Below are 60,948 nucleotides of genomic sequence, written 5' to 3'. Positions count from 1 at the left end.
TTAGCTTTTACCTAATTTAAGGGAAAGATGTAATTTACATTAAAGTTTTTTTTTTTACATTTAAGTTTTAATAACTGTATTTTGAACATATTATTGTTAGAAAAGGTGACAATTAGGCAGATTAAACTTGAGTTGTCATTACTAGAATAAGCTCAGTAAAACCGTTAAATCATGGATTTAATTACTTGGCACCGATTATTACAGTGTCTCTTTCACTGCAACTTCTAAATAGTTTTAACCTTTGTCAACTACATTAATAACAGGATGCTGATAGAAAGTAAAAAAACTCAAGTCATCTTGCAAAATGAGCAACAGTATTTAATATATTAACAGAAAATTTACACATGGTACATTTAAATTTGAATTTTTCTCTTTTGGTGGTTAAGTATGCAGAAAACCTCAATGACTTTAAGATATGACTTGTGAAGCTGAATCTTAGTGTATCTATATTGAAAAGAGTGACATTGACAGAATGTATCAAAGTATGTTACAATTATATTTATTAAGCGAAAGTAAGTTATTTTTTAAAAAAAGAATCAGGGTACTCTGGTAATGCTGCATATGTTTTAAATGAATTATTTAGAAATGTAAACCATCACATTTTTTGTTGAAATTGAACAAGCTGTTAAAATTGCTACAGTATATCTCACCTAAGCTTTCTACTACTATTTTAAAGTAATCTGTATTGTAGAGAAAGCACTAGAAGCAGCCAAACGCAACAAAACTGTATTCATAGCAAAGTGAGGCAAAACCCTAATCCTTTTATTTCTCATTCCCAAAAGGAGTTATAGTACTGAGTGAAGGAATTTTCCAGTTGCATTTTTGCGGTCATAATGATAGCTTTACATGATTGCCCTCAAGACTATAGCTTTTGCAGGCAATCAAGTACAGATAAATTACAATAAAATAAAACTATAATGTTTTTGTTGTGTTAACACCAAATGAATGGTAGACCAACATGAACAGATGAGAAAGAAAATCAAGCTCGAGGCTTACTCTTTCTCTAAAGAGGTCATGTTTCTAATAGTTTTACTGAAGCATTAATTTTTATAAAGTGCAATAACAAAATAAATAAGATGAAAAAAGCTTTGAAGATCTATTTACAACTCTGAGACTAAGATAAATTACTGGTTACATTCTTGATAGCCTTTTTAATGCTGTGGAAGCAATAACATACATGAAAAGCTCGCTGATCCAGGTAAAATAATGATTTTTCCTGCTTAGATCAATCCAGTACTAAGGTGTATGTAATTATACTAGCTCATGCTATAAGGCAAGGTTAGATTAAAGGGAAAAATTTAACAGATTAAAGCTAAAGGCTAAATCCAGACACAGTCAGGTGCTGAGCATTATTCCTGGCTTCAAAATAAGATGTATCTGTTTCGTCATCTGGTTGGGGTATGAATGGCATTTTTTGATGCTGTAGATTTTCCCAATCCACACCACTGAAGAGAGGATGATGTTTCAGCTCTTGGGAAAAAAATATCAAACAAAACAATATTATGACACCATTAACTAAGTACTATTGGATTGGCCAAAAAGTTCGTTTGGGTTTACCATCACATGGTATGAAAGACCCAAATGAATTTCTTGGCTAACCCAATATTTTACAGGCATCAAGGAGAGACTGTTTCACAGGGACCTTGCCCTGGTTTACTATGATCATTTCACAGACATTTTAAAAACATCCCTATCTTCAACCACACAGTTCCCAACAGCACACGCTGTGTTATTCTGTGTACCGCCTGGCATATGACAGGTGCCTTGTCTGAATCAGTCCAAAGAGAGAATGATGACTGGCCTTAACAGGAGCCTATCTTTCTCATTGCCTGTACCTGCAGGAAGAATCCCAGAGTTCATGAGATAAGGGAGCCTGGCCTACTTCCTGTTCCCGCATCACTGATCTTCAGTGATTAATGCCCCACTTCTTATCTCAAGGCCTTGCTGACTGCTTGGAGCTCAGCATCGCCCGCCTACATAACTTCAGCAGGAAGCTCATCCTCCAGTCCTGTGCGCCATCCTTATCCTTCCTGCTAATTTCAGCATACACACCGATGACACTTCTGACACATTCTTTCTCTTCCTGGTTCTTTGATTTCACTAACTTGCATCTCTACAACACACTGGCCACCCAGCAGTATGGCTACATCCGAGTCTATGGTTTCCACTTACAAAATCACATCTTTACTACATTTTTCTTCTGTTGACTAAAATAAGAATTTGCTTTTTTGGTCACACAGATATTCAGTTGGTAGACATAGCTCCCCTCTCCTCAACTATTCACTTCATCAGGCAACAGTAAAGATGGAAAAAAAAGAAGTGTCAATTAAGGCAGTATGCAAACCAAAAAAGCAATCAAATTTAAGGAAAATATCAGAAGATGACTACGCAGACAGTAGGGAATTGTATGTCTGTGTTGGGGCTAGTGGGTTGGAAAAACAGTATGTGTATATGTTGGATTTACTATAAACTAAAAGACTGGTAGGAAAAAGGATAAAATAGCAAAAGTAATTCACATTTAGAGAATTTGTCTCAATTGTTCAAAATAAATAACTGAGCATCGGTTACTTTAGAGTTACTTGTAGTAGTAACTGGAACTGGGATATCTGGATGTGATATGATGTTTCATGATTCTCTCATTGTATCTCTTTATTTAAACTGCATCTGCAAAGAATTCTAATCTAGGTTAAGATTAAATAAACTGAAGAATAACCCTGTCTGCTTCACTAGGTAAACTATTCATTGAACAAATGAACAGTATCTGAGGTCTGGTAAGAATGTACTAAGCAAATTACAGTGCAGTGCAGCCATTTTCTAAACAACGGTTTCAAAATTTTGTTATGATTGACATTTGATAATTTTCTGTCATAGGGACTGTCTTGAGCATGGTAGAATGCTGGGTGAACCCGTGGCCTCTACCTACTAGATGACCCCAACTGCTGTGACAACCCAGAAATGTTTCCAGACAACACCAAATGTCCTCTGGGGAGCAAAATCATTCCAGAGGAGAACTGTTGCTTTAAAGCAATTTTTAATTTCATTATTACTATTTTTTGGTCACACTATGTGGCATGTAGGATCATAGTTCCCCAACCAGGGATTGAACCCGTGGCCCCTAGAGTGGAAGCTTGGAGTCTTAACCACTGGACCACCAGGGAAGTCCCTTAAAGTAATTTTTAGAGCTAAGTTTTCAAATGTCTGCATCCTCACTTTACACTGGTTTTTGCTCAAATTCCACTTGCTAGAAATCTTCATGACCATCCAGTCTAAAAAATACATCTCTTGCCTTCACTTTGTACCCTCTCTGCTTTCTCTCTTTGTGTAGTTACTACTGGATGGCGTTATGATTATATCTGTCTACCGCCTGTCTTTCCGCTAGAATGTAGTTCTACAACTTAAGGACAGGAGTTTTAGTCTGATTCACCCCTAGGTTATCTCCAGTGCCTCAAATAACAACACTGACACCTAGACGTCACTCTATAGGGTTTGTTGATCTGATTAGAGGGAAAACTAGAAGTTGATACAAATGACATACGACTAAAGTCCATTTTCTTAATATACCGTACTTCACATGGAAGTGTATTTTGAGACATAAGTGCTTAGCTGTCTCTATCTATACCGTGTGACAAAAAGAATTTTAAGGCAACTGCTAATGAGATTTACTGGAGTTTCAAAATTGGAGTTTAAAATTAATTCGAGTTTCCAGCACGGGAAAAAAGCTTTGAATGGGTCATGATGAGCCCATTTTGTCTTCTTTGAGGCATCTTAGCCGTGAGGATAATGCAACAAGGAGCCAGAGTACATAAAAATACTTGTCAATCAATAATGATGTCAGAAATGAAGCAGTAAGAAATCATAAAACAGGAAGTTTTGACTAAAAGAATTTCCTATATTGGTTGATGGTTAACTTTATCAGGCTCCAAAAAACTTAAAGACATTAACAAGATGAGATTGTTTTGAGAACCTGCTTGAGAGTAATAAAATTCAAGACTGCAACCTGATTGCACTGAATTTTAATGTTCTGAATAAGGACAAATATATCAATGAATACTGAGAGGGCAAAAATAAACTGAAAGTTTAAAACCAACTGAGTTTAGCTGTCAGATTATCAGTAGTATTATATTAGAACTTGATATTATTAACATTCATCCCTGAAGCAAATCAAGGGTAAAAGTCACCAAGATTTGGTGACTAACCCCAAACCTTACCTTTCATTCCTGCTCTCTTTGTATCATCAATGGTTAAGAGTATGTCCACAGCACTTTGAGCATTATCAGATAACTTTTCTTCACCTTCAGGCCAAGGGATATCTACAAATACAAATTAACATGTTCATCATTGGTCAAAGGAACAATACACAGAGATAAATGAGATAAATGAATCTATCTTCATAGATAGGAGAAAAAGAATCACCTCTTTTCAGAATATTCTGGAATACTTGCTGTGGTGTTTCATCATTGAAAGGGGGAATTCCTGTTAGAAATTCAAACAAGCAAACTCCAAGGGCCCACCAGTCTACTGCAGGACCTGGAATTTAAGAGGAAGCAGTTGAACTTGCAAGCATTTTCTACAAATGTTTGATCAACTAAAACATTAATATGTTTTTATCTGGGCACAATGAAGGCCCAAAGACTTACTTCCTAAGGTTTTCTTCTGGCTCTTTAAGGTACAAAACCCCAAATTTCCTTCCTTTAGGCAGTATGGTAATTATTTTCTTGGAAAATAACAGTTTTATTATTTGTATTTATTTTAAAAAACTTTTTGCCATACCAAATGGCATGCAGTATCCTATTTCCCCAACTAAGGATTGAACCTGTACCTGCTGCATTTGGAAATGCAGAGTCTTAACCCCTGGATTTCCAGGGAAGTCCTGAATATAGAGGTTAGATTAACAATTAACGTGGCTATTAAAAAAAAAGTTATCTTTTGCCATTTATTAATTACTTCCAATATTCTGGAGACTTACTTTTATGCTAAATCCTAAAACACAACAAAGGAATGCATTTAATCTAAAAATTATTCTTTAAAATTAGAGTACTCCTCAGTTTCAAATCAGGAAATAATAACATTCGGATGATTCTGTATCTACTTGTTTTACAAAGGAAGGAGATGAGGTAGTAATATTAATGCTAACTGGAGGATAACCTCGTGACCAGGGAAGCCTTACTTACAGGGTGTTTTAATGTTGCTTTACTCTTTTTAAGGACAAAGGGGAACAAATTAGTTTAACAAAAAAAACATTTAGACTATAGCTTGAGGAGGGAATTAGAAGATAAGTCTTAATAAGCAGGTAAAACTGACTTCTAAATAAAACCTTCAGTGAAAGCACCATTTCTATACAAAGATTTTTTTTTAATTTTAATTTTTTGGGCTATGTCATGAGGCTTGCGGGATCTTAGTTCCCCAATCAGAGATTGAACCCAGGCTTTGTCAGTGAAAGCACCAAGTCCTAACCACTAGACCACCAGGGCATTCCCTGCAAAGATTTTTTTTTTAGATGTTTATTTTAAACAAGACCTTATAATCTGGTTTATACTTTTGCTTAGTTATGTCTATGAAGGAACAAAATGTTTCCTAAGCAAAAGTTAATTTCGGTCCAAAAACAATTAACTTCAATATAAATTTAGAGTTGTGATTCTAGTCTAGAACTAAATTTGTCTGAAAATTAACTCTTTAAAGTCAGTTTCACAAAATTCATTACTGTGGTTAAGCAAATACCACAAAAAGAAACAAACAAAAAAGCCTCCAAAACAAAAAACAATAGGAAAGCATTGTGGAATCTTCCCTTAGAAAAAATAATCGCATGCATTTAGAATACCTTTCCATCTGCAAGCCACATGATCCCATTTTTCCTATGGAACACAAGGTACAAACAGTCTACAGGCTTCTATCTCTATTGTAATCACTATAAAAACACACAAACCACCTCCATTAGTAGGCCTTTTAAGCAGCACTGAGAAAGAATTATTTCAACAGGTTAGATAACCAAATACAGGAAAGTAAGAGGGAATCAGGAAAACCCTGCATTTTAATTTATTTTACTTAGATTAGAAATTAGGAACCTTTCTCCAGCTCAGCCAAAAATGTACTCATGTCAGAAACATACATGACTTCTCCATGGATATGTCATACATACCCATACATTTGAGTCAGAGTCTAAAAAGATCACATATTGTGATAAATCATATTATCAATTATAAAATAAATAGCTAGAACTATAGAATAGAGTTGTTTTACACGACTGGCTTTCTAATTTACAATCCACTTCTGTAATTTGTATGCTAATTACTCTCTATTTTCTAATAATAATGGGATGGAAGGCTTAGAAAATTCAAGCCCTTTTGTAGCTATTAATTTTAATATTTTTATCAAGCGTATTTCTTCAGTTGTAATAAAAAAATTCCACATGCCGACACTTGTTTTCACAGAGAAGAGCAATCTCTCTGGATGTCTTCTTGCTCAGAAGACAGTTCATTTTGGTATTTCATGGGATAAGGATAAACATGTACACGCTGTGTGCATGCTAAGTTGCTTTAGTCATGTCTGACTCTTTGTGACCCCATGGATTGTAGGCCACCAGGCTCCTCTGTCCATGGGATTCTCCAGGCAAGAATACTGGAGTGGGTTGTCATGCCCTTCTCCAGAGGATCTTCCCAACCCAGGGATCAAACCTGTGTCTCTTACGTCTCCTGCACTGGCAGCTGGGTTCTTTACCACTAGCGCCACCTGGGAAGCCCATTTTGTATTTCATAAGTGAGCTGAAATCAGGAAAAATTTTGCATGCAATGTGATCTAGTTAGACTTTGACTGTTCAGATAAGTGTGCTTTGCCATGTTCCTTTATGGAGAAATTCACTCACCTGAAGTCAGAAATCCTGCACGTAAGAAAACAGGAGTTAGGTACATTGTTTGAAAGTTATAAGTTCATTCTTAAGTCATTTATTGAACTAGAAACCAGGTAGTGTGCCTGACACAAGAGACAAAAGATGAAGAAGAGAGTTTTTCCCAAGTAGAAAACAGCCTACTCTGGGAGCAACAATTCAGGTAATTTTACTACCAATATAAGAGAGCTGAAACAAACATATCTATTAAAAGAAGCAGCTATGGAAACTCAGGCTGGGGTTCCTAAGTCCCTTTAGCAGTTAGAGAGCAGGGAATTGTTATTGTTGTCTTTAAAATGATAAATTCCTCTCTATTATTTATTTTAAAAACTATGTCAAGTTACTTTTATGGGAAATAAAAATTTTAGAACATTCCACTAGCTAGCTATAATAAGTAATGTCCCACTAAAAGAACGGCAAGATTTTATCAAGTAAACCTTGCCATCTGAGGTTTCCATTCCTACTGTATTGATTTGAGAAAATGTATAAATGATAATATAGGAAATGAGCTAGCAAAGCTGTGACTTAGTAAAAGGGACAATGTCCAAAAACTAGTTAAGTGCCCAGAGGAACTTTTATTTCTGTGTTGCTTTTTGAGGGATGGTTCCTATCTGGCTGGACCCTTCTGGTGAGGGTATAGTGAGTGCAGGCTCTGAACAGGAAGAGGCATCTGCAGACTGAACAGAAGCGCAGGACTAACTTTGTATTCCCGAAACCAGACAAGAATAGACCTGGGAAGACATTTAGAACAAAGACAGTGGAGGGGCTGGAAGGTGGGGCTTCTCTGGATCACTGAGACTGAACCAGCAGGCTGAGGATGAATGGCTGCGTGTCTTTATTTACTATAATAAATGCCATATATGTGAGAAAAAGAGTACTGCACCATCTCATCTTGTTTTACCTTAGGCAATTTAAGTTCCAAAGAAATTTAACACACTTTATCTCAAAAGAAACTATAATGATAGATACTTCAAAAACTCAAGACGTGTGTGCCTTACCATGGGCCCTGGCTAACAGCAGCTCTGGCGCGAGGTAGTCCGGCGTCCCCAGGATTCGACCGTCGTCCACTGGGGCTGCCCCTCTTCTCACACTCTTTGGAGTTCGGTATGGAGTTTCTGATTTGACCTGATTTGGGGTCTGCTAATTTCAAGAATTTAAGGCACAATAAATATCTTCATTCCTTTCACAGTGAACAGAAATGCTTATACCAAAGAAAAGCTAGGCTGCTGGGCATGGAAAATAGTGAAATCCTTGATCAGCTTTGGAAATGGTCTCAGAACTAATTATGAAAAGTCTTACTTAAAAAATCCTAATGATAATAATGCAATTCAATTGCTTAGCTAACACCAGTTATTTCAATAAGATCTGGATATGCAAGAAATAATGAAAAAAATCCATGAGAAAAATTTATTGATAGGATGGATCAATACAAGCTTACAAAGTGCCCTGGAGGGAGGCTACAGCTGAAAAATGACTGAATTATTAGGCAATGCATAAGTTTGAACTATATGCAAATAACCTTTGGTGCCAACTGGCATTTATGTTTTTAAGATATTTTGTTGTCTCACAAGGACTCTGTTGGACCAGCAGGACAGGTGGCAGACACAGGCTCTGAAGGAAACAATTTCTAAGTCCCTCACTAAGCTCTAAATAGAAAACTAAAGTCTTGTAACCTTACAGGTGTGCACTTTCTATATTACGATGTCTCTCCAAAGGAAGAAAAAAAAAGAAACTTTGGGTTTAAAAAGATAACGGTTTAGGGACAAAAAAAAAAAAGATTTTATTTGATTTTTCAACTCTTTTCTACAAAGAAAAGAGATCATCTAAATGTGTCCTTAGAAGGCAGTAAAGTAGATGGATTTTAATTTTCTATCTCAGAATTACTGTGATCAAGTGAAAATGTGATTGTAAATATGTAAACATGTGACATATAAATATGTGAAAGTATGCAGGACAATACAAATGAAGGAGGCACTGGAATTAAAAATGATAAACACTGCTACCCACTTCACCTTTCTATACTAAAAGCTCCACAAAGCCACAGATTTCCGATAAGCAGAACAAAACCGTTTGATTAATATTATATAGTCCAGCTGATAGGCAAATGTCTGGCCTTCATAGTTTATTTTTCTAAAATCTAAAGGACCACACATTAGCAAGTGATAACATACTTGATACAGCATGGAGTATCCAGTGATAACATACCTGATATGGCATGTAGGATCTTTCTTTCTGAGTAGGGGTGATAGCCGTGGGATATGACCCACTATAGGCACACGAAATATCCATCACATCTAAAGAAGTGACGCTCATCTTAGAAGGTTCGGAGCTATTGGAAGCATTAATGTGACTGTTAAAACTCCGAAATGCCACAGCATTTCTTTTAGAGGTTAATGGTTTTAAGACATCTGAAGAAGGAGCCAACATTTTTTGGTTGCTGTCTTGGATGGTAGGACACTCAACACCTTTTGGCAAGGTACTTTCTTGGCAGCTGGGTGATACAGGAAGTAGGTCTTCAATATTTGATTCTTCCAAAGAGGATTCTTTGATGTTTTTATCTGGATCTAAAGACTGCCCTTCTAACGGACTTTCCATGATGGAAATTCCAGGAAAAGATGAATCAGAGTCCATGTGAATACTTTTAGGAGTTCTATCACCATCAGAACATAGGAAACTAGAACTTAAGTAGTCCTTCTTACTATTCTTGTCACAATCGTCATCCAGCTCACACATAAGGTTTTTTTCTATCATTGGGACAGACAATTTTTCTGGGGTTTGGTGTTTATCAGTAAAAGAATTGCCCACATTCTCTTTATTCACACAGTCATTTTGCTGATCTCTGTATACCAACAGCTTAAGGTCCTGGACTTCAACTGTCAGGCCTGTCCTTTCATTTGCATAACAATCTGTCATTTCATTATTACGCTCATACTCGAAGCAACTTTTTTTATTTGGTATAATTTCCTGACGAGGACTGGAGTCAACTAATTCGAAAATTCTTTTACAACTTCTTTTCCCAAGGTGCTCTTCAGTCATCCCACCAGAATCCACAGCCCACTGTTTTGATTCATGGAGACCAGACTGGCTTGTGTCAGCAGTCACGTTGATACTATTTACATCTAGTTGTCTTGCTTCCCAAGAAACTTCCCCTGAAGAACATTTTTTAGCATGGTTAACGTAAGAGTTTCCAGTGGCAGGAACGACACTGCTGCCGTGAATGGGAGAAAGAGCTAACTCAAGATCCCTTTCATTGAAACTTTTGGTCTCCATGGCATCTACAGATTTGGTGCATAAAGGCTTTTCAACTGTATTCCAACTCATCATTGTGGAGCCTGCTGCATCGTCACTTTCCTAAAAGGGAGGAAAAAACACTTAAAAAATTAGGGGACGTCCTTGGTGTCCTAGTGATTAGGACTTAGTCACTGCAATGAAGAAAATCATATTACTGAGTCTAAAGAGCAAATAGAATCCAATTTATTTTATCAAGTGGAAGGATTTTTTCTTTGGGTATTAACAGAATTCTAACCTAACATTTTACCCACATTCTATATAGGAAAGGCTATCATATTTTTAGTTCCTCTCAGCTTTAATAGCTTTAAAAAGCCCAGAACAGAATACATAAATTAAGTAAAATGACTTTCAGTATCTATTCACTTGGCAAGCAATCTCCTTAGAATAGATACTTTTAAAGACACACCCACATCAGCCTTTGTGGTCTAGAAGTTATTTCTGATTCAGAAGAGTTACCATTCCATTAAATGATAAGCTGGCAGTAAACAGTTATAGAGGGACGTAGTATAGGTTATAAAATAAGACAAAGGTTAAAAATACTCAACAATCTAATGTCTATGTTAGGGCAGTTAATTTTTAAAAAGTCCATCTAGATGCCTAGAAACCAAACATTTACTATTAATATACTGCAAAAGTTAAAAAATTGGAGGACTTCCCTGGTGAACCAGTGGTTAAGACTCCATGCTTCCAATATAGGGATCATGGGTTTGATCCCTGGCTGGGGAACTAAGACCCCCCACATGCCTCGCAGGATGACCAAAACATAATTTTTTTTTAATTAAAAAAAACTGTAATCTCATATACTGAAGAAGAATAATTTCACATTTCAATGAGAAATGAAATATTGCAAAAGAATTTGACAGAATATATAGGAAAATGAAGAGTATCTTCACTGCTGTTCACATAACACTTTCATGTCCTTACAGAACTTGTATGAAAAGGTGTCAAATGTTTCTATCATTACACACTGTTAGTTCTGGGTAAGGTGAGTGGCACTCTGACCTGGCAATCCTTTTCCCATCTGGGACTGCTGTGGCACTCGGATTCCACGCTGGATATGAAGGTATGGGAGGGACTGCTGGTGCTGGATGTTGCCAGCCTCTTCCTAGACTGGAGGAGGTGGGAAGTTAGACACTTCACGGGCATCCGGGGGTGGAAGGCAACCATTTCAGGACCTGTGGGGAAGAGAAAACACCGAGGCTTATGTCACTTCTTTCCTACTTCCCTGCAAATCCTGAATCTTTACAGGTAATTGGGTTAAGTAGTAAGTAAATATTTCATATCAGAACTATTTCTATGTAAACATTATCTCATCAATAAGCATGGCTTCTGAAAGTTAATAGACAAAACTCTCAATATTTATAAGAAGAAATCAGGATAGGGAGCAAATTCATTTATTTTTTTATTTTTTGCAAATTTATAATTAGAAGGAAATTCATTTTGAATATCATTATCCAATTTGAAACTTTTCTCAATGAAGGTTCATTACTGATGGGCTAAATCTGGATGTGCTAGAAGGCTGGAATGTGACTACTCTTACTCAATTCAATTTGTATTTAATTAAAACCAGAGCTTTATTTTAATGTTGAGGTTTACATGCTTACCAGTGTCGAATTATATACATCCATAAGGACTTTTTTATACTACTGGGTAAAAGAAATAATAGTGACCTTGCTAAGCGTGAGCCAGTGCCAGAAAGTAGCACCATCTCTATAACACAAGTTCCTGTATCTTATAAATAACTAATGATGCTAAAACTTTTTGCTCCTGAACTTAAAATGAGACTCTTTTGTTCTCATTTGTAAAAAGGAGGCAATTCTTCCTTTCGGTCTATCCATTGCTTCAAGGTATGTTCAGAATTGAGGACCAAATTCATAACGAAGTAGCATCTATGAAAACAACTAACACTAATTACTCTTTCAGTTCAGTTCAGTTCAGTTGCTCAGTTGTGTCCGACTCTTTGTGACCCCATGAACCGCAGCACGCCAGGCCTCCCTGTCCATCACCAACTCCTGGAGTCCACCCAAACCCATGTCCATCGAGTCAGTGATGCCATCCAACCATCTCATCCTCTGTCGTCCCCTTCTCCTCCTGCCCTTAATCTTTCCCAGCATCAGGGTCTTTTCCAATGAGTCAGCTCTTCGCATCAGGTGGCTAAAGTATTGGAGTTTCAGCTTCAACATCAGTCCTACCAATGAACACCCAGGACTGATCTCCTTTAGGACAGATTGGTTGGATCTCCTTGCAGTCCAAAGGACTCTTAAGAGTCTTCTCCAACACCACAGTTCAAAAGCATCAGCATCATTATTCACATTTTCAAGATGAAGAAAACACACATGCACAGAACTAAACTGTCCACTGTTAATAAATTAGAGGGTGAGGTTAAGTGCTATACAGATTTTCCACTTGCTTCCTTTACTTTTGACTTTTATTGTATAATAACTAAGACTATATCTTGACTGTAACTATTTTATTTCAGAACCTTTTGGAAATCATTTTATAAAAGCACAGAGTATTACTATATCTTCTCCATCTAAGATTTCCATAGACTCAGTACAGTGAAATTCACCCAATGATCATTACAATGTTGCAGCTAATTGAAAAATTAGCTTGACATTTTATTTTGTTGATGTAAAGATCCACCAGGGACTTCCCTGCTGGTCCAGTGGTTAGGAATCCACCTTGCAATGAATGGTACACCAGTTCTATCCCTGGTCCAGGAAGGTGCCACAAGCTGTGGAGTAACTAGGCGAGGGCTCTAGAGCCTGTGCTCTGCAACAAGAAAAGCCACCACAATGAGAAGCCCACACACCGCAATTACAGAGTAACCCCAGCTCACTGCAACTAGAGAAAGCCCACGTGTGACAATGAAGACCCAGTGCAGCCAACAACAACAAAGATCTGCAACAACCCCTGTCAGAAATGGCACTTACATGACAAAACAGAGGAAGTCCACAGGCTATCTGAATGCCTGCATTTAAAAATTATTGATACTCAAAATTTTAAAATTATAAAATACTTTGTTCCTCAAGGGCACATTTAACAGAATATACTATCTTTTCTTTTATACTCACATGATTTTAGTAGCTTGCTAGAATAAGGAGTAATGTCCTTTTGATCTATGGACATAGGACAAGTTAGTCCTTGAGAAAGTGGTGATGTTTCAGATACATGAGCCGAAAGAACATTTGCAGAGTCATGATTTTCTTCTGCAACTGGTGTGTGCTATGACAAAGAGGAAGACAAAAACAAATGCTACAATTTGTTGTCACAAAAACACCACCTAAATGCATAGACTGTTATGATATCTAGGTAGGTGAACTGCCAAAGTAATGCAACAAGCTTAATATTTGAATTTGTGTAAATGGCAATCATGTTAGGGTCTATCATGTGAGTTTTTTTCTTATCGAGTACTTACAAATCCCAAAGAGCTGATGAGAGATAATACTTGTCCTGGGGTTCTTGAATAATCCTGTCTAGGTTTCACCATGGATGGTGTTGTAAGAATATCCATCATGTTGATATCTACGTATAGAAAGAAAAGTACATGATATTCTTTAAAAACTTCAACTGTCATTGACTAAAGTCAACAATTATTTGTTCTGGACTTTGCCCCACTTTCCACATTGCTGACATCAACTACAAAGTTGGCTTGTGCAAGACAAACACAGCCAGGAAAACCATCATGCCATACAGTAAACATGTAGAACTAACCAGATAGAAAAAGACAAATATCATATGCTTTCTCTATATGTAGAATTTAAAAAACAAAACAAAAAATCAAGTTCATAGATACAGAGAATTGATTTGTGGTTGCCAGAGGTGGGATTAAGGGCTGGAAGAAATGGATGAAAGGGGCCAAAAGGTAAAAATTAATAAAAAAAATAAATTAAAACAAGATAAATACAAAAGTGTTACCTAACTGCCAACAAAATAATTCTTGGTAAATAAAGCATTAGAAAAGGAGGTGGAAAAAAAAAAAAAAGCTAAGAAAGGAATCAAAGTACTAAGAATACAAAATAAATTTCAATAACAGAATCTGAGTGACTAAACAACAACAAAAGAATCAATTTAAGGAATACAAATTATGGAACACTTATGTTAATTTACTATGTAAGCAAGATAGAAACTAATGCAGATTTTTATCAGCTTTCAATGTGTAACACTGTAAAATGATTCAAAACTCACACATAATATTGTATGATTTTCTTTAGATATCAATAATAGTTAAAAAAATGGTAAAAAAAAAAGTAAGAGAAGTGTAACACTTTGTATGTAGTGTAAGACTTTAAAATGTAGGTCGAAAGTTTGAATTTAAATTTCACTTATACCTCACACTGATGAAACTGTAGGAACTACAATAAACTTCTTAAAAAATATTTTATAAATTAAAAAAATGCTACAGCAATGATTTCTTGGTTATGATTTTGAAAGCACAGGAAAAAGGCAAAAAAAGACAAATGGGACTATATCAAACCTCACAATTTCAGAACATCAAAGGAAACAAGCAACAGAATGAAAAGACAATCTATGGGAGAAACATCTGTAAATTATTTATCTAATAAGGGGCTCATATATAGAATATAGAAACAACTACAACTCAATAACAAAAAAAATCCAAGTAATCTAATTAAAATAGTGGATAAAAAGTCTTGGATAGACATTTCTCTAAAGAAGATATACAAATGGTCAAGAGGCTTATGAAAAGATACTTAACATAAGTAACCAACAGGAAAATGCAAATCCAAACTACAATGAAATATTAACTTATACCCATTAGGATGACCACTATCAAAAAACAAAACAAGAAGTATTGGAAAGAATGTGGAGAAACTGGAACTCTTGTGCACTGCTGGTCAATTGTAAAATGTAAAACTGTGCAACCACTGTGAAAAATACAGTGGAAGTTTCTCAAAAAATTAAAAATAGAATTTGCTCTATATGATCCAGCAATTCTTCTGCTGGGTACGCACACAAAAGCCGTTTTAGTCATTTTTAATTAACAGAAAATGTATAAACTAATGAAATGTTAGTGTCTAAAATGTGTTGGACTTTTAAAAAGGTACTTACTTGCTATGTTTCTTACCTCTATTTAAAGTAACTTTGGAAAGGCCAAAATCTGTTAGTTTAATATGACCTTCATTAGAAATAAGCATATTGTCTGGCTTCAAATCCCTGAACATAAAAAAGACAAATATCAGATAACTAAAAAAGAGCTAGTGTTGATTTTAGAATTTCAAGCAAAAAAAACAGAAAGTTAAACAAGAATCAAGCCCTATTTATTGTCTCTCATTGGTGGCTTTGAAAGTACAGAAAGGAACTCTCAAAAGCAAACTAAAAAAAAAAAAGGCAAACTAAAATTTGAATATCTGAATATACAAGAGTTAACTATTTAATGCTAGATTATCTTTGGCATTATTCACTTGATATTCCATTAAGATAAATTTCATTAGGTAAAATAAACCTCAAACCAGGTCAAATCATATTTACTTCTTTCTGTGAGATTAAGCCTTAACCAAAAAGAGTCACTTAACCTTTCTTTGAACACAGCAAAACACTGTAAATCAGCTGGGATTATAAACTATAGTACTTTTGCATGATGTACAGCTAAATGAGCGGAAAAATGAGTCAATATTCTCCACAATAAAATGGGATATCCATGGACAAAGCAACACATTCACACACACAGGGAGATGAAAGAGTTGATGGAATTTCTAAATTCGCACAAATTACTACTAAATTTAAGATAACCCATATATTGGAGGTTATGCAAATATCTAAGACTCAAATAGTAAATACATAATTTGATTACTTGTGCTTAAGTAATAGTTTGGAGAAAAGTCAGTCATTACCTGTGAATGATTCCATGTCTATGAAGGTAGTCTAGAGCCAATGCAACTTCAGATATATATTTCACGGCCATCTCTTCATCAAAATAGCCATAGATATGTAGAAGGGACTTGACATCTCCACCAATGAGATATTCCATTACCTGTCAAAAAGAAATAGAAATATTGTAAAATAAAACCAATATGACTAAAAAAAAAAAACAAAAAAACTCCAAAAAAACCAATATGAATACTTAAAAATATCTTATTTGAGCATTAATGATTATACATTTTAGCATGGTTCTGTAACAGACATTTTCTTGGTGTCACTGAGTACACATCAATACCAGGTTTGTTCATGCTACCATACACTTTCTAAAATTTAAACTGTTCAGCCTTACGAAAAAGGTATGAAGAGTAGAATAATTTCTCATGTACTCTTCATCTATTTTCACCCATCGTTAGCACTTTGCCACATCTGCTTTCTTCCTCTACACATATATGAATATAACAATACTTATTTATGCTAATCATTAACATGATTATGTTACATAATAAACATAACAGTTATTAACAACATTAACATAGAGACACTATGTGCATGTATTTTTATTCAAATTAAATACTTTAAATAAGGCAACATTAGCAACTGGTATTAATCTTTAAAATTTTGGCTGAATAATTTTAGAATGAAGTGGAAGAGGGCATATGTCACCACAGAATTGTTTTTCTTTCTTTTTTATTTTTTAAATTATGAAAGTGTACCACTGAATTCTTCATCACAGTTCTGCTAACAAGGACATTCTTTTTTTTTAAACAAATGCTTTATCAAGGACATCATCTATAATTACAGTGTAATAAAATGCATGGAATTTAATGCTAAAATAATGCTATTACCTGTTGTTTAGTCTGTATTCAAATTTCTCTGATAATTCCATATTGTTCCTGACGGCCTCTCTCCTCGTCCCTCATTCCCAGGCCAGGACCACGCATGGGATTTAGTTATAATATCTCCTTTAATTTGGAATAATTTTTCTTCTTTTTATTTGCTGGAGAGGGGGTGGGACTGGGGGTGGGGCATAGGGTGGTCTTTCACAACATCTGATTATTTCCTCATGAATCTCTAGAACTTGGAAGTCAAAATACCTGCCATCCTCACCTCTTTCTGTCCCCTACCCAAATTCCTCATTAGAATTAAGAGTGTAAGCTGCCATGTTCAGTGAAAAGCAAGCAACTTGCTAAGTCCATAAATCCCCAATCCACCACTTCCTAATATCTTTTCCTTATTACACATCAAATTTGATATAGTATTTCTATTATGCATCCTTTACTTAGGAAATATTTTTAGCACCATGTGCCACACACTGTTCTACAAGGTTTATATCAACCTATTGGAATTTCATAACAACCTTTGAGGTAGGTACTACTGTTATCTCCGCCTTGCAGATGGGAAAACTGAGGCATGATGGTTCATTTTATACATCAAATTGGCTAAGTCACGGCACCCAGATATTTGGTCAAACACCAATCTAAATGTTGCTGTTAAGGTATTTTTTAGATGAGAAAAACATCTCAACCTCCATCATGTGGGAGCGCCTTATGCAATCAGCTGAAGGCCTGGAGAGAAAAAAGGTTGAGGTGTCATCTCTTTCTCCTTCAAAGAAGAGGGAGTTCTGCTTCTTCACTGCCTTTGGGCTTGTGTGGCAACATCAACTCTTCGCTGGATCTATAGCCTGTCAGCCTACCCCAGAGATTTTTGGATTTGCCATTGCCATAACCATGAAGGACAATTCCCTAAAGTAAATCCCCCTTTCTACATACATACACAGACACAGACACACACACCCTATTGTTCTTTTTCCCTGAAGAACCCTAACAAACAGAACAGGAAAGGTAACTTGGCCAAGGTCATAAAGCTAGTACGTCCAACAGCTGGAATTCAAACCTAGGTACTCTGAACCCAAAGGCAGTAATTCTTGAGTCACCGGGTTTAGTGGTTCCTGAATGAAGAAAAACAAGTCATTTACTTACCAAGTAGACATTGTTTGCTGACTGCAGGGAATAGTACAAATGGACAATGAAAGGACTTTTGCTTAGGGCCAGTGCATCCCTCTCAGCTTGTACTTGATGAGTCATATTTTTGTTGATCATGTCTGCCTTTTTGACAACCTGTAGTACATAATGTGACAACAGACACATGTTTTTATTTTTTTATCATAGAGTGGTTTCAGGTTTCCAAGTTCCCATAGTGAAAACAATAGAGAGAAAGCAGGGACATGTTTGGCCCTCACACTCCCAGCATGAAACTCTGCCAGGAAAACAGCTGGTGAAAATAAAACTTTCTTCAACATAGAACCTCTCAAATTGGTATCAAGTAGTAAAAGTACTACTTTCCTTTTGAGAAGGAAAAAGATGTAAGCAAATGCTTCCCATCTATCCTACCAATAAGTAGAAAATAAATTCTGTTCTGCTGTTGTTACAAGTCATAAGATAGCAATGTTCTTAATATGCTCCCAGACAATCAGGACTATAGGGCTTCCCTGGTAGCTCAGCTGGTAAAGAATCTGCTTGCAATGAGGACGACCTGGGTTTAATCCCTGGGTTGGGAAGATCCCCCCTGGAGAAAGGAATAGCTACCCACTCCAGTATTCTGGCCTGGAAAATCCATGGACTGTACAGACCATGGGGTCGCAAAGACTTGGACACGACTGAGCAACTTTCACGTAATCAGGAATGTAGGCATAGAGAAATAATTGGCCAATCCATTTAAAAAAATTTTTTGGTTCCTTGATGAATAGAAATAGAGAAACAATGTAATTTTTGTCCCCTGGAAAAATTCTTTTTTTTTTTTTAGGAATATAAAACTATTGACCACTGTTCACCAGTATTTACAATAAAGTAAATAATATACAGTTGAATAACATTCTGATTACTACAAAATTGTTTTTCTTAGCTTCTGCTCAACTAGTAACCTGAAATACTGAGAAAATCGAGCCTTCATGTATAGAATGGGTTGCGGTAAAGTCTGAAAAAACATGCAGGTCAAGTGTAGATTAGAAAAGTTTGTTCACTCATTTATTCCTGTGCTGAGTCGCTTCAGTCGTGTCCAACTCTTGTGACCCCCATGGACTGTAGCTTACCAGGCTCCTCTGTCCACGGGATTTTTCAGGCAAGAATACTGGACTGGGTTGCCGTTTCCTTCTCCAGGGGATCTTCCTGACTCAGAGATCCAACCCAGGTCTCCTGCACTGCGGGCAGATTCTTTACTGGCTGAGCTACCAGGGAATCCGCTTCACAGAGTGGGACCAGCTAAAGCGCAGGAAGCACTATAGGACAGGATGTGTGTTTACACATCCTTGGGACTTCCCTGGTAGTCCAGTGGTTAAGACTCTGCCCTTCCACTTCAGGGGACCTGGGTTCTATCCCTAGTTAAGATCCCATATGCCCTCTGGGCATATTCCTGTATATTGTAAATTGCCAATATTTTAAAACTATTTGATTAGGTTTCCATGAACAAATCTGAGACATCCCATATATCACAACGTTTCCTAAATATAGCATAGGGACTTCAATTTCTTGTAAAACAATGGTTCACATCAAGGGTCCACTTAACTAAGTTTTGCTTCACCAGTTAAAACATACCAGAATTTTTCTACTTTTTTTCATTTGGTTGGGGAGGTTGTTGATAGTGAAAATTTTTCCTTCCAGGGCTTCTGCATTTATATGCAGATTTATATGCAGATACGGATGCAGATTCTGATAGGGATGCTTTAAAAAATTACCCAATTTAAATTGCTTAATTTATCTAATTAATTACAAAACTATTTAATTTGAAAGGTTAAGACTTAAGTTTTCAATTTAAGTTGAAAGGATTTCTTATATTGCTCAAAATGATGGAATTCCAAAAACATGGGCTTATCCATGGTTATGAAAAGCTGTTGTTTAATATTTACCAAAACAAAAACAACAAAAAAGCTCCCAAACAACTTACATATGTATTTTATGTATACACATACAAAAAACAGAATGAACCTTAGGCATATATGAGTGTTAAATCGCTCAGTCGTGTCCAACTCTTTGCGACCCCGTGGATTGTAGCCCACCAGGCTCCTCCCTCCAGGGGATTCTCCAGGTAAGAATACTGGAGTGGGTTGCCATTTCCTTCTCCAGGGGATCTTCCTGACCCAGGGATTGAACCTGCGTCTCCCGCATTGCAGGCAGATCCTTTAACCTCTGAGCTACCAGGGAAGCCCCAAAGCATATATGAGTGAAATGCAAATTCTAAATTTTGATTAAGTAATGACTATGGAGATTTCCCCCAACATTTAGAAAAGCTGTTCTCCAATGCGGAGGATATAATATACTATGGTATCAAATTCTTTCCTGCTGAAGGAGGCAACTATAGAAAGTTTTTATTTGTTCAAAGCAACTAGTGCTACAGACCAAAAAAAAAAACACCCAATGTAACTTCCCCAATACTATTTCAAAACAAACATATCAAACCTGATTTTCATTAGAATGTAGTTATATCTTCACACTAATAAATCAAAAAACCAAGACCCACATTTTATGTATATAAATATATATATAATGTATATATATAATAAATTCAAACAATTATTGAGTCTCATCTTCTGGACAAGAATGCCAAATTAGTCTCTCTTCATAAAAATTATAATTAAAATTTGAGGACACTTCATATTTGCCTCTTTTGCCAGAACCAAGTCCGCCTCATTGGAATCTTTCCATTTCATGAGAAACATTAATTCTCCACTGCTGTCTGTGGCATCAATTATTCGTTCTGGATCAAGACCTCTGGCAAAATCTCTTGATTTATCAGCACCATCTCTTTTCTTCTTTGATTTGCTATCATCAGATTCACTGTCAGACAAAGATTTTCTTTTTGTTCCATCTTTTTCTTTACCAGCTTTTTGAGAATTAAGAAATGCAGGACAATCTAAATTTCCCTCAGGTTCCCAAGTATTGTCTGCATCTGTAAATCCCTTCCACTTCAGGAAATACTCCACCTTCCCATTCACTACACGGCAGTCCAGTACTTTTTCTACTACAAATTCTTCAGGTTCTGCCTCTTCAACTTTTTTACTCTTTCCATTTTGTTTTCCCATGTTTTTGCAATGTAGTTTTATTGAAGGCCATTTTTTATTGCAGACTGGAAGAGCTATTATTCATTGTCTCTGAGCTGCTCTGGGTCCTGGGTCTGCAGCATCTCCTGGAAAAATTCTTTTTTTTTTTTTTTTTTAAATATTATTTTATTAGTTGGAGGCCAATCACTTTACAACATTTCAGTGGGTTTTGTCATACATTGTGGAAAAATTCTTAAAAATGGCTAGAGTTTACTGAAACTTAAGTGTCAGATGCTGTGTTACAGAAAACAACTAATTACTCTTTTTAAGTCTCAAGGTAATTGGTAGGGAGGCAAAACTATAATCTATGTTAAAATTGGAGCACTAACTGAACAGTTAGTAACACTGAGATCAATTCTCAGGAAGGGGAAAAAAGGCATATATCTTCCAAAGATTCATTAAAGCATTTAATAAAATCATCAATACACTGTAAATGCCAGCTGTAGAGCCTTCCCATAAGAAAAATGAGCAAAACTGACAAAGTCAGTCTAAAACATGATTTCCTTATCATTCCACTAGACTGGAAGGGTCATGAGGGCATATTTGTTTTTGTTTACCACTGTATCCATATCCTACACAAAGTGGATATTCACAAATACTGGTGAAAAATATACTGGCATTTTCATTTCAACAGCTAATAATGACTGTTTAGTATAACAGAAGGAAAAGCAAAAAATCTTTGGAATATGAAGGGATGGAGAATTAATTTCAATAGGGTGGGTCTGAAAGGTTAGGAAAAGTTTGAAGGGGGGGGGGCTAAAGAGAAAGTGAAAGTGAAGCTCGCTCAGTTCTGTCTGCCTCTTTGTGACCCCATGGACGATACAGTCCATGGAATTCTTCAGGCCAGAATACTGGAGTGGGGAGCTGTTCCCTTCTCCAGGGCATCTTCCCAAGCCAGGGATTGAACCCAGGTCTCCCACATTGCAGGATTTTTTTTTACCAGCTGAGCCACAGGGAAGCCCAAGGAAGGCCTGAGGGACCTCAAAAACATGTGAAGGAAGTGAAGAAAGTTGGATGCAAAAGACCATGTATTGTATGATTCCATCAATATGGAACGTCCAGAAAAGACAAACCAACAGAGATATAAAGTTACTTGTGGCTAAGTGGGGAGACACTGCAGATAAGCAAGAGAGGTAGTTTTCAGGTACTGGAAATTTTCTAAAATTGTAATGTGCTAATGGTTACCCAATCTTTGATTTACTAAAAACTGAGTTGTACTTTAAAAAAGAAAGAAAGAAAAAATTAAGTCTGTATTTGGGCAAACTTGAGAATAGAATGAAAGGAGTACTAAAAATGAATATGAGACAGAATTGATAGGCAGAGTTGAGAGAGAGGATAAACAGATGTAGTAGAGGAAGGTTAAAAAGACTCAAGTTTCAAGCCTGAATGATGGTGGTGTTATTACACGGAGAGAAGAAATCCAGGAGGTGGTTAGGTGGAGAGGACCATGTTCAAAGCTGGACAAGTACAATTTTGAGGTGCGTGCTAGATAATCACAGGGGCAATGTCCAACAGGAAATTGAAACCACATCAGTACTCAGTCTGCTGGCTTCTCCTTTATTACTATCACTCACTCCTTAGATGTGACTAATTTGAAGCTACGGGAGTAGATGAGAATCAACAGTGGCCTGAACAGCTTTGAACACTTTGAGCTCTTGAATGCTTTGGAATGATACATACTACTGTAGGGCTTCCCGGGTAGCTCAGCTGGTAAAGAATCTACCTGCATTGCAGGAGACCCCAGTTCAATCCCTGGCTTGCAAAGATCCCCTGGAGGAGGGCGTGGCAACCCACTCCAGTATTCTTGCCTGGAGAATCCCCATGGACAGAGGTGCCTGGAGGGCTACAGTCCATGTGGTTGCAAAGAGTTGGACAGGACTGAGTGACGAAGCACAGCACATACTACTGTAAGGATAAAGGAGTGATTTAGGAATATTTCAGCTTAGTCTTTAAATAAAAGTACATTCCAGATTTATAATGAAAGGCTTGAAAAGTGGGTTTGTTTAATGGTATCTTTTGGTTATACAGGTCCAAAGTTCATCTATATCATAATATGCTGACTATAGTTAACAATACTGCATTATATATTTGAATGTTGCTAAGATAAAGTTCTCATCACAAGAAAAAAATCTGCTGCTTCATCATGGCTGTTAACTAGACTTATGATGATCATTTCACCACATAGACAAATACTGAATCGTTAAGTTGTACACCTGAAATTGGTATTATGTCAATTACGCCTCAACAAAAAAAGAAATGAATCTACATCAAATTGGTAGTTAAAATATAATTTGAAAATGTTTCTAATTTAAAGTTTCAACTTTAATCCTGGTAAAGCCCAAATCAGTAAAAAGGATTCAGAAGTCCTAGATCTCCTAAGGTTTACGCGGTGGGAAGAGAAGGGCGGGGCAGAGGCAACAGCGACTTGCCCGCGCCGTCACCGCAAATGACAAATCATCTCACGGGGCCCGGAGGCTTCAGCGAGCCAGGCATCCAGGCTAGCCGCTCGAGGCCCTGGAGCCTGCCCAGTTCAGGGGGCGGGAAGGAGGGCCGAAGGACCAGCCTCTTTAGCTTTCTTTAATCCTCGACTCTTACCTTCACCGCATACAACCTGTTGCCTTTCTGCCCCAGATACACCTTCCCAAAGGCGCCGCGGCTAATAGGCTTCACTATGGTGAACTCCTCAATGGAGGGAGGTCTTGGCACCGGGATCCTATTCACGCACTCTCTGGCTGCCGCTCCACCTCCACTCTTCATCTCACAGCCCTCGGTGGGCTCCATCGCAGTCCACCCCGGAAGCAAGGCTCTATCACCGGCCAAGGCCCCTTGGCAACTCCCGCCAACTAGTTTCAAAGTGAGGCTCCGCCCACGCCTCACGTATTCAGTGATGTCACTACGTCGCAGCCCACGCCACACCCATCCATGCGCGTCTCCGCCTCCGTCACCTGTGTTGCGTCGACGCAGAAGCGGATGGAAGTGAAGGCGGGGCTTCCGGAAATTTCTTGAACCTACCACAGGCTGTTCCAGGTTGACGGCGGCTCATTTACCTCATTCGCACAGACTGGGAACGGCACGACAGTTTTTGGCCGATGGGGAAAGGGACTCTGGGGGCTTGAAGAGTATTTTATCCCGACCTCCAAAGGAGGCTGGCGGCGCCCTGCCCTTACCCCACTTAAAAAACAACCACCAGATTCCTTTAGGGCCTCTCACCCGCGGGTGGAATGTAAACCAGTTCGGTCTAGTCAGTGAATCGGTGACCAGTGAAATCATAGAATGTGGAGAAACTGGAAGCGTATGTGGAGAGCAGGAAGCGCATGCCTGGTCCTGTAATTTGACATTTTAACTGGGTGTAACTTGCCTATCTGGAACAGAAAATTTTTTATTTATTGTGGGGAAGATAAAGAGCACTAAATTGTAGCAAAAGAGCGTATTATGGCCCAAGGCCCAGTCATAACAGGAGATTATGTCGAAAGTATTGATTAGAAAGCTGGAGGAAGATTTAACGGGGTGGATGCCGTTCCCCTTTAAAAAGAAAACGACAGCCAGAAAGCTTTGGCGCTCTGGCGCGTGTATTATTCAATGTGAAAGCGAACTATTTAGGGGGCGTCAGCGGCTCAGGGTGGCGACCTCACCTGCCCCGGAAGTACTGGTGCGTTAGCGCCTTACCTTCCGGGGCGGGTTGTCTGTCGTTGCAGCAGCTGTATGCTGGGGAGGCCATTTTCCGCTTCTAGGAAGAGTGAGGGCGCTGAGAGAGAAAAGAAGGGGAAGAGAGGGCTCAGCGCCTCCCCGCCGGACCGGAGAAGAGGGACAGTTTTGGCAGGCGGGTGAGGTCGCTGACGGCCTGAAGATGTTTTCCCTGTCGAGCACCGTGCAGCCCCAGGTGGGTCCGCATCCAGTTTATTTTTCTGTCCCAGCCCTGCTCCGGGCTGTTTGCCATTTGCGATTCTTGGAAGCAGTTTCCTGTAAGGGGTCGTAGGAGGGCAGCGTTTAATCCAGTTGGAGTCCTGGTGTTGAGAAAAGATTGGGGCGACGCTGAGTAAAAGGCTGACGAAGAAGCATAAGTATAGTACGAGCGTGATGGAGATCTTGGCTTATCGACTTGATTGCGTGGAATTTTTGCTGGAAAATCCATCTGGCACTGTTTAGTGCTAGGCATTTCTGAGGTAGGGTTTGGGGAGTGGGTAGGGGGAACGTCTTTACCATAGTTGTAGAGAGCGAGTAATGTTTCTTTTCTGTCTTTCCGCCTCTTCAGACTGTTACTCACAACTCAGACTTTCTTTTTAATGGCATTTGACCCAGACATGCTAAGAAATTTGCAAGCTTCTATGAATGCTTTCTCTCTTTATTTTTATCTACAATAGTTAATACATATATTTTAAGTTATTGATTATTTGCAGGTAAAATTTTGATTCAGCCTCCTCGTCATCTTTCCATTTATGAAGCAAAGAAGCAGAGAAGAAAGATTCCAAGGGTTTTTATTTTTAATTCTCTCAGGAGTTATCACCTGTGACTGTTTTGTTTTTAGTTCATTTAAAAATAATTTTTGATGGTAATTTTTTTTGAGAGTTCTTCACAGTTTTGCAAATAAACAGTTTTTGTATACATTCAGTTTTCAAAATATGTTTGACGTCTTTAGTTTTCCTTGGTTTAAGATTATAGTTATGTCCCTTTGTGTAACCTCTACTCGCTTTTGTTTTGCTAGTACTGGTTGGGTTAAAAAAAAAAGTGGTTATTTATAGGGCTTCAGTAATGTACTAGGTGGACAAGGAAAATATGGAACTTTGATGATGATGTGAAATAAAACATGAGTAGGAGTTTGCCACATGAATAGACAGGAACAGGTAGACAGAACATCTGGAGGTTCTGAGATCCTGACAAGCCTAGCTGATTGGAGGAACAAAAATAAGGCCAGTGTGGCTAGAGCCTGGTTGGTGATTAAAGGGCCAATGGCAGAAAGGAGGTTGGAAAGACGACTTGACATATCATACAGGGGATTATAATAAGGGACTTTGAATTTCATTTGCAATTTGTTGGAAACCACTGAATTCTTTTAAACATGTTAAGGAGTGACATGATCAGATTTACCTTACAGTCTATTACAGAGTAATGGGTTACTCTGGCTTCTTGCTGTGTGGAGAATGTAGAAGAACAAGAGTGGAGGTGTTTTCAGATAAGGGTGTTATTGCACTAATCCAGAGAGGTGCTAATGCACTGCTAAGTGGTGATAATGTTTATGAAAAGGAGGGTATGAGATTTATTTTGAAAAAAGAATAGAATTTCATCAGGGACGATGGAAAAAGATGTTTTTGGTTTGATCAGCTGGCTGCAAGAAGGTGTTACTAGTGTCTGGTGGAGTCCTGCAAGTCATTTGAAAAAAAATTTGACTTGGACTGCTGACTATTAAACCTTCTGGAACTGAACTGCAGTAAGTTGGTATCAAGTGTGCATGCATACTAAGTTGTTTCAGTTGTGTCTGACTCGTTGTGACCCCATGGACTGTAGCCCGCCAGGCTCCCCTGTTCATGAGATTCTCCAGGCAAGAATCTGGGAATGGGTTGCCATGCCCTCTGGGGGATCCTCCCAGCCTCGTAATCGAACCAGTGACCTAATCAAACCAGTGACCCCTGCGTCTCCTGCATTGCAGGCAGATTCTTTACCACTGAGCCAACGGGGAAGCCCCTGGTATCAAGAAGACCCCATATTAGGAGAATTTATCATTGCTAAGTGGAGTTAGTTAGAACTGGACATGGAACAACAGACTGGTTCCAAATAGGAAAAGGAGTACGTCAAGGCTGTATATTGTCACCCTGCTTATTTAACTTATTTGCAGAGTACATCATGAGAAACGCTGGGCTGGATGAAGCACAAGCTGGAATCAAGATTGCTGGGAGAAATATCAATAACCTCAGATAGGCAGATGACACCACCCTTATGACAGAAAGTGAAGAGGAACTAAAAAGCCTCTTGATGAAAGTGAAAAAGGAGAGTGAAAAAGTTGGCTTAAAGCTCAGCATTCAGAAAACTAAGATCATGGCATCTGGTCCCATCACTTCGTGGCAAATAGATGGGGAAACAGTGAGACTTTATTTTCTTGGGCTCCAAAATCACTGCAGATGGTGATTGCAGCCATGAAATTAAAAGACGCTTACTCCTTGGAAAGAAAGTTATGATCAACCTAGATAGCATATTAAGAAGCAGAGACATTACTTTGCCAACAAAGGTCTGTCTAGTCAAGGCTATGGTTTTTCCAGTGGTCATATATGGCTGTGAGAGTTGACTGTGAAGAAAGCTGAGCACCAAAGAATTGATGCTTTTGAACTGTGGTGTTGGAGAAGACTCCTGAGAGTCCCTTGGACTGCACGGAGATCCAACCAGTCCATCCTAAAGGAGATCAGTCCTGGGTGTTCATTGGAAGGACTGATGCTGAAGCTGAAGCTCCAATACTTTGGTCACCTCGTGCGAAGAGTTGACTCATTGGAAAAGACCCTGATGCTGGGAGGGATTGGGGGCAGGAGGAGAATGGGATGACAGAGGATGAGATGGCTTGATGGCATCACCAACTCGATGGACATGAGTTTGAGTAAACTCCAGGAGTTGGTGACGGACAGGGAGGCCTGGCGTGCTGCGATTCATGGGGTTGCAAGGAGTCGGACACGACTGAGCAACTGAACTGAACTGAACTGAAGTGGAGTTAGTGGTGTGTAATGTTGGTGAAGATAGTGAAGAAGCTGTATGTACTATAGACAGTGCTAACTGGGTCACGTAAGACTCTTATGCATTTTATGCTTTGGAAGATGGTAATCTTGTTTAGTCACTCAGTCACGTCTGATTCTTTTGCAACCCCTGGGCTGTAGCCCGCCAAGTTCCCCTGTCCATGGGATTTTTCAGGCAAGAATACTGGAGTGGGTTGCCATTTCCTTTTCCAGGAGGTCTTCATGACTTAGGGATCAAACCTGTATCTCCTGTATTGGCAGATGGGTTCTTTACCACTGCACCACCAGGGAAGCTCAGAACACAGTTTGTAATTCCTGTTTGCTTAATTGGTTTGATACACTTGAATTTAAATTGTATGACAGAGGGTCAGGTTTTTCATTGAGAAGAGATCAGACCATGTTTTAGCAATTTAAATTCTTTTTTTTTTTCTTTATTTTACAGAGTGATGATTTATTTATTTATTTATTTTTTAAATTTTATTTTATTAGTTGGAGGCTAATTACTTCACAACATTTCAGTGGGTTTTGTCATACATTGACATGAATCAGCCATAGAGTTAAACGTATTCCCCATCCCGATCCCCCCTCCCACCCAGAGTGATGATTTAGATTTAATACTTTTGGGCATGGTAAATACTTGACATGAAAAGCAGGTGTATCATAATGGGGATCAGAAAAGTAGCAACTCATCTTACACATAACTCATAATAACTAGAAAATATTTTTCTGTCTGGTCATTTAAATGTTACAGATCCTGAGAATGCTGGACACTGAACAGACTTAGGGACTACCTTATAATTAAGTCTTGCTTGGAAATCATCCTTTAAAAAAAATGCTCTGAGGTACAAATCACCTATGTATTAAACATGAATCTTCTACATTTTACAAAGAGTTTAAACAAATATATCAAATGATTATTGTTAGTGGCTCTTAAAACAGCTCTTAGGTGCAAGGACACACTGTTCCATGATTTCCCATAAGTTGGGTTTCTCCAATGCAGCCGCCACTAGCTCTTTGTCATTTATCTGCTTGTTCATATCTTCCTCTTTTGAGTGGTTTCCTTCAGAAATTTAGATTTCCAACATATATTTAAATGGTAAACACTGTTGAAGTTTTACTCTTAAGCACAGGCCAATAAGAGTTGCTGAAGAGCCATGAGGTACTGTTGGTGTGAACATTATAATAACCAAATAGTCGTCTTTATTTATCTCTTGAACCTCCACACAACTTTCTGTTACCACTTCCAGTTCTTCTAAAGTACTGGGCTTCTCTGGGTCCCGGAGAGTTTGAATCTAGGAATAAACTTCTAGCTCTTTCTCTTCCATGATGCAGGATTGCCAGGCAGCTCTTCACTCAGAGAGGCCTGAGAGCCACAGGACTCTGCTCAGTGTCCAGGAGAGCAGTTCGGACACTTGCCCCATTCTTACGTTCTACCATCCCTGGTGACTGTGTCCTACCTGAGCCAGTCTGAGCAGCGAGCCTCAGGATTTATCAACTGCCTGGTTTTCAGATGGGCCAAGACAAGCCTAAAGGTCCAGGGAAGCAGATAATAGGTGGGATCAGATGGATTGTTCGAGAGAACCTAGGGAAACAGCAATTTAAATTCCTAATATTGAATGAGAAGAAATATAAGTAATTAAAATAAAACTTTTCAAATGTATAGGCAGAAAATATGTATCTTAATTCGATTCCTGCAGCTTTAAAAGAGCTTATAATTTCTTTCTGACTCTTAAAAATAATACACACTCATTGCCAAAAATGCTGAAAAGAAAAATACTGGAAAGTAAAGATCATCCATAATTCCATCACTGCAAGAGATTGCATTTTAGAATAACTTCTTTCATCCCTTTAACTCTATACAAATACGGGTATGCATGCTATTCATTTATTCATGACTGCACGGGGTCTTTATTACTGCACTTGGGCTTTCTTTACTTGGAGCCAGCGAGGGCTTCCCTTGTTGAGGAGCACGGACTCTAGTGTTTGGGCTCAGTAGTTGTGGCATACTGGTTTAGTTGCTTTGTGGCTTGTGGAATCTTCCCAGATCAGGGATCAAACCACTGGACCACCAGGAAGGTTCTGTATGCATAATTTAAAAAAAAATGTTACATAAAGTTTTATAGGTTTCTTTTTTTGTATAACAATATTATGATTTTATTTCTGCATCAGTAACCATGATTCTAACCCAGATAATCTGACTTCAGGTGTTCCTGAAGTCAGATTATCTGGGTTAGAATCGTTCCTCTAATATTATACTTTCTTGCTGAATGACTTGGAACATGACATTGAATCTAATTTTTTGCTCTCTTCATCAAATAAAAGTAACTAATGTTTATGTCTCTTATGAGGATTAAACGAGATAATTAAGTAAAGCATATAGTATAAAAACTGTCATATAGTAAGAGCCCATTTAGTTTATTCATTTTCTCAACAAATGTTTATTTATCAACTACTGTGTACGTTATTGTTGCACTGGGATACAGTATTGAATGAAATAGAGAAAGTTAGAGGAAAATAAAATCTAAGGTGTATAAGTATTATGTAAAAACATAGTAAATTAATGTATAAACAAAAGAGAAAAATATTAAAATACAGGAAAGAAATCCCTTCTGACATGAAACTTATATTCCAGTGGGAGAATGTGGTATGATAAATAAAAATTTTTGGTCTTTGTTCCCAGTTCTTGGCACAGATTTCCTGAAACCCTTGAAATTTCCTGTGTGATAGGCATGTTTTTATTCTTAAAGCCCCTCTTTGGGTCACCCACGTGGATTTATGCAAATAAGGGGGCTTAGGTTGAGGTTTCTAGTAAACAATACGTAGGTAAACAAGTAAATATATAAAGTGTGTGAGATAACATAAATGTCAAGAAGAAAAAATAGAGCAGAGGAAGGCAGTAAGGAATACTTCTTAGGAGAGGGTTCTTTAGTAGGTTGTTGACCAGGGAAAAGACACATGAAAAGATTGCTTTTGGGTGAAGTACTGAAGGAAGGATGAGAGCAAACTTTGTGACTAACTGGAGAGGTGGATACACAGCAGTGCAGCATCCTTGAGTGAGAGCCTGCCAGGTGTGTTCCAGGAACAGCAAAGGGGCTGAGGTGGCCAGAGCAGAGAGAATGAAGGGGAACTTAATGGTGGATCAGATCACAGAAGTGAGGAAGAGCCAGGGAGACGTTGTTAGGACATCAACCTTTATTGTGAGAAAAGCCATTGGAGAGTTTTGAGCCAGAGGAGTGATGAGTGGCTTTAATAGAGGAGATTCAGGGAGAGAAGTTAGGTTGCTGTTTTTAAAAATCCACATACAAAAAAAAAAAAAATCCACTTAGAGATGATGGTGGCTTAGAATGCGGTGGGATGGTGTAGTACGGAAATTGAAAAGTACAAAATTCTGGATATATGCTTGCTTGTTTCATGTCTGTGAAATATTTCATTTTTGCAGTGGTAATGTTTATTTAGCCACTCCCCTATTCTTGGACATTTCTAGCTTTCTATAAATTTTAAAATATTTTGAAAATTATCGTCTAGGCATATGCAAGCATAAATTATCACTTACCATATTGTATCTTTGAAATAAATCCTTCAGAGTTAGGTTACTACAACAATGAAATATATGTATTTTTAGTACTTTTGCTGTATATAACCCCAGTTCTATTCTAAAAGTTAGTAGTTTTCGACTGGCAGTAATCTGAGTATTTACAGTTTTTAATGTATAGTTTTGATAAACAGTGTATGTTTAACTTTATACAATCCCCAGTTCTGACAATAAAAAGGTGTTTTTTTTGCTGTTTTTATTTTTAAAAGCACTGCTGATTTTTAGCTTTTATCTTTTTTTAGGTTACAGTTCCTCTGAGTCATCTCATTAATGCCTTCCATTCACCGAAAAAAACATCAGTTTCTGTCAGTGCATCAATTTCTCAAAGCCAACATCGAGATGTTGGGTCTGAGCATGAGGCCCCCAGCAGTGAGGTAAGAGTTTTTACCCTGGATGTATGAGAAAGCTTTTTTGGTTTAGTACATTGTAAACATGTCTGAAATAACTTTCTATGTTTAGGCATTTGTCTTCAGCTTAATCTCTGTTGCAGGATTAAAGACATCTAATTCTGGCTTTGTTTTGTGTATAGAACTATTACTTTGTCCTATTTTTAACATTTATAAAAAATTTCCCATGGCAATGTATTCGTATTCACTTCCTGTGTTACTGCTTGTGTGATACCATTTAAATATTCTTGTGTATTGCTTCAATGGTAGCAGGGACCCCACAGTTAACTCCACAACTGCCCCACAAGTCTCAGGGAAGACAGAAAGCAAGAAGTTATTATATGCTGCCTTATAGAAGCTTTCAGTGTAGTTGAACAGTTGAAACACAGATACCTGAAAATGAAATGTATTAGCTATGAAACTGTGCTTTGAGTTTTCAGAGAATTGTAAAATCATCGTGGTCTGGTATATAGCAAATTGACAATCTAGGAACTTGTGTTTACAAGACTTGTTACTAAGATAGTTGCTTGTAGATCAGAATACATTTTTCATAATAAACACTATAATATGTGGCTAAGTTTCACAGAAGCCTCTTTAACCCGTAAATGGCTTATATCCTTAGTCCTCATTTGAGGGACTGTGGCAGAGGACAGTATATGTTGTTCAGTCGCTAAGTCGTGTCCAGCTCCTTATGAACTCATGAACTGCAGCAGGGCAGGCTTCTCTGTCCATCACTATCTCCCTGAGTTTGCTCAAACTCATGTCCATTGAGTCAGTGATGCCATCCAACCACCTCATCCTCTGTTGCCCCCTTCTCTTACCCTCTATTTTTCCCAGTATCAGGGTCTTTTCCAGTCAGTTCTTTGCATCAGGTGACGAAAGTATTGGAGCTTCAGCTTTAGCATCAATCCTTCCAATGAATATTCAGGACTGATTTCCTTTAGGATTGACTAGTTTGATCTCCTTGCTGTCCAAGGGACTCTCAAGAGGTCTTCTCCAGCACCACATTTTGAAAGCATCAATTCTTTGGTGCTCAGCCTTCATTATGGTCCAACTCTCACATCCATACATGACTACTGGAAAAACCATCACTTTGACTAGATGGACCTTTGTCGGCAAAGTGATGTCTCTGCTTTTCCTATCATGGTCTAGGTTTGACATAGCTATTCTTTAAGGAGCAAGTGTCTTTTCATTTCGTGGCTGCAACACCATATGCATTGATTTTGGAGCTCCAGAAAATGAAATCTGACACTGTTGCCATATTTGCTTTTGGTGAGAGTGGGATGAGGGGATGGTTGTGAGGTAAGTGTTGAAATATACTTTTATGTAGGTGAAAAATTTGTCTTTATGTTTTCCCTTTATACTATCTGCCAAATTCCTATTGCCTCTTTCTATATGCAATCCATTCTTGTTTTGTGACACTCTTCTCACTTACAGTCTGAGAAAGCTTTCCTAATGATATGACTGCATTTATCAAAATTGCTACATGCAGCACTATTATATTCATTTCAGAGATTTTGGAAAATATTATGTAAGTGGTAGAAATTAAACTATGATCCTACTTCTCCTTTTCTCCCATGTACTTTTATATTTTATAATAGTTGGATCATACTGTATATGCAGATTAAGATTTTTCCCTCATCATTTAATAGTCTTATGAACTTGTTATACCATACATTAGTTTTTATGACTTCAGACTGTTCATTTTATGGTCTGTTGTTGGGTACTGTTTGCAATTTTTTCTGCTATAAACAGCACCACTTGTACTTTTCCATGGTACTAAATACTTGACTGTTTCATTAAGTGAAATGGCTAGATCAGTGATGAAGTATATTTTAGCTTAAAACGTAACTAAATTCTAGAAGCCAAAGTTGAGCTTAAGACTAATGGTTTCAGATACAGAATTGGTGTCTTGTCCTCTGGTTTACCCTCATTAGTCCTATGGTTTATCACTGATGACTACTTGTTATTATTGTTCACAAACATTTCCATTTTTCTTAAGCATCCTTCCTCATCTCTACTCTCACCTCCTTTGTTCTGTGATGCCTTTGCTTTCATCAAGTCTTATTCATCCAAAATCCACTTCAAAAAAAAAAAAAAAAACAAAAAACAAAATCCACTTCACCATACAAGCAAAAACTTTCTTTTTAACTTCCTTCCAAGCTGTCTGACTTCTTTGCCTTTTGCTTTCAGACTTATGAAAAAAGTAGTATTCTGAACTTAATCGTTGCTTTTATTTATACCATCTCCCATTGTAGTTTGGCTACTACTTTTACCATTTTATAGGCTTTGTGTATTTTGTTGATTTCCTTAGCAGTAAATACAGGCCTTTTAAAAAAATCTGCAACTTTTCCTTAAGAATATTCACTGTTTTCAAAGTATGCTCCGATACTGAGTGATACTGCATTGAATTTTTTTTTTCCTCTGTTTTGCTGGACTTCTTTTTATTGCCAGCCTTTTAAATAGTGGATGCATTTACCTGTAAGCTAATTTTCATTCTCCACAGTCTTCCAGATTATCTGTCTTAATGTTTGTATATTTCTGTATGCTGACAACTCCCAAATCTACCTTCAACTCTAAAGTATCTCTAGTTTTAAAATAGTCATCTGGTGACTTATTAAAATACCCTCTGGACAGGCTTCAAGGACCTCAAAATTAAGATGTCTAAAACTGAACTACTTCTTCAGATTCCGGTGTATTTGATCTTAAAGTGGTTTTAGCACCTCTTTGTCATTCTGGGTCCAACCAAGAGAGACAGCCCACATAGTCATTTGAACAGTGCAAGTTTAATATACAGAATAAGTATTTTTAGTTGAATATTTTAAAAACTTTGATCTTACAGGGGATTGGCATAACTAGGGATTGGCTAGTAATAAGTAAAGAGAACTCGAAATATATAGGACTTGCAGATTCAAGGAGCAGCTAATACTCCCAGAATGAGCTACCCACGAAGAGTTCTCCACCTTTGGGCTGAGATTCTGAGGTTGTTGGAGAGGGTAAGGCCTCGGCTCACTAAATGGCATAGAAGTCGCTGGTGCTGTGCAAGCTGAGCCTGATGGAAACTTGCCACCTGGGTACCAGGAGAAGCCGTTCGTGGGAAAGCGGCCAAGTACTGTTGGCAGCTGTGCACGCAGGAGCCAGGCTTCAGAGAAGCTGCAGGAGCCAGATACTGGAGAAACCAGGGGTGTTGCACCCAGGAACCTGTTGAGTGAACATAATACGTGGCCTGAACCAGGAACAGATGCTCCTCCTACGAAGTCTCTCCAGTGCCCTCTACTGACAGCGTAATATTTTAGCCAATAAAGGAAGACTCTTTAAAGGGACCCAGATACATCACTGTGGAGCCAGAGAAAGGATGAAGAGGAGCTGAGAGACAACAGATGGATAACCAACGCATCCTTCCAGAAGTCTTCCCCCTCACAATCCTGTACTTCACTGGTTTCTTCAAATGTCTGTTTTCTGCCACTTGGTATTTGCATCCCTCTTAGGGCTCAGTTCAGGTTCATGCCTTTTTTCTCTTGTTATACCAGCCTTCTTTCCTCCAGCTTATCATCTTTATCTTCTGTTTTCTTTCTCTAAAACAAAACTAATGATATTAGGTATAGAATTAAATGCAAACACAGCTCCTCACAATTTGGCCATAGCCCATCTTTCTAGTGCTTTCTTGAGTCACTAAACTTGACTGCATGTCAAACATTCTAGGCCCTTTGATGACTTTTTGTTTGTCCTCTTCCCCGAGGTTTCCCCATCATTTGTGAATTAAGTGTTAATTCTGGGAAACCTTATCGGACTTAAGAAATTGGTTGTTCTGTGTTCTGTTACCATTTTTATTTTTTATTTTTTTAAATTTTTTTTTCTGTTACCACTTAAAAAAAAATACCTCTATAAGAGCAGTTATCATGTAGTATGGTAATTATCATACTCATATGTACTTTATTTCTCTTTGTGTTCCTAGGACCTGATACCCAATAAGTAAGGTGAATAATCTTCTTAGTTAAAAATCTGCCTTTCTTTTTGTATTATAAATAGACTTTTTGGTTTCCCCATTTTAGAAGATAAAATATCTTTGTAGCTTTTAAATATTGTAGTCCTTCTGGTTTCTTTATAATTGCCTTATATTGTACAGTTTTTATTACCTTAAAAAGCTCTTATTAAATATTTTATTTCATCCTGACTTTAACTGTCTCATTGTATATATTAGGCTATGTAGATGGGCAAGGCATGATCTCATCCATTGAGCCACACTACCCTGTTGTGAAATAAGCAGGATATATTTTATAACCATTTTTCTAATGAGGAAAGGAATTCTAAGAATGTGAAGGACTTGTTACAAAGCTTATAATTGACTAGCACCTGAACATCCAGGGATCTGACTACATCAGTCATAAAAAGTTGATGTTTTACTTGGTTTGTTTAGTTTTACTTCCCTTACTTGAAATTTTAGCTGTTGGGACTTTAAATTGTTACTTGTCCTCAGTGGCTCCCTGTCTGCTCATTTGAACAAGAAAATAGCTCACTCCTGTTTAATCTCTAGTTATTTCAGAACTGTTTTAAGGGGAATGTGTTCTCTTGACTGGTTTTCACACATCTTTTGCTTTGTTCAGTTTCTCTCCTTACTGGAAGTTAGATATGGGTAATTTATAGAACCTTTGGGTTCGAATAAGAATCTCAGCAATTGGTTATTGAATGGGCTTTTGTTTATGGTCATTAAAGCTCTGTGGACTGCTAATATTATTGGGAGTATGGTTTTTTTAAAAGCTTTGTCAAATCTCACATGGTTGATCTCAGTAAAGCTATAACTAGAAAAATATACATACCAATTTATTTTTTAAATATTTGAAGGAAAAGCTAATCAATACGTTTGTTAGATTTTAAAAATTCACATTAGTTTAGTTAGTAAGTACTCTTTAAGTTAAATAACTGATGTGATAATGCTTACCTGAGCTAAACAACAAGCACCTACTATATAGTGTTTTGTGGTAACTTATTGTAGAAAATTACATATATATAGATATATATATATAGGGTTTCCCAGGTGGTGCTAGTGGTAAGGACTCCCCCTGCCAATGGAGGAGATGCGACTGATGCAGGTTCAATCACTGTGTCACGAAGCGCCCCAGAGAAGGAAATGTCAACCTTGCCTGGGAAGTTCCATGGACAGAGGAGTCTAGTGGGCTACAGCCCATGGAGTGACAGACAGTCAGACACAACTGAGCACACACACTCCACATACGTGTGTGTATATGTATACATATATAACACGTGTACATATATAACTGAAAAGACGTGGGTTCAATCCCTGGGTCGGAAAGGTCCCCTGGAGAAGGAAATGGCAACCCACTCCAGTATTCTTGCCTGGAAAGTCCCATGGACAGAGGAACCTAGTAGGCTACAGTTGATAGGGTCACAAAAGAGTGGGACATGACTTAGTGACTAAACAACAACTGAAACATTGTAAATCAACTATATGTCAATAAAAAGTTAAAAACTAATAATGCTTACATGGTTAACTCAATCTTTTACAGCCTGTACTTAACTTAAGGGACCTTGGATTATCTGAATTAAAAATTGGACAGATTGATCAACTGGTAGACAGTCTACTTCCTGGATTTTGTAAGGACAGTAATGTTTCTTCCCATTGGCATACATCTCATGTATCTGCACAGTCCTTCTTTGAAAATAAATATGGTAAGTTAATGTATTGTATGTTTCAATGAAAGTAAGCCATTTTAGTACTGTTGATAATTTAATAGATGACAAGCTTAGGGGGTTTCCCTGGTGGCTCAGATGGTAAAGAATCCACTTGCAGTGCGGGTTTGATCCCTGGGGCAGGAAGATCCGCTGGAGAAGGGAATGGCAACCCACGCCAGTATTCTTGCCTAGAGAATCCCATGGACGGAGGAGCCTGGAGGGCTACAGTCTTTGGAATCGCAGCGAATCGGACATGACTGAGTCACGTACACTTTCATGTTACTTATTAACATACTTGTGGTTTCCAGTGTTTCATCACATTGTTGACTAGTTTTGAAATTGTCTCTTGGAAATAACTTGTTTTGGTTTTTCTAATATTTGGTAAAATCATTTGTTGTATTTCATGATTTGATTGTTTTACAGTTAGAAAGTTTACTTTTTACAATTTCTTTCCAGGTTGCTTAGATATGTTTAGTACTTTACGTTCCTCTTGCTTGTACAGACAACATTCAAGAACTCTTAAAAGAATTTGTTCAGATCTTCAGTACTGGCCAGGTACGAAGCAACAATTATATTTATTTTGAAGAAACTAGATTTGTTTAATATATTCTGATTTGTCTTTCTTAGTGATATTAATGATTAGAAACATTCATTTGTAGCTCACAGTAGAATCTGCAGAATATTTGGAAATAACTAGTGTCAAAGTTTTGGTTCTTAGCAGACATTTTCATTGTGAAAATTTAAAATGAAAACTGAATGTGATGCCATTTCATTCAGTTTTCATACAGTCTCGGGGTTTTAAAACTTTGAAATCAAGGACACGACGTCTGCAGTCCACCTCTGAAAGATTAGCAGAAACGCAGCACACAGCACCATCATTTGTGAAGGTAATTAGACCTTTTTTGTTGTTTTGAAAAAGCAGTACTTTTCAGAAAGAATGTTCAGTATCTGATGTATATTTTTGGCTAGTTGATTTTCTTTCATCTTTTCATTTAGGATAATGGATTAATATTTTATGCAATCATTATATCTACAACATTTCTGTATTCCAAGCTTATCTTTCCATTAGCCTGTTAGACATCTTCCTTTGTTTTTGTCTCTGTCAGTCTACACCTCCTTATGTATTCTTATGTTAATAAATAGCATCCATCCAGGCTAGAAACATTGTGGTTAACAATGATTTGTCCATCTTCTCTCACTTCCTGCAACCATAGTTACTAAAATCCTATTGATCCAGCCTCTTAAATATTTCTTAAGTCCGCCTTCATCCCCATGTCCAATGTGTAGACAGATGATGATTATTTAGTCTCCCTGCCTTCATTTTTGCTAGCTTTAGTCCAGTCTCCAGACTGCCATCCCCTAGACTGTCTAAAGTGTAATAGTGTATTACACTATAGTTGTATTCCTCTGCTTTATTGTCAGATTTCTGCCATGGTACATTAGGCATTTCATCACTTGACATTCTGCCTAACATTTTTCTGTTCTCATCTTTCAGTGTACCACCTCCTGTCTCCCTCTATCCTCGCCTCTTGGTGTTTTAAAGTCCTGTCAAACAAGATTGCTGAGGCTGTTGTTCCATGGCTCTGTCAAATTGTTTATGCCCTGTGTTTCTGTGGTTTAGTTATCCCATCCTCTGTAAGGTTTTTCCTGACTTCTTAGACAGCATTTTCTTTACCACCATACCTAGTTCCTCTAATGTAATATCAAAATAACTTCAAAAGCTTAGTTATTGGTGTATCTCTTCCCAGTAGACTGAAAACATTCCGATCATTGGTATTTACATCTTTAGAACTTACACATGGTCAAGTATTAATATATGAAACGTGCTAAGTAAACATTTAATAAATGAGTGAGGTTTTTTTTTCCAGCAGGAATAAAGGAGTGTGACCTATTGTAAGCTATTAAACCCTAAGTCAACTTGTGACCTGTTACTCAGTAGAGTTAGTGGTTTACATAATTTATATTCATTGACTGCTAGAAGTATATGGGCCAGTGCTAGTTTCCTAATCATTGGCTATTTATTGTTGAGCCTTCATTCTTCACACTGACAATAAAAATTTTAAATTGTAGAATTTTAATGAATTTTTTTGTGAGTAGTTGTTACATTTGGGGGGAATATTACCTATAGTCAATGATACTGATGTGTTGTTTGTGTTTTTAGGGGTTTCTTTTGCGGGACAGAGGATCAGACGTTGAGAGTTTGGATAAACTCATGAAAACCAAAAACATACCTGAAGCTCATCAAGATGCATTTAAAACTGGTTTTGCAGAGGGTTTCCTGAAAGCTCAAGCGCTAACACAAAAAACCAATGGTAAGTTGATTAGACATCATCCATATTTGGAGAGGAATATCTGAAAGGAAATCATAGTCCTGCCTCTAAGTGATTATAATAACTTTTCTAACAATTATGCAAGTTTTTATTGGTTACATTTCCTTATATTTGTATCCTAAGCTGTGTGGAAAGAGAATATGTCCTGGCACTTTCACTGTCTGAAGTGAACCTAAGTCACTAATAGAAGTACAAGAGACTTTATGAAATTTTTGATAACACGTGCTGAAAGGCGATCATGGAGATTATGCAAAATATAGCAGGCTTCAGAATTGTGTGTTGTGAAATGTGATTACCATCAGTAACCTCACGTTTGCATTTCATTGAGCTGTCATTTCTAACTGATAACATTTATTTAAGGCTTTTTTCTTTCTCCTCCAGATTCTTTAAGAAGAACTCGTCTGATTGTTTTTATTCTGCTGGTAGTTGGCATTTATGGACTCTTAAAGAACCCATTTTTATCTGGTAGAGACTCTTTATATTTGACTTTTATTTTTTATATTTTTTATTTATATATTAAAAATATATTTTATATTTGACTTTATATTTTACTTTTAAAAAAATCTTTTATATACTCATTTCTTTTCCTTAGTCTAAGACTTAGAGAAAAGAAAACATTTATGTTTATAATTCCACGGTCTAGGTCTTTAATCCAAATTTGAGACTTCTTAGATTGGGTCACGTTGAGATTGTTTTTTGCATTGAGATAGAAAAATTTTAATCTCTTATGATTATGTATCATCCCCCTTGTCAGAGGACTTACTATATTTGCATTGTTTTATGGATTATAAGAAAAATTCCTTCAGACACTGTATAAATTCAATTGTACTTTTTTAAGGATATAACTAATATTTTTTAAAGTTCCAAGGATTATGTTAGAATAATAATTTTAAATTTACTTTTAGACATGATTAATTCCCCACATTTTTAGCAAATGATACTTAACCAATGATAAAATTCTAAGAACATCCAGAAGAATTTTATGATAGCAATTCAGAGTGAAAATAGTCATCTATTTCAAAGGCACAGTAATAAATTCAATGTATTGAAAATTAACACAGAGAAGATTACTTTAGACCCCAGGTTTTCTCAGTTCGCTGGTCTAAAATGAAGTCATAGTGTCAGATTTAAGTGGTTCCAGTTGATTTCCCAGCTGTCATTCAGTGTTTATACGGTGTTTTCCCCTTTCTTTATCATAATTACCTTGAAAGGGAAAAAAAATGATTTACAGTTAAGAACATTGATTGACCTAGATCTGAAATTATTCCTAGAACTTGATGTAACCCCAGTTATTTTAAAAGTTATCAAACCTGAGATGAGGTTTTAACATCCAGGAATAGCCTTTTTTATATTTAGATCTGCCTTCTCTTGTCTCTGGTTTTTTTAAATTATTTTTTCCAAAAAAGGAACCAGTGTATGGATTGATAGTGATAGGTGGTATTAGCAGGGTGGTGGAAGAGTGGGAAGAGCTCTGATGATTATTCTTTTGTGTTTCTTTATTGCACACAATGGAGCTTAAGAACCATTGGTTTACATTTTTATTATTATATATAAGGAGAAGAGGAAAATTCTTAGTTTTAATTGGAAAGGCAAAGATGTCATTTTCATGAGAATCATTCATTCCTTGAACATTGTCTCAAAATCTAGAAGACCTAATTCCTACTCCTCGCATTGTGATCTTAGACATTTAAATTTTCTGGACTTTCTTGCATCTGAAAAATAAGGTAGTTAGAGTTTCATGAATCTATCAAATATGTAAGCATTTTTTTTTGTCCCTTTAGTCCGCTTCCGGACAACAACGGGGCTTGATTCTGCTGTAGATCCTGTGCAGATGAAAAATGTTACCTTTGAACATGTTAAAGGAGTAAGTTAAAAAGTTTACCTTGGTCTCTTCAAACACTATTTTAATTGTATTTTTTATTAGAAAGGTTGAAATAATAGAAAATACATATATGGTCTCTGCCTCCAGTTTTTGGCACAGAGCTCTTAAAACCCTTGTAATTTCCCAGGGGACAACAGCACTGGGAGTATCTTTTGTTCTACTGTTTGGTCTTTGACACCAGTTCCTGACACAGGACTTCTGAGTCCCTTGGAATGTCTTGGGTGATGGCAGTGTCTTTTGTTCCTTTCTTTCCTTGTCCCCTTGACTACACAGCACGCACCTTATGGGATCTTAGCTTCCCAACCAGGGATTGCACCTGGGCCCACAGCTGTGAATACATGGAGTCCTATCCACTGGCCCGCCAAGGAAGTCCCACAGTGTCTTTTGTTCTAAGGAGGTGGCTCTGAGTGGGCTCCTGGAGGGGGGCTGGTCACCAGAAAGATCAAGCTGTGATTAGAATCTTGGAACTTCCACCTCTCCTGTCTGTTCTCCAGAGAGCGGGGCGGGGCTGGAAAGGAGTTAGTAATTGACTATGCCTGTGTGAGTACACTCCCATTAAAATCCCAACAGGTCGGGGTTCGGAGGCGTTTTCAGTTAGTGAATACATAGAGGCATGAGGAGAGTAGCATTTTCAGAGAGGACATGGAGGGTCTGTACCCCTTCCTGTATCCCTTGCCTACCTCTCTCTTTCTTCTGGCTGTTCTAGGGTATATCCTTTCATAATGAGCCAATAGTACCTAACCTTGTTTCCTGAGTTCTATGAGCTACTCTACCAAATTAAACCCAAGGAGGGATTCTGGGAATCTCCAATTTATAGCCCATTGGCAGAAGCACAGATGACAACCTAGACGTGGGATTGACATCTGAGGGGTGTATGGGAGGGGGGAAGGGGTAAGTCTTGTGGGACTTTGGCCCCATCAATATGTTTCCTGTATGCCTCTTCCCAAGTACTTTCTTTTTATCACTACCCAATGTAAATACTTGAGTTTTCTCACTGAGTTTTTAAAAGTTGTGTGATACGAGGTAGTAGGTTGGCTACAAATATATTATTATATGAGGGTAATTTAAAATAAATATGTGAAAATATACATATAAAAAAGGTATTCTTCATTTACACTTATAGCCAACATTTTTAAATTGAAGTCATACCCACGAAAAAATTTCCGGTGTTTGTTGAAAATTGCATTCTGGAACACTCGGTCTGCATTCTTTGACAGAGCCATGTGTGGTTGTCTTTAAAGGGACTGTTGCTTTCCAGTTTAGCACATTTCCACCAGTGCTATTCTACATCTGGCCTTCTTTACTCATTTATTGATACCATTTTGCCACTAGGAATTTGCATTTGTGACTTCTGGCTTATATGCTGACTAGGAAAATTGCTCACTGTTTCTAATAGATAGCTTTCTTAATCCTTATCAGAGTTTTAAAGATGGTCTAATATTCTGATTGCAATTTTTGTTGGCCAGATTGGATTTTTTTTTTTTTTTTTTGCTAGGGATCTCAATTCTGTAAGATTTTATATTTGGGGAATTAAATCTTTAAAAATTTTTTTACCACAACTATTTATAAAGCAGTACATTATAGCTTAATTTTAGTCACTGTCCTTTGGCATTTGTTAGGAACTAAATTGTTTATATTCTCGTAGTAATTCCTTATAACAAAAATGACTTCATCACTAGCCACAAATTAAACAGACTTACTTATCGTTAATATATAGTAGGTCCAGATAGTTTGCCCTTGAAGCTTATAAGCAGGTCCAAAAAAGTTTTAGATTTGAAACTTATTAGGCAACTCTATACTAAATGCCACTGAGACATTTAACTAGAATTTTGAATGTAACAGGTTTTTGTTTTTTTTTTTTTTAACCAAAGGAAGCAATTGGAAAGGGGTTTTGTTGGGATTTGTAAGGAGATTTCATGTATCTGGTACTGAGGGTCCAGAGGAAACCCTTTGTGTGAGTATTTCTAAAGGGACCTTTTTGTATACTTTCACTAACAAAAAGCCAAGTTAATTAATATCAGGTTAAATTTACAATATTCAAAGAGGGTGTCTTGGTAAGATAATTAATATTTTAAATTATTTGGTAAATTGTATCACTTCAGGTGGAGGAAGCTAAACAGGAATTACAGGAAGTTGTTGAGTTTTTGAAAAATCCACAAAAATTTACTGTTCTTGGAGGTAAACTTCCGAAAGGTAAGGTATCTTCACTTTCCCGTGACTTGACAAAACACTGTAATATATCACCAGTTTAACTTTTATCAGATTTACCTGTTGAAAGTTTATTAGTAAGTCTTAATTGCTATTTTACAAGTGCTCATTCTGAACATACTGTTTTGTTATCTTTTTTCTTTGATAATTTAAGTTTGTTATTTCAAACTTTTAAGTAAATTGCAGCAATAAGTAGTACAAAGAATTCCCTCCATGGTTTTAACTCAGACTCAAAATTTTTTTTAACATTTTGTTCTGTATGTTAATTGATTTTCTTTACATTATTTTTTAAACCATTTGCAAGTAAATTATAGATGTCATGCTCTTTTGCGCCTATATATCTCATCATGTGTTGCCTAAGAATTAAGGATATTCTCTCTATGCAATTTCAGTACAACTATTAAAGTCAGGAAATTTAACACAGATCCAAAACTGTTATCTAATCCAAAGGAATATTTGGATTCCAGCATTTATCTCAATGCGTAAACAGTATTGAAATAATACAGGAAAATTAGTTACAAAGCAGGTCCTGAAGTGACTCATTTATAGAGACAAATATGTTTGACTGTGTTTGAAAATATTGATCATTGGTGTGCCTTCAACCATGGCAGTGTATTTATTAATTAGTAATTATTTAAGTTCTTATCAGGTTGTGGTTTTGTTTTTTAATTTGAACCATTGTTCTTTTCCTTTAGGAATTCTTTTAGTTGGACCACCAGGAACAGGAAAGACACTTCTTGCCCGAGCTGTTGCTGGAGAAGCTGATGTTCCTTTTTATTATGCTTCTGGATCAGAATTTGATGAGATGTTTGTGGGTGTAGGAGCCAGCCGTATAAGAAATCTTTTTAGTAGGTTTAGTGGATCTTTCATATAGTAATAATTTCTCTTAATGTTAGGAAACAAGGGTTTCTTAAACTCTTTCTTTGCTTCTTGTTTCTGATTTGATAGTTGGCTGAAATAGCCATTGTAGGATGCTAATCTTAGGTAACTTAGTGTGTGGGCTAAAATAAAACTATTACTTTTCTTTCCAGTTAGTCAGAAGAGTTTGTGGAATCACTAGGCTGCTGGATGGGGCTGGGGTCTGTTGAAAACCTGTGGTTTTGTTTTGGGGTTTTTTTGGTGTGTTTTGTTTTGTTTTCACCTTATTTATCAATTCTGCAGTATATATTTAAAAATTGTTTGCCTCAAATCTGACTGTATATGGTTTGTATGACTAGGAAGAATGAATACTCAGTGTTATAATTTTTTTTTTTTTCATTTGAGACTACTCTTCTTAAAGCAGTTAAGAAAGACCTTCTTTCATGTATTTGCTCCCTAATGAGTGTCTATTGGCTTTTTAATTATCTTACAGGTTGTTAAATATTTATGCAATTTTATTTTAAAGGTGTTGATTTTATTAAACTTATTTGAATCTTCTCTGTCTTTAGGGGAAGCAAAAGCAAATGCCCCTTGTGTTATATTTATTGATGAATTGGATTCTGTTGGTGGGAAACGAATTGAATCTCCAATGCATCCATATTCACGGCAGACTATAAATCAACTTCTGGCTGAAATGGATGGGTAATTGAATCTTCTGTCTTGAGAATTTGGTGGTATATTTAGTAGCATTTCAGAGATAGGAAAAATTTTAAGTTTATAGGCAATAGCCTATGTGCAAGAAGTAAAGACAAGCTGTTTTGACTATTGTTTTACTAATGGGATCATTGATAATTGATGTATTAACTACTCTTAAATTGAAAAGTGAAATTTTCATTTACTGTAGTATGACAGAAAAGCAGTGATTCTAGCTGAAAGTAGTTGTCTCTTTGGAGATGTGGAAGGAGAATACCCTCATTCCTGCACTGTTTTTGACTAGCTCTGAGGGTTGCTGTCGATCAAAAGCTTGCATCGGTTTTCATAATGTAAAAAGCAAGAATGAAGCAGAGAAGTTTCTTAAAGTCATAAAAGATATTCTGAAAGTTTAAGAGTAAATAATTGGAATTGGTAAACTTGAAAATAATTTTTCAAAAATTCAGGAACTCAAGCTTCTTGTGTCAGGTTATCTCTTCCTAAGTAGAAAAATTACTGTAAAACCACAGATGATTTGGTGATTTATTATTAACAAGTGTTATTGAAGTGCACTGACCTTTTAAAAAGCAGTTAGGGATGTCTTGCTATTTGGGGCATTAAAAAGACAATCCCTTTTCTTTGCTGTTAATAAGATCGAAGATAAACAGTTGCATAGAACATTTCTGTGTGTGTGCTGTTTTAACTTTCAGTGAAAAGATACTTTTTTTCCTTAATAGTTTTAAACCCAACGAAGGAGTTATCATCATAGGTGCCACAAATTTCCCAGAGGCATTAGATAAGTAAGTATTAAAATTTTTGTGATATACTGTAGAACAGTGATGAACTTTAAAAACATTGTGCTAAGTGAAGAAAACCCATCACAAAACATTACATATTATATGATTCCTTCTATATGAAATGTTCAGAATAAGCAGATGCATAGCAATGGAAAGTAATTTAGTAGTTGCCAGAGGTTGGGCAAAGAGGAGGGAAAGAACTGCCAGTAGACTTGGGGTTTCTTTTGGCTGGAGAAAGTGGAGGAAGGGGATCAATATTCTCTCAAATTATTGTGGTGATGGTTAGACAACTCTGAATTTATTAACACCCACTGGATTGTCCACTTCAAATTCTATGATGTGAGAATTGTATCTCAGTAAAGCTACTAAAAGAATCTTTTTGTGACTTAAACATCACAGAACTTTTGGGGGTGGGTGGTAGACAGCACATTTTTAAAAGTAAAATTTACTGTAGTTTAAGATTTTTATTGATTTTACTGTTTAAGTTATTCATACTTTCATTTGATCTAATAGTTGGTTCTTGCTTAAACGGTCTAGTTTAACGTTTTATATAATACAGCAGTAAGATGGGTGTGTGGCTCTTATAATAGGCTGCTATAGAATTATTTCTTCCTTTACTGACACACTTGCTTCTCTTTGTCTCTGAAGGGTTGTATACTATCCTGATGGACACATTTATCTATAGGAACCTTTGTTTAGCCTTCCAGTTATTGAAATTATTATTTCAACCATGTTTTTCAAGGAACTAATCTGAATATTTATGCTCAAAAGAAATGTCGGTTGCCCTTACCTTTTCATCTTCTCTTTAGGATGTCAGTCCTGTTTTTATAACCAGACCTTCAGCACAGTTTATTAATTATATTTTCTTTTTGTATTCTCCTTGTAGTGCCTTAATACGCCCTGGTCGCTTTGACATGCAGGTTACAGTTCCAAGGCCAGATGTGAAAGGTCGGACAGAAATCTTGAAGTGGTACCTCAATAAAATAAAGTTTGATCAATGTAAGTCTAATTCTGTAATACAAACATTAACTCTGTGAAATGGTAATACATCAGTTTACCCTGTTTGTGGTCCTTACTCAGGATGTCTTAAAAGACAAGTTCCTTTAAATGTTTTTTTTCTCTCTTTTTATTTGTCCTTAAAGTCTGTTTCTTAAGTAGTGTGTATCAGAGATTCTATAATTTTGAGTCCCTATTTGAAAGAAAGTTTTCTTTTGAATATTGAGAAAGATTATAGTTGAGGAATCTATATATAAATGTTTCTTTAGATGAATGTAAAATATAAATAGAACAAGTACCTGTATATTATGAGCATAGTACCTCATGATGTAATCACTTTGGAGCCAAAAAGGGGGAAGCAAAAGTATGAAACAAAATACATGGAAATATTATGGACCCACCTGAGTTGTAAAAGCAGCTATTAACTGCAGTATTTTCGGAGATAACAGGATCAGTTCATAAAATCAAACATGTTTCCTCTTGTAACGTAGATTTTTGTGTCCAGAGTTATTTCAAGGTGAAATGATAATGTGCTTTTTCAATTTGTGGTTGGGTGATAACTGAAAGTCTGTAAATCGTTATATGACAACTCTACCTTTCTTTGTTTTTCACAAAATTATTTAAGTATAAGAACTTATGTTATTTGTCCCAGTGACAATTTTTATGGTCTGTTCAGTAGCAATTTTTCCTTTTTCCTCTTAGAATTTAGTAAAGTTTTTTAAAAATTATAGCTCATGATTGCTATTTTCTTTTTTCTTTTGCAAAATGAGTTCTTTTTTGCAGAGCTTTTTATTACTGCTTTTGAAATTTCAATGTTGTGTTCTGTCTGCATATAGCTGTTGATCCAGAAATCATAGCTCGAGGTACTGTTGGCTTTTCTGGAGCAGAGTTGGAGAACCTTGTGAACCAGGCTGCATTAAAGGCAGCTGTTGATGGAAAAGAAATGGTTACTATGAAGGAACTGGAGTTTTCCAAAGATAAAATCCTGATGGGTAGGTTTCTTTTCTTTTCCCCATGTTATGCTGTTCATTATGTTAGAGAAAAAAATTCTTAATTTTGAGAGAAAGGTTATAAAAAAGAAAGGTATAGAAACATGCAAATATATACTCAAACATAGCACAAAGTTTGGCCTGTTACAGAAAAAATGCACTGTATATTATACTCTTTGAAGGTGCCCATGGTTTTCTTCTTATCTGATATTGCTGATTAAAGAATAGTTAACTTTTTACTGTTTTTCAGTATTTTAAGTTTTATTTTAAACCTTAAATTGGCTTCCAGGGGCTTCCTTGGTGGGTCAGTGGTAGAGAAGCCACTTGCCAGTACTGGAGACACAGGTTCAATTCCTGATCTGGGAAAATCCCACATGCCATGGAATAACTAAGCCCGTGTGCCGCGACTGCTGAGCCTGTCGTCTAGAGCCCAGGAACCATGATTGCTGAGCCCACAATGCCACAACTGCTTAAGCGTAGAGCCTGAGCTCCACAACGAGAGAAGCCATTGCATTGAGAAACCTGTGCACCACAACTAGAGAGTAGTCCCCGCTCACCACACCTAGAGAAAAGCCCACACAGCAGCAACGACCCAGCACAGACATAAAGAAATGAAAATAAAGATTATTTAAATTGGCTTCAAAACAGGTTGTTAGGATATTCCTGTTAGAAGTTTATTTTCTAGAAATAAAGTTTTTTCCTTTTGATATAAGGAGTAAGATTATAGTTCTTAGAATTTGGTTTTCAATTGACAAATTATGGTTCACATGTGTTGTAGAGTGGAGTCTACTCATTTTTTAAACTTTTATGATGTTTTAAAATATTAATGATATTAAATCATATTACTCTTAAGAATGACTTTGAGGCATATGAGCTTCATTCACTCAATATTCCTTCCTACTGGAGTATTTTACTTAAGTAAATTTTTATTCTTAGGGCCTGAGCGTAGAAGTGTGGAAATTGATAATAAAAATAAAACGATCACAGCATATCATGAGTCTGGTCATGCTATTATTGCATATTACACAAAAGATGCAATGCCTATCAACAAAGCTACAATCATGCCTCGGGGGCCAACACTTGGACATGTGAGTATCTTTAGTTTTTCTTTTCTTTCAGATAATGCTCCCTAGTACCTTATGAAGGAAATTACTGATGAAAACATTTCAAAAGAAAATTCAGCTACTTCCTAAGTTTGTTGATACTTTCTTAACTTCCTCAGCTGTCTTGAATTCAGACATATGTGTGAAATCTAACTGCTAAATAAGGGCATCTTTAATATTTCAGATTTCAGGAATGACAACAAAATATAATTCTTAAAAGTGTAGTTGCTCTTTTCCCCTCAGAAGAAATTATGTTTCATAATGACTGGTTCAGTTGTTTTTCTAAGTTTTGTCTCATTGAGCATAAATTTCATTTTCATATCTTTCTAATTATAGACATTTTCAATATTTTTATTTAGCGAAGGACAGACAGTTGTATTGCAGCATTAACTACTTATTTATAAAATGCACTCTTCTTTCCTCATTTTATACATTTCTGGTTTGGTCATCATGACTGTCTCTATGAAATGTTGCTGAGTTTTCAGCACATGGGTTAAGTAAGAGACACAAATGATAATTCAGGTTATTAACATGTATTTCAAAACTGTGTATGGATTTTTTCTTTGGTTTTCAATTGTCTAGGTGTCCCTGTTGCCTGAGAATGATCGATGGAATGAAACTAGAGCTCAGCTGCTTGCCCAGATGGACGTCAGCATGGGTGGAAGAGTGGCAGAGGAACTTATATTTGGAAGTGACCATATTACAACAGGTTACTGTAAATAATGGCTTTAGTTAAAATTGTGTTCATTCGTTTAAAGGTTTTTTTTTTAACTTGAGTTATATGTATATTTTAAAATTTTAGGTGCTTCCAGTGATTTTGATAATGCAACCAAAATAGCAAAGCGCATGGTCACCAAATTTGGAATGAGTGAAAAGGTAATAGCTAATTTTAACCCTCCCTCATGCATCACGTGATGATATGAAGAGTGTCTCTTTCTGAGAGAAGGTTCTATTATAAATTGATAGATATTCCTGTTTCATTCCAAATGGACTTGACAAAGCTTACTTTATAAACTAAACCTTATTTTCTGACAAATGGCACACACTCTTTCTATTCCAGCTGCTCAGACAGTAACAGTTATTCATGAATTAATCAAATGATAATTAAATTCTTTAGCTCTTTCTGTTCTTATGACATCAAAGGTCTACTTGTTGAGCTTGCTTAATTTGCCCTTTCCACATTCTCTACATATCTGCTTTATCACTGTGGCTCCATGAAACAATTCCAGTATACTGTGACTGTGAATTTCTGGACTAGAATAGCTGCTAAAGTTTTCCAAGAAAACTTTAGAACTTGGTACTCAGAACCATGCATGCTAAGTTGCTTCAGTCATGTCCAACTCAGTGCAACACTATGGACTATAACCTACCAGGCTCCTCTGTCCATGGGATTCTCCAGGCAAGGATACTGGAGTGGATTGCCATGCCCTCCTCCAGGGGATCGTCTCGACCCAGGATCGAACCCATGTGTCATATCTCCTGCATTGGCAGGGAGGTTCTTTACCTCTAGCGCCAACTGGAAGCCCACTGAGAACCATACTTGGGTTTTAAAATTCTCTCTATACATTTTAATATTATGTTTTCGCTTGTGGCTCAACTGGTAAAGAATCCGCCTGCAATGCGGGAGACCTGGCTTCGATCCCTGGGTTGGGAAGATCCCCTGGAGAAGGGAAAGGCTACCCACTCCTGTATTCTGGCCTGGAGAATTCCATGGACTGTATAGTTCATGGGGTTGTGAAGAGTTGGGCACGACTGAGTGACTTTCACTTCACTTATTATACTTTCAGAAGAAGAATGAATTTTTTTTGCCCTCAAGGGCATTTTTATATTGTAAGTTTTCCTTGCTCTTGTGATATTTATTTTCTTATGGTATAGTCCTCCCTCTGTTACATACATGAGTTGGAGATTTTTGTGTTGAATTTCTTTCTTTTCATTGATTTTAGCTTGGAGTTATGACCTACAGTGATACAGGGAAACTGAGTCCAGAAACTCAATCTGCTATTGAACAGGAAATCAGAATCCTTTTGAGGGTAATAATTTTTTTTTTTTAATGTTTGTTTTATCTGTTTAGTAAAAATGTGCCTGAAAGTTTCGGTGGATGCAAAATAGCTAAAGTTCCACTATTCTTTAGAAATGTCAGTATATCTCATAAAGTTAATAGGGGCATGATTGCTACCGGAAGTACAGTAGGTACTCTTTCCATTAGATGGAAGGCTTACTTTGGTATTACGTGTTATGTTAGGTTCAAATGTAGTAGTATGACTGTTCAATCGCATCTGTGTCTTTGCAACCCCATGGACTGTAGCCTGCCAGTCTCCTCTGTCCATGGGATTCTCCAGGCGTGAATAGTAGAGTGGGTTGCCATTCCCTTTTCCAGGGGACCTTCCCAACCCAGGGATTGAACCTGGTCTCCTGCATTGTAAGCAGATTTTTTATCATCTGAGCCGCCAGGGAAGCCCCAGGTTCAAATGTACATGAGCCTTAAAAGTGTGAAACCTGATGGTCTTACATGTTATAAAGGGGTACATTCCAAGGAAGTTTTTAAACTTACTGCTAATACTTGATTTTTAGCTATAATATTCCATAATATATTTCTAATAATTTATATATTTAATGTGGTTATTTCATTTGGACATTTTGGTTATGTTCACAATGTCTAGTAATTGTATTATATTTACATATCTATGTTTCTTGGTTTTGGTAAATTCATTGTTACGTTTTCTATCCATTTTTATAAGGGCAAAAATGATTAGCTATTCAAATATTGACATTTGTACAGGCAAATGTGATACTGTCAAAAATGAACTGTTGTTATTGCCATTATTCATAAACTGATAAACTTAATTCAGACTCACTTTGGAAAGAGAATTGAAGGATTTAAGTGATATGTTCAAGGTGGGTTGCAAAAAAAAAAAGGTATAAAAGTCAAACATCACCTCTAGTGATAAACTGTTAGAATATTGCGAAGTGAGTATGTTACCAAGTAACAGAATGGAAATCTGTATCTTTTCTGGCCATTCTAAATTGAGTAAATTGGTGAAATGTTAAGAGACAAAATGAACAAACTCCCTTTACTTTTAGCATGTATGTTGAATAAAGAAGTAGATTTCTGTGTTTACAGAACTTACTTAGAAAGCAGATGAGTAGTGTATACTTTTATTTCTTAAGTAGGTTTCTGTGTAAGTGGACCTTGGTTATCTATAGGATAGATTTGGAGGTTAAAAATACAAAAAACTTCATACTGGAAAGTATGAAAGTTATTGTCAGGGAACCAAACTTTTAAATGCTTTTATGTTTTATAGATAGAAATCAGTAGATCTTATATATTTTTTTAGAGTACATAAAGGGTTTTTTTTTTTCCCCCCATTTATGGCTTTGCTTCAGAGGTTTCCGCCTTTTACGTATCTGCTTTGTATTTCAGGATTCATATGAGCGAGCAAAACATATCTTGAAGACTCATGCGAAAGAGCACAAGAATCTGGCAGAAGCTTTATTGACCTACGAGACTTTGGATGCCAAAGAGATTCAAATTGTTCTTGAGGGGAAGAAGTTGGAAGTGAGATGATAGCTCTTGAAATGGATGTATTGCTGGTTTTATTGCAAGACCATAAGTAGCATTGAAGCAGTCTTATTTTGCAACTCTTTTTCCCATTCTTGACTTGGTATCATTCAGAGGTGTGAAACACTTTGTCAGTCTTTTGTCACATTCATCTAATTTTGAGTATTCTCATGATGGACACCTATTGCAAGTAGCAAATTTATTAAAGAAAATAAAGAGCTATCAGGATTGAAAACAGCTTGTTTGAGAAGTGTCAGTTGGTTATTAAGTTGAAAATAAATAATTTTATTGTTGGTTACAGTGTTAGATGTGAATAGAAGGTGTGCCTTTAGCTTTTGGGAGGTATTTTTACTTAGCAAAGTAAAATTCATGAAGGATTGTCTTTGTTTCTAGGTAGTACCATTTATCTTTGATAAAGAAATGATGCTGTTTGGCTATTGGTACATCATAGTTCTGCATTCATTACTGGAAACTTCAAGATGCACTTAATTATGATCTAGATTGATCATATATAAGGTGTTTTTTAAAAAAAAATAAGAGTGGAGAAGTGTGAACCTATAGATACAATCCGAATTTAAATAACTTTTAAAAAATGCAGCTTGCATTTTCATAATTTTTTTTTAAAACATTACTATTACTCTGAAACCTCCAATTCTGAATAACAATGTAATTATGCTTGGCAGTGAAACCAAAATAAAACCAAAAACTCAGTCCTCTTCAGAGTGAACTTTTGAATTACTCTGTGTTAGAAATGGAAAGTTGTGTTTACTTTTCAGTCAGATTTTGTGACTATTAATGTGTTGTTACAGGATTTACAGATGACTTTATTTAGCTCAGTAGAAAAATTATTTTAGAGCACATTGTATTGGCTTTACAACCAAATTATATTCTTGAAGTGATTTTATTAAAATTACCCATAGTTTTCTAGTAACTTTTAAACTGTTTATGGTCTTCATTGAGGTTGATAGAGGGAGCTTGCTACATGATATTTTTGCCCTTTTGTTTGGATAATTTAAAATTTTGATGTACTTTCAACGTTAGAGAAACATTATCAGAATAATACAAGGATCTTCCTTATACTCTTGATTCAGATTCACTAACTGTTTTCATTTGCCCCAGTTTCTTCTGGCACTTCCTCCGTTTTCCTTTCCTCCCTGCCCCCTGTCTGTTTATATATGTGTGTATACATGTCTTTGTGTGGACATGTTTTCATTTCTGTAGGTAGACTTTCAGAAATTGCTGCCTGAGGTGCTGAATTTCTGTTTAATTTCTTAAGAATCTGAAGAACTGTTTTAAAAGTAACTATATATAATTTTATGTTCCATCTACCAGTGTATGAAATATTCCAGTTTATCCATATCTTGTACGTTTCTTACAGTCTTGTCTTTTTGACAGAGTCATTTAGTGGGTACGAAGTAGAGTCTCATCGTAGATCTAACTTACATTGCCCTTGGGCTGGTGATTGTGTGTCCTCTGCTAGACCCTTGGCCTGTGTATGTCCTCTTTGGAGAAATGTCCATTCAGCTCCTCCCTCCCAGCTTTGGTTAGTTGTCTTCTATGTTGTAAGAGATCACATATTCTGAAGACAAGTCCTTTATCACATGAATCTTGTGGGTTGTTTTTTTTTAAATCCAGTCTATAATCTCTCTTATTTGTATAGTGTTTAATTCATTCATATTTAATACTGATATAGTTGCTTTTACATTTGCGATTTTGCTGTTTGTTTTTTGTTTTTCTCATATCTCAAGGGATTCCCTGTCTTCATTTTCCTTTTCTTTTTTTTTTTCTGGCTGTGTGACATGCCTTATGGGATCTTAGTTCCCCAACCAGGGATTGAACCCAGATCCTTGGCAGTGACAGCACAGAGTCCTACCCACTGGACCACCAGGGAATTCCCTGTTCCTCCTCTTCTGAGTTCTGACCTAGTAGTTGCTGCAGGGATGATGATAGGCATTTATCACTCTTAATTACAGTCTACTTCAAAATAATACAAATTTAATTCTGTAAAAATGTAGTAACTTTGTTCTAATATATCTCCTTTTTTTCTCTTCTTTGTACTATAGTTGTCATGTGTTACATTTGTATGTCTTATAACAACTTGACAGTACAGTGACATAACTACTGCTTTATATAATCTTAAATCCTCAGTCTTTATCTGGGGGTGTCTTTATTTTGCCTTTTGTTTTTTAAAGAATATTTTTGCTGGATATGGAGTACATGATTAAGAGTTTATTCTTTAAATACTTTGAACATGTCATCTCACAAACCCCTGACCTCCGTTATTTTTGGTGAGAAGTCAGTGTCAATGATAATGATTATGTTAATAGTAAATAGCTATTGATGCTTTCAAGAAGTTTCCCTTAGCCCTGTCTTTTTAACAGTTTGACTCTGATGGATATTAAGTGTGGATCTCCTTGAGGCTTTCCTACTTAGAATTTCTTGAGCTTCTTGGATCTATGGATAAATGTTTTTCATCAGATTTAAGAAGTCTGGGGCAATTATTTCTTCAAATATATTTATTTGCCCTTTCTCTTCTTCTTCTGGGATTCTTTTTCACATGTGTTAATATACTTGATGTTGATGTGGTTTCTGAGGCTTTGTTCATTTTCTTCATTGCTTCTCTCTCTCCTTTAGATTGAATACTTTCTGTTGATTCTTCAGGTTTACTGATTCTTCTTTCAACTGAATTTTTCATTTTACATCTTATATTTTTCAGCTCTGAGTTTGTATTTGGTTCTTTCCTATACTTTGTATCTCTTTATTGAGGTTCTTTGTGCATTGCATCATTTTTATCATAGGTCTCATTAATTCTTCAAACATGACTTCCATTAGTTCTTTGAGCATGCTCATAATAGCTGCTTTTAAATCTTTGCTAACTGCAGCATCTGGAGATACTCAGTTCTAGCCGAATGCTTTTCTTCTTCAATAAGGGTACATAAGGGTAATCTTGTTGAATTTCAGATAATGTAGCAATTACTGATTCTGAAATTTTTCCCTAGAGGTTTGTTCTTGTTTAGTATTCACCATCAGTAAATTTGTGAAATCTGTCTCCATGGCAGTGTGCAGCCACTGGTGTGTCTGCTCCTTTATTTTAAAAAAATGTTAACTCTTGCTTCCTAACAGTTTCTGCTGTGACTGCATAGCTTAGTATTTAGCAAAAGGATTGGACAGAGGTTGTGTCCAAACCCCATCAGTCAGGCCTCCACTCTGCCAGTGGATCTATGTGGGCTGGCAAGTACATTCAGTGTTCAACTCATTTGCAGGTCTTGTCTGGTCTTTGCTTTCTGCTGGGCTTTTTCCTTCTCCCTTGTGCATGTGTGCAGGTTTGGGCAACTGTGAGTATGTGGATGGCCTCAGTTTCCACTTTGCATGCCTGTAAATCCGGAGTATTTAGAAGTGCTTATCAAACCCAGATGGCTGTCTTCTTCCCTCCCAGAACTTCCAGTGAAATCCCTCGCAACTCTATTGTTTGCCCCACATGGGACTATAATCTCAGCGAACCCTGTTTGCTTACACCATTTTACAGTGCATCAAGTCAGGTGAGTCCCTTCCGGCAGAGGCAGCAGGCCTTGTTCCCAGGATCTGCCGTCACTCTGGTTGAACTGCTGCCCGAGAAGGTCCAGGATGGGGCAGCACAGGCAGCCCACAGGCTCACACATCCTTTCCTAAACTGGGTGTCAGGAGTAAGCACTTCTTAGTTTGTTGTAGATATTCAGTTCATTTCCAGAGTGCTGAGATGGCTGTTTTATTCAACTGTTTGTCCAGATTTATAGCTGCTTTTTTGAGATGATTCATCAGCCTCTTCCCCTCATCATGCTGAACGTGAATTTTCCAACTTATTCTGAATCACATTCCACCCAAATTAGCTTCACAAGGATAGACTTCAAGAGGACTCAAACTTCTCAAAGCTGTCTGTTCAAAGCTACCACAGTGCCAGAGTTTTACAAGTAACCTATACCTACTTTTGATAATTGATATATGTTTTATTTTTAGATATTCTTTGTATTTGTTCATACTCATTTCAAAAGTAAATACTGAGTTATTTCAATCTGCTTAGTTATAAGCATATTTTTTGATGTAATATTTTAATAAAATATGTTGGAATGTAGACTTGATCTTTGGATTGAAAGAAACAATGCTTAGTCATGGACATCAACTTTGTAGAGTTGATATATTTGAACCGAGGTTTTTATTTCTATGCAAATTCTCCCTTGCCCCCTATCTGTCACATTAATCCCTATTCTTCTAGGCAAGAATGTAATTCCCCTATACTCCCTCCTGTCTTTTAAAATAGAAACTTAATTTACTTATGTATCAGTGCTTCATACAGGAATACAATGGGTGGCTAATTTGTTATGAATTTGAGAATGTATTTCATGGAAAAAGGTTACAGAGCTTCTGAAGAGGGAGGGCTAGAGAGAGAGAGAGGTTGTAAAACTTAGTTTGGGGAGCTTGTTAGGAATCTAATTTTCTGCAATTCTGGAAGCAGGTGTGTAACATGCCCAGGGAACCTGGAATCTAAAGAAACTTGTAACTGGCTCAGGACGGGAGAAGAACTGCTAATGTATTGAGACTGTTCTGCGTTTTCTGCATTTGCTTTGACAAATTCCTTTTGAATGCTTACAGAGGACCAAATGTTGGTCTAGAGAGAAAGTGAGCCATGTTGGGGGATCCTTGTTAGATAGTATACAGAAGGGTACTTAGAGGTGTGGACGGGCCCCAGAAGAGGATAATCTGAAATTGTGCTCTGGATTACTTAAGAGCTAAGAAGAAAAGTCAACAGAGTGGATTACATACACTTAGGTCAACGGAGTTACAGGTGAGAAAGCTGTGGGCACAGAAATACCATTGAGAGTAATAGCTTTAAAATAACTGCCAGATCCAGACTGCTCAAAACCATCTCACTTAACTCTGCTACTCCCTACAGTTTTGATCCTGGTGGGTCGGAAACCATAAACTGCCAGCTAGAGGAGGAAGAATGGAATTAGGCAGGGAAGCTAAAGAGGACCATGCCTGCCTTCCACCCCTGCTGCCCCTGGGCGTCCTGTAGTGTGGCTGAGCTGGTCAACCCTGACTTGGTGTTTTTATAGTTAGAGACTGGAAATTCTTTTTAAGTACTTTGTGAGTAAAAGCAATTCTGGACTTTTTATTATTTGAGAGTAAGTTTTTTCAACCTGGGTTGGGAGAAGAACCTCTGAAAATTTTAAAGGGTAGTGGGAGATGGTGTTGCCTTCTAATTATATTCCATGAGTCAAAAATAGTGCTTACATATATTAACAGATTTTTGTTTGAACATTTTTGGGTGATAACAATTCATAAGATTTTTCAGGATCAAACTATTTGTGTAGTTTCCATCATAATCATGTATGGGATACATGTGTGAAAAACTAACAAAGCTGCTGCCATCTTTGTAGTTTCTAAGTTTTTGTTGAAGTGTAGTTAATTTACAATGTAAAATAATTTACACAGTATAGTTAATTTACAATGTATTAGTTTTAAGTGTACAGCAAAATGATTCAGTTATATATATCTATATTCCTTTTTCAGCTTCCTTTTCATTATAAGTCACTACAAGATAAAAAGTATAATTCCGTGTGCTATACAGTAAGTCATTGTTTATTTTATATGTAGTAGTAGAAGATAAAATATGCAAGGTAGGATCAAGTGCCAGGCTAACAGTATCCTGTACATAGAAGGATCTGTTAAGTGGATAAAAAGATAACTTGAAGACCTGTAGCATGTGATTCCTTAAGCTATTATGGGTTGATGTCACACAAGAGGTATTTCATCTTTTATCAACCAGTTGCCTCCTTTCATTTGTTAAAGACCAGTTGTTAGTAAACTTGAGATGTTAGTAATGTCTGTATAGCTCTCCTAGAAATTCTGAACTTGGTGATGAAAGACACAGAGGTTGGAGAAGATGGAGGAAGAAGACAAAATAGGATTGAAGAAGATGGTTGCTAAAGGATTTCAGGAAGAACAAAAGAGTCTCTGTTTTTATATTATTAGGAAATATGCATCTTTGTTCAAAAAGAAACCTAAATCCACTATAATAAAAAATACAGAATAACTGAATGATTGTTAAGAAATTTGTGAATCAAACTTTGCAAAGCCTGGTGCAGTGTTCCCTGGTGGGGAGAAAGCATAGCACATGCCAGGTAGAAGCATGTTGTCAGTATTAACAATGTGAGGCCAAAAGGTTCACAATTTTTAATTTTTAACTTTGGTGAAAGAGTGTTTTATACTGCTATAGCACAAAGAAAGCCAACTTTAAAATTTATCAAAACTTTGGCCTTCCCTGGTGACTCAGATGGTAAAGAATTTGCCTTCAATGCAGGAGACCTGGGTTTGATCCCTGGGTTGGGAATATCCCCTGGAGAAAGGAAAGGCTACCCACTCCAGTATTTTTGCCTGGAGAATTCTATGGACAGAGCAGCTTGGCAAGCTACAGTCCGTGGGGTTGCAAGAATCAGATATGACTGAGCGACTAACCCTCACTTTCAATGTGATTTTTTTTTCCTGTTTGAGAAGTTGACAGATGGGCAAGTGCTTACCTGTGCTGTGGTTTGGTTCCACTTTCTGTATGCTTTTTCATCCTTGTTAGATTTTAAGATTCTTAAGTTCATGCTGCTTCTTGGTGTCATAAAATCTCAAATCCTCATACATAATTTGAAGAAACAGGTGTTGGAGGAACACATAGAATATAAAACATCTCCTTTGGTTAGATTTTATTTAAAAAAATAGATCTTTTAAAAATAAACCTTTTTAAAGAAAAGTGAGCTGTTACTATGCTTCTCACTACCCTAAATCACAAAGTTCATTTATCTGCCAAAGCTGTTGGTCACTGTTAAAACTGATTATACTGTTAACATTATATTTTGTAATAATTTGTGATGCTAAGATGATAGTTTAGATTTGTGCTTAATTTGGGGGGTAAGTATTTCTTTAAATGGATAATGCTGATTTGTTTTTTTAAAGTGTGTTAACATAAATTCTCACATAAAGATTTACCAGGACTTTCAAACTATATCCTTTTTCCTGTGCATCTAGTACCATCAGTATGAAGTCATCCACTTAATGGATAAATTTGATGAGCTGTTAAGGCAGTGAAAATATCAAGATCCCGTGGATTAAGTTATCACAGAAATGAAGAGCAAATGTCTTGAGGCAAGATGATGAAATTGAACTACTATCCATGTCAAGTAAGAGTAGAAAATTTCTGGTACCCATGGTTAATTTGTGAACTGATGGTATCCTTTCATCATTAAAAAAAAAATGTAGTTCCTTAATTGTAAGCTAAGAATGTTACATTAATTATGTATGTTAATTCCTTTTCTATATTTGGATTTATACTAAATTTTTGGTCTCAAGTTTTATGTGGCCAAATATACTGATATTTTCTAATTTCCATTTTTTTGGAAAGATCTTCTAAATATAATACCACTCATATCCATATTTTCTTCTAAAATATTTAATGGTTTTTATTAAAAAGACTGAACACTTACTAACTTGGAGTTTATTTTGGTGATACCTTGAGATGTGTAGTTACTTCTTAATCAGTAACTGATTTTTCCCAAACCATTTATTAATAATCCATATCATTTCTCATTGATTTGTATAGTTTTTGTTATATTAAGAAGTTCTCACCTCTATATTGTTTTCCAGTAATATGCTTATTCACCTTCATGGCATTATTTGAATCTTAGATAGGCTTAGTGGGAGTCTTAGTTGTGGGTATTCTAGGGAACAACTTTCTAGAGGACGTCTGTTTCCATAGAAATTGGGAATGGGAAATCTTAGGTTTCAATTGCTTGGGGATCCAGACAGCATTTGACCAAGGAAATACAGAATTATAGAGATGACCTAATGCAAACTCCTTGAGTATCTTGGTCCATACAAAAACACTAGAGTAAACCAAATCTTGGCAACCTACCTGAAGTCCTGATATGTAGTTCTCTCTGCAGCTTGGTAGTGCTTTGACCCTCATTCCAGGCTGCTTCAGGAAGTGTAA

At 36.7% G+C, this 60,948-nt stretch overlaps 2 protein-coding genes and 2 pseudogenes across 3 annotated transcripts; 1 reads left to right on the top strand and 3 right to left on the bottom strand.

The window, feature by feature from the left end:
- Window positions 1-297: 297 nt before the first annotated feature.
- Window positions 298-24,011, bottom strand: MASTL (microtubule associated serine/threonine kinase like). Of its 2 annotated transcripts, none has more exons than XM_065921003.1 (12): window positions 23,739-24,011; window positions 18,031-18,168; window positions 16,024-16,163; window positions 15,258-15,346; window positions 13,590-13,696; window positions 13,246-13,396; window positions 11,174-11,346; window positions 9,086-10,231; window positions 7,879-8,020; window positions 4,414-4,527; window positions 4,209-4,310; window positions 298-1,470 (listed from the first exon to the last, which is right to left on the bottom strand). In XM_065921003.1, the coding sequence occupies exons 1-12, from the start codon at window positions 23,922-23,924 to the stop codon at window positions 1,313-1,315; spliced, it is 2,646 nt and encodes an 881-aa protein (XP_065777075.1). In that variant the 5' UTR covers window positions 23,925-24,011; the 3' UTR covers window positions 298-1,312. The 2 variants fall into 2 exon arrangements, with proteins under 2 accessions (XP_065777075.1, XP_065777076.1); XM_065921004.1 differs by having other exon boundaries at window positions 7,879-8,017.
- LOC136157785 (chromobox protein homolog 3 pseudogene) lies at window positions 20,652-21,450 on the bottom strand (annotated as a pseudogene).
- Window positions 24,012-24,777: 766 nt separating the features above from the next.
- YME1L1 (YME1 like 1 ATPase) lies at window positions 24,778-53,659 on the top strand. Its single transcript, XM_065921005.1, has 19 exons — window positions 24,778-25,023; window positions 31,691-31,822; window positions 37,360-37,522; window positions 37,982-38,080; window positions 38,303-38,412; window positions 39,687-39,837; window positions 40,237-40,320; window positions 41,637-41,719; window positions 43,840-43,930; window positions 44,641-44,793; window positions 45,373-45,505; window positions 46,231-46,293; window positions 47,177-47,289; window positions 48,123-48,278; window positions 49,212-49,363; window positions 49,961-50,087; window positions 50,181-50,254; window positions 51,322-51,408; window positions 52,800-53,659. Exons 1-19 carry the CDS (start codon window positions 24,991-24,993, stop codon window positions 52,941-52,943), a joined length of 2,148 nt encoding a protein of 715 aa, XP_065777077.1. The 5' UTR covers window positions 24,778-24,990; the 3' UTR covers window positions 52,944-53,659.
- LOC136157784 (cytosolic iron-sulfur assembly component 2A pseudogene) lies at window positions 27,720-29,277 on the bottom strand (annotated as a pseudogene).
- Window positions 53,660-60,948: the final 7,289 nt, after the last annotated feature.

This window comes from Muntiacus reevesi, chromosome 2 (genome assembly GCF_963930625.1).
Source record: "Muntiacus reevesi chromosome 2, mMunRee1.1, whole genome shotgun sequence".
In the NCBI taxonomy this organism is placed as follows: Eukaryota; Metazoa; Chordata; class Mammalia; order Artiodactyla; family Cervidae; genus Muntiacus; species Muntiacus reevesi.
The sequence above is the reverse complement of the archived record's forward strand: the minus strand, read 5'-3'. Positions and strand labels throughout refer to the sequence as shown.

Excerpts from the sequence above, each read along its gene's own strand:
- MASTL (XM_065921003.1), bottom strand. The coding sequence starts at position 23,924 with ATGGAGCCCACCGAGGGCTGTGAGATGAAGAGTGGAGGTGGAGCGGCA. Across the intron at positions 16,164-18,030 it reads CAGCAAACAATGTCTACTTG|GTAATGGAATATCTCATTGG; the intron begins GTAAGTAAATGA and ends TCTTTTTGACAG. Across the intron at positions 13,697-15,257 it reads CAAAGTTACTTTAAATAGAG|ATATCAACATGATGGATATT; the intron begins GTAAGAAACATA and ends TTCTATACGTAG.
- YME1L1 (XM_065921005.1), top strand. The coding sequence starts at position 24,991 with ATGTTTTCCCTGTCGAGCACCGTGCAGCCCCAG. Across the intron at positions 43,931-44,640 it reads TGGAGGTAAACTTCCGAAAG|GAATTCTTTTAGTTGGACCA; the intron begins GTAAGGTATCTT and ends CTTTTCCTTTAG. Across the intron at positions 48,279-49,211 it reads CAAAGATAAAATCCTGATGG|GGCCTGAGCGTAGAAGTGTG; the intron begins GTAGGTTTCTTT and ends TTTTATTCTTAG.